General features: G+C 37.0%; 6 protein-coding genes across 10 annotated transcripts in view; 5 read left to right on the top strand and 1 right to left on the bottom strand.

Moving 5' to 3' along the window:
- The window catches only part of LOC131777384 (deubiquitinating protein VCPIP1), a 10,096-nt gene extending 1,657 nt beyond the window's left edge, over positions 1-8,439 (top strand). The window contains exons 2-9 of the mRNA XM_059093678.2: positions 427-605; positions 1,481-1,698; positions 2,102-2,367; positions 2,696-2,910; positions 3,411-3,628; positions 4,209-4,399; positions 5,445-5,735; positions 6,099-8,439. Of these exons, the coding sequence (XP_058949661.2) occupies positions 427-605; positions 1,481-1,698; positions 2,102-2,367; positions 2,696-2,910; positions 3,411-3,628; positions 4,209-4,399; positions 5,445-5,735; positions 6,099-7,142 (2,622 nt within the window). The 3' untranslated portion in view covers positions 7,143-8,439. The remainder of the gene's footprint in view (positions 1-426; positions 606-1,480; positions 1,699-2,101; positions 2,368-2,695; positions 2,911-3,410; positions 3,629-4,208; positions 4,400-5,444; positions 5,736-6,098) is intronic.
- Positions 8,440-14,721: 6,282 nt separating this feature from the next.
- LOC131777355 (RUN domain-containing protein 1) lies at positions 14,722-31,102 on the bottom strand. Of its 2 annotated transcripts, none has more exons than XM_059093640.2 (22): positions 30,812-31,102; positions 26,774-26,861; positions 26,485-26,535; positions 25,578-25,691; positions 24,575-24,682; positions 24,003-24,082; positions 22,671-22,712; positions 21,499-21,541; positions 21,335-21,358; positions 21,173-21,239; positions 20,361-20,461; positions 19,959-20,126; positions 19,677-19,747; positions 19,084-19,161; positions 18,515-18,695; positions 18,028-18,120; positions 17,249-17,371; positions 16,834-16,926; positions 16,446-16,514; positions 16,176-16,204; positions 15,393-15,487; positions 14,722-14,916 (listed from the first exon to the last, which is right to left on the bottom strand). In XM_059093640.2, exons 1-22 carry the CDS (start codon positions 30,940-30,942, stop codon positions 14,801-14,803), a joined length of 1,965 nt encoding a protein of 654 aa, XP_058949623.2. In that variant the 5' UTR covers positions 30,943-31,102; the 3' UTR covers positions 14,722-14,800. The 2 variants fall into 2 exon arrangements, with proteins under 2 accessions (XP_058949623.2, XP_058949624.2); XM_059093641.2 differs by having other exon boundaries at positions 19,677-19,744.
- A 964-nt stretch (positions 31,103-32,066) lies between these two features.
- LOC131777310 (heat shock factor protein 2-like) lies at positions 32,067-33,875 on the top strand. Of its 2 annotated transcripts, none has more exons than XM_059093582.2 (2): positions 32,067-32,093; positions 32,471-33,875. In XM_059093582.2, the coding sequence occupies exon 2, from the start codon at positions 32,509-32,511 to the stop codon at positions 33,340-33,342; it is 834 nt and encodes a 277-aa protein (XP_058949565.1). In that variant the 5' UTR covers positions 32,067-32,093; positions 32,471-32,508; the 3' UTR covers positions 33,343-33,875. The 2 variants fall into 2 exon arrangements, with proteins under 2 accessions (XP_058949565.1, XP_066020390.1); XM_066164293.1 differs by having other exon boundaries at positions 32,080-32,112.
- A 1,153-nt stretch (positions 33,876-35,028) lies between these two features.
- Positions 35,029-45,522, top strand: LOC131777358 (L-gulonolactone oxidase). Its single transcript, XM_059093644.2, has 13 exons — positions 35,029-35,278; positions 35,407-35,532; positions 37,100-37,194; positions 38,679-38,769; positions 39,381-39,566; positions 41,139-41,246; positions 42,022-42,098; positions 42,304-42,397; positions 42,770-42,825; positions 43,337-43,410; positions 43,957-44,044; positions 44,688-44,778; positions 45,299-45,522. Exons 1-13 carry the CDS (start codon positions 35,138-35,140, stop codon positions 45,473-45,475), a joined length of 1,404 nt encoding a protein of 467 aa, XP_058949627.2. The 5' UTR covers positions 35,029-35,137; the 3' UTR covers positions 45,476-45,522.
- Positions 45,523-47,906: 2,384 nt separating this feature from the next.
- On the top strand, positions 47,907-54,652 carry LOC131777393 (uncharacterized). Its single transcript, XM_059093686.2, has 6 exons — positions 47,907-48,021; positions 49,734-49,936; positions 50,445-50,481; positions 50,658-50,760; positions 51,550-51,699; positions 52,174-54,652. The coding sequence occupies exons 1-6, from the start codon at positions 48,003-48,005 to the stop codon at positions 52,481-52,483; spliced, it is 822 nt and encodes a 273-aa protein (XP_058949669.1). The 5' UTR covers positions 47,907-48,002; the 3' UTR covers positions 52,484-54,652.
- Positions 54,653-55,847: 1,195 nt separating this feature from the next.
- On the top strand, positions 55,848-69,453 carry LOC131777329 (calponin homology domain-containing protein DDB_G0272472-like). Of its 3 annotated transcripts, none has more exons than XM_059093601.2 (14): positions 55,848-55,978; positions 57,679-57,732; positions 58,882-59,030; positions 59,541-59,684; positions 60,203-60,353; positions 62,181-62,228; positions 62,804-64,654; positions 65,089-65,240; positions 65,594-65,759; positions 66,111-66,364; positions 66,558-66,594; positions 67,096-67,198; positions 67,331-67,468; positions 67,750-69,453. In XM_059093601.2, exons 2-14 carry the CDS (start codon positions 57,687-57,689, stop codon positions 68,015-68,017), a joined length of 3,507 nt encoding a protein of 1,168 aa, XP_058949584.2. In that variant the 5' UTR covers positions 55,848-55,978; positions 57,679-57,686; the 3' UTR covers positions 68,018-69,453. The 3 variants fall into 3 exon arrangements, with proteins under 3 accessions (XP_058949584.2, XP_066020378.1, XP_066020379.1); XM_066164281.1 differs by lacking the exon at positions 55,848-55,978 and adding an exon at positions 56,007-56,160; XM_066164282.1 differs by lacking the exon at positions 55,848-55,978 and adding an exon at positions 57,494-57,579.
- Positions 69,454-70,243: the final 790 nt, after the last annotated feature.

The following is a 70,243-nucleotide window of genomic DNA, read 5'->3' as shown; positions in this document are numbered from 1 at the left end:
GGCATGATACAGCCATTACTTCCTTGTTTTGTGTTGTGGAACACTCACTTGTTCTGATGTTGTATTGCATGATGTTAGAAAATTAGAGTATGTCTTTGTGATGGGGATAGATATGTTGAAACCCTAAAGAAAAAGAGTGAGAGGTATTCTGGGAGGGATGAGTGTGACCTTGCTTAAATGGTAGTCTCATGAGAAATAAACAGTGTGAAATAAAAATACAATTATTGTGATAAAATAGTGAAGCCATTGTGTGACAATGATGATGCACTATGATGTTACAATAACTAGCTTATTGTTCAAGGACATCTATTTATTTTGCTTGATAATTGAACATCAAAGATCAGCTACAAAGTTTATGGTAAGAAAGACAACTACAAAGATGTAGGTCAACAGAATTTATTAACTGATATAAGTCACTGTCTACAGAATTCAACTTTGCTTGAGTGCCATCTCTGCCATGGTGCCTTGCGCCGAGTCAAGTCGGATGGAACTGCAGTCTACGTTAATGGTGATCGCACAACAACACCGGTCGAAGGTAACAGTCGCTGTGGATGTGGATTCAAGCATTTCTGGAATGGAAGGGAATATGATAACAACCCTGAGAGGTGCAGCAAGTCCCAGTGTGCTATAAAGATGTAGAATTTGTGCACAAATCATGTATAGGTCATTTGTATCATAAAATGAAATAAGTATGAAATGGATGTTAATTGAATATGGCATATTTTGTTTGGACTATATTTTGATTAGCAATTGATATAATTATAATATATTTTTTTTTTCCTTAAATTTTTATTTGAATATACACATTATTACTTATAATACTTACATGATGATGTTGTAATGTACCATGGCTGGATTTAACCATGAATACTTTTTATTTGAAATTGTCAATGGTGATCTTTCATTTGGAGCATGATGTCACCTTTTTTCTGTCATTATACTTGAATTTTCCTGTAAAAGAAAGTGCTTTTATACTTTTTAATCCCTTTACTTTCATGAGTTACGGAGACAGAATTTCTCCATACAATAACAATACAAAATCAAACAGACAAGAGATGAGATTAAAATCCAAGTGAATTAAGACATTATTACCAATACCAATTTTTCCACACTAACATCACGACAGTTGTATGGTAGACAGCAAGGAGATTTATTGATGAGATCTGGGAGTTAATGGGTTACAAGGAAGTGTTTTTGTGAAAGGGAAGATGTCATTATGTAAATCTATATTCCATTACTAAAAATGCAGTGTTTTAGTTTTTAACAAAACTGTGGTGTTTTAGTAGCAGGCAAGTGGCATGTACATGTAATGATGGCAGCCAAAGCAAATTTTTGATTAACTGATCTTTCTACTGTTAGCCCTTTTTCAGAATGAAGGTCTAATGATTGAAATCTTTAAATGCAGCAGCCTTTTCAAAATGTCAAATCTCTCACCTTCTAACGGTGAGATATATTTTATTGTTTCTTTCTCTGCTATTAGTTTCCCAATAAGCTTGGAGTGGAATGGGACAACTGTGAAAGACACTGTGTTTTGGTTCCAATATGAACTGGACCCATCTCTCAATTCCAATGTGTATGATGTTGCATCAAAGCTGGTGCAGAAACACTTTCCTGGTGAATTTGGCAGTGAGAGACTTGTACAGAAAGTGGTAGACATAATTTTGCGACAAACAGCAAGAAAGGAAGGAGAAAACAAAGGTTTGCTGTGCTGATTTGAATATAGATTCACATTATTAAGGGTTGAAATCCACTTGTAGTAAACTGAGAACATCAATCTATTCAGCTTTAACCCTTTAACTCCCAGAAGTGATCAACATGAAACTTCTCCCTATAATATCCTTACATTATCCAGCAAATAAGTAATAAGAATATTCAAACTTATCAGCTAGTTGTTATCTTGATCTAACACCAAATTCTCATGACTACTGTACAAGGAAATGTGTAGCAGCTTGAGGGTTGAATTAATAATTTGATCTTGGGAGTTAAAGGATTAAAAGGCTAAAATCTGTATTGCCATTACATGGTTTACAAATATGATTTGTTTGTCCTGATGTTTTTTGATTTACAATTTTTCAACTTTTGTTTTTATTAACACCTAAAGGAGCACGGCCTTCCATTACTTCACAAAATGCCTCTGGCGCAAACAGTGATCAAGATGTCAGCAGTGTTAGCTCCTACTCACCAAGTAAGATTATTCTGACTGGAGAAAAGAAGAAGACTTTTCATAAAGAAGAACTAACCATGAGCGACACAGAGAGAGTGTTAAAGACACGTACAGAACACCATGCTTCTGTTATGCAGAAGAGAAGAAGTGGAGAAGGCACAAAGAAAACAGCAAACAAAGAAGCTAAAGTGCAAAAACAGCAGGTAAACAATGCTACATTTACCTCTCTGATTATGGAAAATACTTGTTTTCGCCCGTTATGCCAATCAGTATGCATATTCTCTATACTGGTGTCCATACATTTCCTAAGGCATTGACAAGGAGAATTGTTTTAACAATCAAGAGCATCTTTAGTTGATGATCATTTCCTTTATTCTCATGACCTTTATATGTGATTCAGGGCTGATACTGTAAGGAGAAATTAGATGCTAGGCTAACCCTTATCTTTTTACCAAAAGGCACTATAAAAAATGTTGTATACCTATTAATAGTAACATGACTGATGAATAGCTCACTCGTGCATGTATACAGACAAGTGTCAAACCTCAACAATCTGCCCAGCAAACAAGCCCTGCTAAAGGGAACGAGACCCAACCAGTTGTGAAACGAACAGAGAAGAAAGTGCGACTGTCCACATCAGATGGAAAACAGAGCATGTTGACACTTGCCATGGACACGACTTTCCAACAGCTTCTACTTTTGATTGAAAAAGAACTTGGTATTCCTCACACAGAGCTGCGAATCAGGTAAAAAATGTTGTTTGGGATTTAAGGTATTACTTGTAAAGCTATGTGCACAGATCCCTGGCTGACTTTTTCTCAAAGCTGCCAATCTCAAAACGGTGGCTTAAAATAAGTGGGTCTGAATTTGGAAAAAGGTTAATTTTTTATTTTGGTTGTGAAAGAAAAGTGTTTTCATTTTGCCATAAGCATAAGACAGAGAAAAGATTTTGACTCCTCCCAAAGGAATTGTACTCTATAGCTGTTCTGCCCCAATGCTTCACTATTGAGCTTCAGTGAATTTGCATGGTGAGCTTCATGGAGCCAGTACTTCACGAAGGTTTGTACATGACAAGTGTTTCTGATCTGTAGTCTCACGGATTCCTCGTAACATTTTAATATCCAGGTATGGATTTCTATCATATGAACTCCACTGTCCTAACATGTGCATGTGTAGTAGACATGTAACCGTTCCTGCTCTTTTTAGGCTGTTCTCTCAAATGTCTCTGTTTTATAATTTTTCTCAGGTATGGATTTCCACCCCGTGAACTGCACCCTCCTGATGAAGGTCATGTGGATGACCCTGTTCCCTTGCAGCATGGTGACCGTGTGATGGTGGAACACTTAAAGCCTGTTGTCCCTGAGGAGCACCCTCCTGATGTTGTTATGTCAGAAGTAAAAAACGAGGGGGGTGAGGGAGTTACACCTACAACAAGAGAGATTGGGGAAGAAGGACAGGCACAAGGTACATGTATAACACTATCTGACCCAAGATCTGATTGTTAACTCTCTTCTCCAGCTGCTACACATTTCCTTGCAAATAAGTATAGGTAACGACATGATTTTGCATGCAATGATGATGACCATGAGTAAATTTTACAAAGACATCAAAATTGCATGAGCCTGTAGGGCAATTTACAGTCTTTGAAAATTTTTACAAGTTCTTGTTCATAGGAAGGTGCATGAGAAATCATTTTGTTAATAATTTTCATGAGAAAAGCCTTACAGATTAAGTCAAGACAGATGTATCTTTGGCATGCACTATTTGTAGTTTGCACTCATGTTACAACTTTGCACTTGTGCACACTATATGCTCATAATTTTTACATGTATATTCATATTTTGTGTATATCATATTGATACTTGAATGTACTAGTATATTCACTTGCAATGCAAATGTACTGCACTGTAACTGTTAAACAATAGATTGTCAAACAGATGGAAATAAATATTGAATTTGGTCTTGTTGTAACACTAAATTTTAGGAGTGATAATTCGATAAAGTAATTGTGATTCATTTTTTGTTGTTGTTTTACTACTTTCAGCTGAAAACACAGCTGCCATGGCATCAGCCCTAGTGGCTCTTGGTACACTTGCTGGTGGTGATATGTGGGAAGCAGTACAGAACTGTTATGAAATGTTTGACAAAGGAGGGTATTTTTATAACAAGGTCATGAATGATCTGGGTCAGCTTAAGCCAAATCAACATTGTACTTTATCCTTCTTTCCAAACAAGGTCAGTGATTTTAAACTTTAGCTCCCAAGATCTGATTGTTAATTCCCCCTTTAAGCTACTACACATTTCCTTGTAAATTGGTCATGAGAATTTGGTACTCAATCAAGACAATAAGTTGTACCTGATGAGTTTGAGTATTCTCACTACCTGTTTGCCAGACAATGTATGGATACCTTAGGGAGAAGTTACATGTTCATCAATTCTGGGAGTTGGAGGGTTAAGTCAAATCTATAGTAAAAAATTTAAGATCAATGTCAGTATCTGAGCAACTGCATCCCTACCCCTCCCCTCCCCTCCCCTCCCCTAACCCAACATTGACCCTTACTTGTTATCTTTTGACTGTTATTGGGTTGGGGGGAGGGGTGTGTAGGTGCACAGTTGCTGAGACACTGACATTGATCCAAATTTTCTTCTCAAGTCCAAACTAATGCTGATATCAGTTTTGATGAATCAGTAAAGTTTCAGAACAATGTTATGTGTTTAAGAGAATGAGAGGAAGATGAATTCATGGAAAAAGTTGAAACATTCCACTCTAAATATCCTGAAAGAAAATTTCTGGGTCTTCTAAATGGGAGTTTAACTCATGATTTTTGAAATCTTGGTTGGGTGATGTCTAACTAGTGTCCTCAAGGGGACACACATCTTATTAAGACTTGTTCATGTTTTGACAATAGCCATGCAATTTGTAGTATCTAGGAATCACCAAAGTATATATCATGCATTTTGCTTCCTACTCACCGAATACATGTACTTTTATCTTATTAAAAACCAAGACAAAACAAAGCAAAGTAATCACTAGTAGTGAGCAAGTTATTCTTAATTGTTTTCGGCTCTTATTTTGTGCATTTAATGGGGTGCTGTTGCTACCTTTGTTACGGGGTTCCTTTACTTGCAGCTCGGTAGGTTACTACTGTTATGGGGAAGGTCTTTAGAGCAGTGCAAGGGAAAGTTTCCTTTTGATGACATATACATGCATGTCTGCGTCGCTGATTGAAAAGCATTATGTTTCACAGTTATTGTCTATTTTTTCTCATTACAAATGAAGGTGTTTGCTTACAATGCTGAAAAAGATCGATTGGACCTGTGTCTTGGTAAACGGCACATCCAAGTGCAACCACTGGACGACGAAACATTATTGCAGGCTCACTCTCGTTCAAGTCAAGCACCTGTAGAGGAAACGAGCAGCAGCAGTGGTACGGGTGGGAAGGGTCTGTTTAGCGAGGCAAGCTTCAGTGGCGCCATTGCACCAAGAGATACATCCCATGCTCGGATGGCATTTTCAGGCCAGGGACGGACTCTTGCTGGTGCGCAATCAGCTCAGAAACAAACTGCTGAGGTAATATCTTCTGTTGAGATTGATGAAAGGGCCCCCTCCCATCCTTGATACATCGGCCATCTTTCTCCTAGTGTATCATGCATTATGTCCCTATCTCTTAGATTGTTATATTCGCAGATTTAATTACATGGTAGTTAAGATGCATTTAATATTAAGGATTTTATACTGGCTAGAACTTTAATCAGTGAATGCCCTGCCCAAAAACATGTAGTTGGCTGTTTTTTTTTAGGGGGCGGGGTAATGGGGGCAGGGTAATAGAGGCGGGTGTCAACTGCGCGTCAAGGCAGCCAGCACTGAGATCAACTTAGTAAATCATAGGAATGTGGTTTTTTAAGTTTTGATGTTTATCATCTTTTTCCATAGACATCTCCATCAAGGATCCTACTGACCGATCCCCGATCTTCTCAGACAAACACCTCTAGCTCTACTACTGTGTTGGAACAACAGCAACCGCGACCCGGGCAAGGGGAGAATGTTAAAGATGTGGAAGAAGAAATAAATCTGCCTTCAGAGGCCATGGACACCCAGGGAGATGTGGAAAAGGAGGAAAATATGCAAGAAATGCTTGTGGAGAGTCCTGCTGCAGCACAGGATGCTATTGATGTGGATCAGCCACAAGTAGAACAAGAAAGCACTACACAGCTTAGGAGTGATGGAAGGGTCGAAACAGTAGAGGTGAGCATGGCTTTACCGAAAACAGATGAAGTGAGAGGAACGGTAGAGGAAGCGGAAATGACGCGCGTGACAGCTGATGAAACAGAGGTGGTGCGTGTTACAGACCAGGAAAACGAAAATATGGAAACAAATCAAGATGTAAGTCACATTGAAAGCAACCAAAGTAAGATTAAGAGTAATGTTGATGATGTCAATACTCTTACTAATGAATTAGCAAACATTTCGGGGCAAGGAGACGACTCTAAACGTACAGAACCTGTTTCTGAATCGATGGAAACTGATCAGCTTAACCCAGAAAAATATTGCATGACTAGCGAAGGCATGACAGCTACGTCAGATGAAGCGCAAGGCGAGGAGGAAATCAGAGGTTCAGAGCAAGATGACGTAACAGTTGATCCCATGAGTCCTGAGCCTAGTGACGTCACAATGGTGCGTGTATCTGTTGCCACAGAGATCGAGGCACCAACAGAAAATAGTGACACAAGGTTTGTATCAACACATGATGTGACGGAAGGTGATACACCTCCGGTTGCTCAGGAATCGGAAGTTTCGCCGTTTATTATTGCGTCAAATCAACAAGCAGATGTTATGCAAAGTGGAAAATCAGTCGTAATGAACAGTGAAACAGCTTCTGGAAAAGATGGTGTTAAAGCTTCAATACAAGAGGAAAAATCTTCCAATGATCAAGGAGTGGCTGCTGAACTTGCAGCAGATACTAATGTAGAAAAGTAACTTAGATTGTTGCTATGATAGTAAAATAGTGCCGCAGGAGTTCCCTTGGAAAGGATAAGCGTTCCGGCTTAGAAATAAAAGCTCTTGGCTGAAGGAATTAGAACTAGGTTTCTCATAGAGTAGGCGTATGAGGCAGCGTAGAAATCCCGAATAATTCGGATTCAGTAGTTTGAATTTACCGTGGCTCTCCATTTGTCTTTGCCACTTTGCAAGAGCTATTTCCGCTTATGTGCTCTAGGAGTGTGATTTTTTTTGGAAAGGTTTATCTCTACAATGCTTTGTGATCCACTTAAATGTATGCTGAACACTACTGAATCGTTACATAAATTTCGATAGTAGGAGTTTTGTTGAGGTGGAGATATTATCACCTAACATATAGATGTATCCAACAGGTCATTCAATGCCAGTTACATTCCTCAGTATTAACGAAGTAAAGAGGAATTACAAGCACAATTACAACACACGTATACAGCCATAGGTAGTAATCTTTGTGAACAAGCTTTGTTAAGTATTAGGGGCGCTTTCCATCCAACAAAGTCCCTTTCCCTGAGCTGAGGGAGATCTTGATGGCCAAAGAGAGCAGGTCCAAGAACTTTTAAATCATTCGTTTCAAGACAGTAGCCGAAAAAACTAGCACCAAGAAAAAATCCAATGGAAAAATATTTCCGAAAATTTTTTATTCCCGGAAACGAGCAATGCGCCATACGTTTTCCTGAATTTTCATAAAATTATGCCGAAATCTTTCTTGTTCCCTTGAATTTCGGGCCGGGCGCATCAAATTTTTGGCCGGATGGAAAGCGATCGAGCTCCTTAAACTTAGCCGCAGTGCTCCTTACGGGGGTGGTGAAGGTCCATTGAGACCCACACTTCATCCTCCCTCTCCACCCGCTTCTCATTATATGGAACTTAAGTCAACGTCAATTGTTTTGGAGACAAAAGCACTATATTTTTACATCTTTTAATCTTGAATGATGGGAATATCCAGTTGATACCAGTGGATTCACGTGATTATGTAGGTTTTTTCAGAAGATAGACCTGTCGTAAGTTATTGCTCTGAAAAATCTGTGGACTTAAACTGCAAGCTTAGTAACTTCCAGTCTCCTACTTTCGGTTACCAACTTACGACGTAGCTGGATAGAACTTTGAATTTACGATCATTTCAACGAGCAAATATATGGAAATAAGAAGTGGCTCGATGATAAAAACGATCAACTCTTTAAACAATTAAAGGTTATCTTAAGAGAAATTTTATAAGGGTCATTAAAAAAACAGCTTTAAGTTGTGATTGAGAAAGAGATCTGTTGTCAAATCGCTTTTTCTGAATTTTTGAGTGGTGGTTTGTAGAGTAGGGTAAACTTTTAGGTCGGTGCAGTCCTGTAGCCATGGCTCGGAACCCTTAAGCTCCCAGAAGTGATTAATATGTAATCTCTCCCTCTGATACGCATACATTATCCAGCCAACAGGTAATGAGAATACTCGAACCTATCAGGTAACAGTTGTTCTCTTGATCTAACACCAAATTTTCGTAACTAATTTACAAGAAAATGCATAACGGCTAGATAGGAGAATTAAATGATCACATCTTGGCAGTTAAAGGGTGAAAGAAAACTTACTGAGATTTCGAAGTGAGCAGAGGTCATCATTAGAGTCGGAGAGAATTGTGTCAGTCGACGTTCAAAGGTGAAACGACAAGACTGAAAATCGATTAGTTAGTTTGCTGTAATGCTATGTGACATAAGATTCAGGAAGGCGTTCGTCAGTTTTAATGTCATTTTCCGTCTGTTGGCAATGCCAGGCTGATCTCTTCATTTTGTTGGTTACGTGTACGTTGTGAATAATTCGTCTATAAGGCACCAGAGGTTATTTGAGAGGAATCTGATCTGAGTCAGTTAACCAGCTTTCAAAAAGAAAGGGTTCGTAGGTGCTGTGGGTAAATCATCCAAAAGAGTAACGATAAAATTATATTTTGAAAGTAAATGATGTTCAACAGCGTGACCAGTGCAATCAACATTTTTCGTCACTCTTCTGTTCTCAAGCAGTCACGTGCCGAGGCTCATGCCAGTATCTCCGTAGGGCTGGGTAGTCGGAGCACTTGATCTTTTAAACCGAACCTATCAATCAGTGGCCAGTGTTAGGGCTACGCAGATAATTTTTGAGGTAGCTCAGTACTTAACTAAGCTGAGCTGTCAATTCTGAGTCAGAATTCTGTCCTCTCTTGAACCCAGTTTCTTAAATTTTGGAGTCACTCTCTAGTGGAAGGATAGCGAGGGACTAAAATCGAGGCTATGAAATCACCCGTCCTGTAAAGTGACGTCATTTGTCAGTTTGCGTCAAAAGATCTGTTTGGTTCAAATCATTACTCAGAATTACTTAGATAACAAAATTCAATCGCAGTTGAAAGAATTGCAAAAAATGGGATCATTTAGCACCAAAATGCGATTGATTCGTGATGGTGGCAATTTTCGCAAAACGTCCCAAGAAGAAACGAGTCGAGGAATCGAGGACGAACATCACTCGATAACTAATAATGGTGAAACATGCGAGAACTCCCCAGCTTCAGGACAAACAGACGCCACGAATAGAGCCACGGAATCAAACACAACTGCCACAAACCATGAACAACAAGGGGCTCCGAAGGTGGGTCAATCATTTTCATGGCTAGCTTCGTCACCAGTTGTTTTGAACACCACAACAAAAGATCTGAAAGCAAAGGGCAAGCGGCAAAAAGAGACACGAAATACCAATTGCATTCGGAAATACAGTCATGCAAAATATCTGAATTCCTGGCAACAGCCTATTGAGTTACCATCAACCAGTATGAAACGAAAACAGCAAAACAACGCTTCTTGTTCAGCCATTGAAGCGAACAACAGTAATCTGACCAAACATCCCAAAACATGCGTCAATAGTTACGAGAAGACAGGGAATAGCAGCACAAAACAGGCAAATAACGGAGACGCTTCTTCATCCCGTGGTGGAAATCTACCAGTCGGGTTTGGTGTAATCGAGAAGCAAATTTCTCACCAAAATGATTCTTCTAGTCCATGGCAGACAGTTCGCACCACAAAGGAGAAAAATGAAGAGAGAAAGTGTATGTTTCCATAGAAAAGTGCGAACTTAACGCGCTAATGTATATGAAAGGGTTGAGTACGAGTGCTGAGGTCTAGATCCAATTTTAAAACTTCAAAGTAACACGGAGGAAGGCAAAAATATCGGTTCAATTTCTTTGAATAAATTGTTTGTATGTAATGTTTAAAAGGTACTTTTAAGTTCATTTAATTGTAAGTTGCACATGTGTTGTGAAGCAATTTTTTTTTAATCTGATGCATGAATGAACAGAAAAATAAACACGAACGGTATCTTGTTTATTTATATCAAACAAACAAAAATTCTGATGTTATCCTAACGAAAGTGACTTTCACTCTCAAGTATTTACTTTGATCGAAAATAACTAAATGAACTAGCTCAGCTCTAAAATAAAAAGATTTACGTTGTAAATGTGACGTCTTTCGCTTCATCATTTAATCGTTTATTTAAGTCAGTACTTTCCATCTCCAGTGATCAGAACTGGCATTCTGAAACAACCCTTGACAGTGACTCTTTGTTTTCCACCAATGATGCTCGTACCGCGAAATCTACAATTTTAATTTTAGAAAGTCCCAGATAGTGGTGGAATCTTGCCTGATTAATTGCAAATCGCCTGCACTCACCCTATGTTGGAGATTATGACCGAGTTAATGAACTGGGCAAGGTGCAAAGACCCCGCTGATAGAAATCTTGTGTCGTTCTCCCTGCTTACTATTTAGGCCATTTCCAAAGGCTGAAAGTTAACGTCTTTATGGCGAATCAGTATGGAAAATGGTACGAAACTGGGACAATCATGTGCAGCAAACTGTCAGGGAAGGGCACATCTGGTCTCACGAAATGACTCTCTCGTAATGGTTGAATTTATGCGCCTTACATTGCGTTTCATTTCCAGAATCTATCTCGTACCCTTTTTCGTATCGTGGACATGCATAGCACCAGTAGTACGATTTCTCATACGGCTCTTGCTGGTAACGCCAATTCAGTTGCATTAAACAGTTTTATTACCTAGTTCGTGGCAGGCTACACAAGTATTTGCTTATCTGAAACAGCTAAAGAACTGATCATGATTCTATCCCCAATAAAAGCATGTCGCGCAAAGTTGCGCAGCGCTGTCTACTTCTGAACTCGCCGACGCTAACACCCCTCTTACGCAGCAAATTGAACTACGTCATGAAGTAGAGCGGAGAGTTCTTTTCATGATCATTCCTTAAAAATTCCAATTTCTTGATATAATATCTTCTCCAGTTACATGAATCAGCAAATTTTCTCGATTATCATTGTTATTTCAAAAGTTGTTTTCTTTTTTCGTATTATTGCTTTGGTGGACATTACAAAACTTAGCCCAAGGTTGGAGGAAGTTGCTGTTGTTGTTTGGGGGGGATGTAATGATTTTTTTCTTCATGGTATCCGAAGGTCTGAAGGTCTATTCCTCATGAGTACTCAGAATTATTTTCTGTTCTACGCTCGTGACAAGACCGAAAAACATCTCTGTCTAGTTCATTATCGTGCACAAATTAAACTTAGTTACCGTTCTATTGAGCTTATGTTTACCGATGCAAAATAACAATTTGGAGCAGTTTGACGTCGGAAGAACCTTTTAATTTGCGCTCATCTCAAAAGCGTTTATGCAGTAATCAAACACGTGGACGGTATCTCAAAGGGATGATAATTACTCCACATACAGAGAATTACCAAGTGCCATAACACAAGTCCGCCCTGAGCTGTTAACAGTCCGATACAGAATGGGCTCGTTCAACTCGAAAGTAGCATCGATAAAGGACCAAACGGCAATCTATGCGTCAAAAACAAATGCTAAAAACGTAAGGGAGCGGAAAGAGCATGGCGGTTCAGTGGAAAATGAAGAAAAATGTCCAAGAAGCGACGAGGATAGCTGCGCTCCGAACCACAGTTCGAAAACTCCAGAGAAGTTGTCCTCGTCCGATAAATTTCAACATCAGTCTCGAAGCGTTTTGAAACGTTCATCCAACGTACCAGAGTACAGATGGCTTGTCTCATCACAGATATCTCAGGATGAAGAAACTATGAAGAGCGAGTCAACTGCATCATCAAACCCTAAACCTTCATGGAGAAATTCTCTTCGCAACGGCACCAAAGACGAAGGGAGCACTACTCTTTTAAAGCCATTGTTCACTGCATATCCTTTGATGCCAGGGATGAGGAAAAACACCACAGACAAAGATAGCACTGTTCCCCTTGGTTGCGTTTTGCATAGTGAAAAAAGAGTTCGACAGGAAGGCGTGCCAGCTGGAGCAAATACCTTGATGTGTTTTACGGCGGCCAGTAGGCCTGTTGGATTCGGCGTGGATAAGTCCTACTCCTACAACTTGTCCAAACATTCAACCAGTCAACGTAAGTAATCGAACTGAAGACATTTATCCTCGCTGTGGCCAGTCCGAGTTGAACTAGACAAACACGGTTTAACCAGAAAGTAAAATACCGAGTTTTTTAAATATTTTTCTGTGTAAATTATATCATGCAATTCGTTTTGTTACATTTATATTGACGTGAATTGGTAGTAATTGACTATAATTAAAAAGAGAAAATGTTCACTTATTGCGTAAGTTTTTGGTTTAAGTCATATGTTCTCTGCCAAACAAAGTTTATCTCGAATGACCCGAAACTTTTAACCAATAGATAAATAGAAAAAAACTAATTAAACATTCATCCCTGAAAGGGGTCTCATATTTCGTTCTGCCAGGATAAATTTGTTTCCTCTGTTAGCTAAAGTTTCCAAACAGAGTTTGGTGGAGATGTCTATATACGTCACCCCCCAAAATTGCATTTGCGACCCGCTGTCGTTATCTATAATAACCTTAAGCAACATGGATCATAGTCTTCGGCCATATTGGGTCTATTCACTTGGCGATATCGATGTTCTAGTTGACCTTATCGGTCTCACTTTATTCTTGATTGTAAAGGAACTTCTGTATTCATCGGCGGAGGGCAGGCCGGGAGGGAGGCCAGGAGGTCCAGAGGATTTTAGTCTTGTCACATTAAAATATCCCTGATCCTCTCTTTATTCCATCATAGTGACCCCACTCATTGGTAGTTGTAATTTTAATGATCTCCCACACAGGGTGGCTATGTGCAAATACCAATATCAAAATCAACGCCAGTGGTATACATTTTACAGCCTTCTGCTTAATGCCTCATGAAAAAGCCTTTTTTATGTACGTCAACAACTACCGTAAAATATCGTCATCTGCTAAGATATTAATTGTTCTTAATTCATTCAAAATCGTCTTCACTCTTGTCTTCCTCACTTGCTTCCGCGTTAGATTCGAGTTCTTCTCTAACAATTCGTTCACACCAAAAAGCCCTCAGGTTGTCAGCCTCCTTTCCGATGGCGGTCGAACCATGTTATTTGAGGCGCAAATCAAGCTCTAATACCGCCCAATCAAAGTTAAAGAAAGAAAAATTGAGTTGGACTAGACAGCGCGATTGGTTTGAAGAGGCCCGAGCTTAAGTAATCGATTTGTCATTAACCAAGGATACGATTTTGAGAAGCAACTGTAGGGTTTGATAAGATTGTCCACATGATGGCCAACTGTGTAGGTAAACGCGACCTTTTCTTGATATCATAATTCACGAGTTGAAAATTAAATCGTTGAAATCAACTTAGTTTCGCAAAAAAAAAAAAAATTCCAATTGCGAGCACAGTCTTACTTTAGATTTTTCATTGCCCTTAAAGAACAAAACTCTTATTTCGTTCGCGGGAATGTTAGCGGGATCTTCGCGGGAATTTTAGTGAACTTTCATAAATAGCCACAAAAACACAAACGCTGAGAGAGATTTTAGCAGCTTCTACGTTTACTGTACAAGAAGCAATATCATGAGTCCATATCTGTATTCCAACTGTATTTTCCTGGCATATTATTGCACTTTAGGATGTGAATTTCTCCTCTCAGGAAAGCGATTTGTCATTAATGTTACATCAATTATATTTACTACCAACAGTATTACTGTACATTCTATTGATATATATGAATTTATTTTAAAATACCCCGTTCTTCAGCAATCCATAATAATTTAAGAGGAAAGTTTTACGGTTGAGTCAATGATTTAAATAGTTTCTCTTTAAAGATATAAACATAAGCTTAATTATAGTTATTTATTTGTGCATCTTTCAATTTGCCAACAGCCTTCTTAGAAACAAAAGGGTAATTGTTCATGACGATAATTTTCTGTTGAATAAACGCACCATTTTTTGGTGAGCGAAAGTAAAGAAAAATAGTAGCATTGAATCAAAGACAATAATCGTGAACAAAACATACATAAAAAGGTAAAACGTACAAAAGCAGATTTCTATACTGCAAAATAAATATGTACATAGAGTTATTATCCCAAGAAAAACAATATTTTCAACCGGAGTTTCATAGCAGATTTGTTTGATAGCAAATGAAATAAACTGGATCTCAAAATAATACCATTACATAAGCTCATCAATTTTCTCAGTCAAACGTTACCAGAGTTCTTAAAGAAAATTGCCTTTTAATATTTTTTTCTATTCTCAGATCAAGTGAACTGATTCATGTACATTCAGTCGGTAGTCAAGTGTCTCCAAAGGCGTCATTTATCTTGGTTAGATGTCTTATGGCCAAATCTTCAGGGATATGGAAATTATACTCATTGAGACGATCCAAGTGTTCTAAAGCCTCATTCATTCCTGGAAAATAGTAAACAGTTGAGTCAGATGATGATCATAACAGAGAATCGAATAAAAAATATAGTATATTTCTCCCTCATATAACGAATCTGATTATACACTTACAACTAGTGAGATGAGTAGGTCAAACTCTCAGCATAGTTTTAAAGAGGCACTTTACTTTGCTTCGGGGTTTATTAGCTTTGCCTCGTTTTCAACCACTTGAAAAGGGCGAAGAAGGCTGTAGGAGACTTTATCTTGAAGTCGCAGTCTCTATGTAATCACTTTTCTTTTCCATAAATGTGAAGTTTTGTTAACAAACGCAGGGTTTATCAGGTCAGCTACCCCTAGGTTATGGACGTGGAAAAACTCGGTCGTTTGCCAAAACCTTTGTAGCTTATGGATGGAGAAATGTCCCCACAGCCAAAAATACCCATAAAAGAAAGCCTCGGCTTAAACGTTAGAACAAGTTTAACCTGTTATAAAACAAGTCTTACCCGTTTTTAAAACGTACGACCATGATTGGTAATGTTCTTCCAAGAGTGACGAACTCTTCACGATGAGACGACACCAGTGAGTCAGTCTTTTTTGACTGAAAAATATTTAAAGAAAGAAGTCAGACCCTCGAGAAATAAATAAAAGGTTGGGAGAGGAAATGGGGGGAACTTAGGTAACCCACACCCACACACACTCCGTTAATGGCGACAAAGCTCAGTGAAAGAAAGTGAACCTAAGAGCCTTACATTTCTATTGGCCGGTAGAGTATCGATACTTTAAGTGTAATGGCCCTATTATGGCAAGAAATCATGAACATATTTTTTTTTTTTCAAAAATTAACCCTTAAAGCCCCCCTGGTGACCTAGACAGAATTTCTCCGTACACTATCAGTATAATATCAAGCAGAGAAGTAATGAGAATAAAGAAAAATATCAATTAGGAGATTATTGGTTAATCCAATTGCAAATTCTCCAAACTAACATCAAATGAATTGTATGGCAGAGAGTAAGGAGAATTACTCATTAAATCTTGGGAGTTAAAGGGTTAAGAATATTATCGTAATATATCTAATAGAGTAAATTCTTCTTCTGTAATCAGTAAAAAAACCTTTGGGGTCAGTTCCCTCGTCAGGGAAAAACACCCACTTGCATTACTTTCCTATGATATACTCATAAACAACATCAGTGAAATGAATACTATCAACAGCCTTGAAGTTTTTAAAAACAGATTGGCTGTGATTAGAGAACTCTTATCACGCTATGAAACCGCTAGACGCAACTTACTTTATTCCGGCGCACACCAAAGATTTGAACTGGAAAAGAAATAAAAAACAAAACAAATAATTAGAAGAAGAGTCGTTACGCGAAAAGTGAAATGTAAAGAACACAAACAATTTCCACAAATTCAGACGACTGTAAAATGATACGAATAAAGAAGCATCAATGCTACAGAAGAGAGATTTTACCTCAAAATGTTTCATTGCAACTAGAGTCTTGCAGAGAAAGATATGTATCTATTTACAGAACTGCTGGGTGTTCCAGCTAACCGCTTACCATTGCATCCATGCTTCTCCTACAGGGTTCGTGTGTTGTTTTTATTCTATGCAGTGTTCTCAACAGGGTCTAAAAAGATAAATTGCAATATTAAAAAAAAAACCTTGAGTAAAGGTGTGTGTAAGTCTTTTTTGTAGGAGGCAACAAATACTGGCATATCAGACAGGCACCAGAATACCGAATTACGGGTGTGTCAACATCAGGAGGCTGAAAATACTTCCTGAGCTCACTTATTATTGGCCTAACGTGTGAATCAGTTTAATGGTCAATATTAATTTCCTAAGGGAAAGAGAATGGTAGGCTTAAAGAATTTGAGGGGTTCGTTGATGAAAGAAGAAAAAAAAGAAAAAAAAAAGACAGGATGAATATTTCGGAAACATACACTCACCTGTTTGGCTGTGACGATGTTTGTACCTTGAACTTCGATACCAAACGCCTCAGAGAGCCGTCTAGCAGGCGTAGAATTATATTCTCTACCATGCTAACAAATATTGATGAAAAAAACAGTGAGTTTCAACATTACTGACCATAGGGGGTAACATAACGAGCCAGAGATAACTACGGTACCTAACAAGAATGCCAATAGACCACAAATGAACAAAAAAAAACGAGCTAAGCCTGAAGAAGAACTGGCCGACGACACGTGGTCAGTCGTAACATGGCTCCAAGGCTTCAGAATGTGTTCTGTTGTAGTGTACATGTTCATGGATTCTGTATGAAGTACGTTGAAGAGCTCGTACAGTTTCGGCAGGGAAGGTCAACAAGTGGAACTAAATGGCTGTAACTAACATAGAGAAACCAACCTTCATTCCGTAATATTCATTGAAAAGTTCCCATATATGCATTCTCTTGGGAAAGGAAGACCTTGTTGTTGGTACAATACATGCCACGAGTGACTTGGAAGATATGAGACGATTGTCGACAGACTGAAAACATAAATGTAAACTTGAACAAACAAATCGTATCAATACTGTCCAATAGCTATGCTAGTTTGAAGGATAACTTTAGCAGAGCAGATTTTTGGGGCTTGGCAACTAAAATAATGAACGTATGACAATAGACTGAAGATCTGAACCTGGTTGAAATTTCGCGAATGTTCAGTCCCAATTCGCTTTGTTTTCGACTATCTATTTCGGCTAAAGGACTTTACAACTTAAATAAATAACTAAAAAATGAAAAAAAGGAAAAGAAGAAGATATAGAAATACAGAGAGGGTCTAAAGCTCAGTCAGTAGTGCCTCACCCTCACTAGTCCATGTTGAAACAAGGGAAAAGAAGAAGATATAGAAATACAGAGAGGGTCTAAAGCTCAGTCAGTAGTGCCTCACCCTCACTAGTCCATGTTGAAAAAAAGGAAAAGAAGAAGATATAGAAATACAGAGAGGGTCTAAAGCTCAGTCAGTAGTGCCTCACCCTCACTAGTCCATGTTGAAAAAAAGGAAAAGAAGAAGATATAGAAATACAGAGAGGGTCTAAAGCTCAGTCAGTAGTGCCTCACCCTCACTAGTCCATGTTGAAACAAAGGAAAAGAAGAAGATATAGAAATACAGAGAGGGTCTAAAGCTCAGTCAGTAGTGCCTCACCCTCACTAGTCCATGTTGAAACAAAGCCTTCAATGCCATGGCCAGATCTTTTCTCACGATATTCACCAGTTCAGCATCTCTGGCATAATCAAACTAAAAAATAAATGAACAAAATAAGAAGGAGATAAATAGAATAATTGCATCTGGTAATAACTAAAGATTGCCTTTGAGTTCAACGGGTTGGAATGAAATCAAAATAGCCGTCAGAGTTTCGAGAAATTCTCAACTGAGGATCGATTCAAGTAATTCGGGATATCAACAGTTTCATTTTAACTTTACTGAGTAATCGGCTTAAAAAAAAGCACGCTTCCTATTAGGCCAATCACATGCTAAGAAAAAACCAATCGTGACTTGGTCACTAACGTTTTCCCGCGTTTCAACCGGTGTACATATGCTAGGTTCAAGTTCTTATTATACTGTTGTGTTATCATCCTTTGTTCTGATGGCTCACTGTTATTACTTTAGTCTTATTTCCTTATTATCTTACCCTGTCACTGCTTTCTGTGGTATCAGAAGACATCGAACTGGTGCGAATTCGAGACCGTCTTTGCACGGCCATCGGAGACTGAGGAGAATTAGAGCCAGACTCTTCGCCATCACTGGGAGGCTCACGTGATTTGATGTCGATAATTTTCAGCACAGCTTGCTGGAGCTGTGCAAGATTTTCGCTGTAAACAAAAGATGGACTAGTTTTCACACCATGATTAAAGCTGATCAATTTCGACTATAATTAAGCTTCAACTTGCTTTTAAATATTTTTCAATCCATGACGCTGTAAACTCTGCTGATTCCAGGACTAAGCTGGACGCTGATCATATATGCAATAGCAATTGATCTAGCGCACCAACTGGTTCTCTGTAGATCAGTGGAAGAGTATCGTACCGAAAAAAAGGAAGGTCTGAGGTTCGAGTCTTCGCGCCCCGGGAACTCATAATTTTTTCTTCCTTGCATGATCGAGACTTATGTGTCATAGAAAATTCTCCTTCTTCCAACAACTTTTCTTCGACTTAAAGTATCTTAGCTCCTTTTTGGCTAACTCAGATCTGAATTACTCACAAGTATCCTGGTGCGGCTACTGAAGTAGCTTTTCTTATAATCTGGTCTTGAATCTGTTTCCCAGTACACCCAAACTGACTTTAAGACACAAGGAATAAAAGGAAATTAGCCACAGCAACATAACAAGTCATTACTTAAAGTCCTCAGTGATAACCAATGTTAACACATTGTTGGGTCCGGCCATCTAAGAGTCTTGTCGATCCTTTACAAGATCTTACCATGGCTGAGATTCTCTTGTTATCCTAAAACCTGAAGAGCGGCTGGAAAGACCCACGAGAGAATCTCACTTTCAAACGTCTCTTCGTTTTTTGGTACAATATAATTCTAACTGTAAATTGCACGACTTTCCGCTTTCAAGAGGTATTTCTTTTGACTCATAGTTCTCGAGTCTTATAGACAATAACCACGGTAAAATTGAACAATCACATTTTCACAAAACATAATATTTATTGCACTCGACAGAAAAACAACTCCTCCCTTACCACAACTTAAATCCAGGCTGCATAACGAGAAACGCGCTTCTAGCTTTTGAAAACCTCACTTCTTATTGCAGAAAGAATTAAAAGAGAGTCATTCATTAAAGTTTGCCTCACCTTATCGCAAACAACTGTAAAATTGCCAGTGCTCTTTTGATTATGGCCAGGCTTGCATCTCGGATTCTCTGCTTGAAAGAGAAAAAAAAGAAAAGTTTATTTGAGATATTGCTTATCAACTAATCAACGAATGAAAAATCAATACTCGCAAGCAACAAGTAACTAAACTTGAACTGACATTTAGCGGAGAAACACAAAGCTACATAGGAAGACTTACAATTTGAAGCTACAGTAGTATATAATACTACAGGGTGTACAAATACTATACGAGTCATATCTCACCTTACTATGGACCTGCTCTGGTGTTTCAGGGACGGGAGGCACGTGAAGACAGCACCCATTACCATCGTCACTGCCAGACATATCCTCTTGTAAGCTGTAGTCACACGGATAATCCAGCTTGTTTTCGCTCTCCGATGAATATTCCATTGATCTGTGCGCTCCTTTACCCTTTAATAAGTAAACAATCAAACGAACTAACAATTAAAACATCTTTTACAAATTGAGAAGTCTTTTAAAGGCTTCACTTTCATGCTAGTGTTGGCGAAGGAAAAATTTTAATCGGTTAATGTCTATTCATCGAATTCTTCCTCGTTCATAGACAACTTCTACATATTTTGATAAATTTTCAAATAGCAGAAAGATAATCCACCATGTTTACAATCAAAGAAATTTACAATTTACCCTCAGTCGATCTTTTTGCTTTCTTCCGCCTCTTTTGGCGTGTACAGGGCACGGACATTGTTTAGCTCGTTCAGTGCGCTCCTCTGCATTCTCAACTTCTCCTGTAAGACAATAAATGAATTATGAAGGAAGAGACGCGTGAAGCAACACAGTAGTCAAGTGGTTAACCCTTTAACTCCCATGAGTGACCAAGACAGAATTTCTCCTTACAATTTCAATACAATATCAACCAGATAAGCGATGAGAATAAAGAAAAATATCAATTTGGGGACAATTACTCGATCCAATACTAAATTCTCTGAACTAACATTATAAGAATCGTATGGTTGACAGTAAGGAGAATTACAAATTACAAAGGGTTAATAGACAAGACTCTGTATCCAAAGGCTCGTGTTTTTAAGCCATTTCAGGTCGCTATGATAGTTCAGAACACTTCGTTCTTACAATGTCTATCTGTACTACCAGGAAAAGAAACTGACGCTGGAACCCTCTCAGGAAAACGTCACGATAAGGACAAAGCCTGGGAACCACTCCCAGAGGCGATTCATATGTATCTTTTCCCTATAATATCCAAACATTACCCAGCTAACGGGTAATGAAAATACTCAAACTTATCAGGTAGAAGTTGTTACCTTGATTTAACAAATTCTTGTAACTTATTTACAAGGAAATGTGTAGCAGCTAGAGAGGAAAATTATCAACCAGATCTTGGGGGTTAAAGGATTACATGTAATTATAAGGGTTACCAAACCAGTGGCTAAAAGCTTAAAAAAAACATGTAATTAAACAAACATATATTTTCAAACACAAACCTTGTAAAAAGGTGACAAATCTTTCTAGATCAGCAATTTGAGTTGTGAGTTGTTTAACAAGTTCTTCCTAAATGAAAAGAGTAAACTATTGATTCACAAAAAAACAAAGAAGATACTAAAAGCAAATATAATTTTTTACAACAGTAGCTATAGTCTCCCCACCTTTGTCTTGACAGGATTCATCAGCTGGTCATGAAAACCAAAATGAAACATAATTAGTTCCAGTAATTAAACTTGTACAGTCAAGAATGCTTCACACATTTCCAAGTAAGACAATGATTTATATAAGGCTCCATCAGAACTGCATTTAATTTCAATTTTCTTACCTCTCCTATAGCACTGTCAACATTTTTTCGCACATCATCATTGCTGAAACACGGAGAGAAATAACAGAGAGGTTTTAATGCACATACTGTTGGGATAATTTGGCTTTAGTATAATTTCTCCAGTGATTAAAAAGATGTGCACACTCTGATTGGTTGAGGACTGCATCATATCTTCTTGTAATCACCTTGCACAAGGTCATTATAGCAGGGGTGCTAAATTTCACAATAGCTGCCTCCCATTTCCTCAAAGTTATAGAGGAAGTGATAAGCGCAGAACATTTCTGAATAGCACAAAAGATGCTTCTCAGTTTGGTGTGCCACTTTTCAAAAGAAAGATATGAAGTTTTAGCTGATTGAATTGAATAGGCCTGTCAAATTCTAATGGAATCTGGCTGCTCATCTCAATACCAGTAATCAAAAAAATTAAAAAAAAAAAACAAATTTACAACAGAATAAGAAAGCATCAGAGCAATTATACTAAAATAAATATTCACTTCAGACTCTAATTCCTCAAGATGAATAATATTGTTTGCCTTCAATTAGTAATTATTAAATACAACATACATTTGTTTGACTAAAATTTGTGACAGATTTAAAATGTGCTTAAATCTGAATAATAATGTATCAATAACATAGAAAAAAAAAACATGAAAGACACATTGTAATTATCAAATCAAGTTTGATGTCTAACTTAACACTTGAGGTATACACATTACATGAAGCTTTGTTTACATTTATCTAGGTCAAACTAAAATCAAATTTTGTTTGGTTCTGAAAAGTTCAGCATCTGAAAACCAGGCCTAAGTGAAAAATGGTGGAAAATGCTAAGTATGAAGCATAGAAGTCATTGGAAGTTGAAAATAACTAACATGATTCAACTACACATGGTAAGTGGTTGTTTATTTTTATGCAAGGTTGTGCTCTAGGAAAACATTGAAGGGAGCCCATCCTCTAAAATTGTCTGGCATATGCTTTCTACATAAAAAAACTAAGGCTCCCTAGTTGCCCAGGAGAAAAACTGCCCAACATATATGCTTTCTGCATAAGATTTTCCCAGGCTTCCAAGAGCTAAAGTAAGGATCCAGCACTGCTAGAGAACAGCTCTAGCATTCATTTAGTGATTTCCCTGTTTCTTTCGTCTTTCTTCAAAGATAAATGAAACTTGTTCTCACCTTAATTTTTCTATTCCATCTAAGTTGAGACCCATTTTTGTCCTTAAGAAAATAAACAATTTTTGCATTTAAAACATGATCATCAGTTAATTCAAATTCAAACAAAAATATTTGTTTCACCTTATAGAAGAAAACAATATCTGCTAAAAAAATTACAATTAGAGCCACTTGTTTAGACTGTTTTCATATAATGATAATTGAGGTGACAACTTAGATTGATCTCAGGTACAAAATTTAACATTATTTTACATATCAAATCTTTAGTCTCCTTTTACTCTTTCATTCTAACATTTTAGATATCTCATACATTTTTGTTTTCAATAGTTTAGAGGTTAGATCAAAGTTTTAAAGTTTTAAATTGAACATCCAACAATTTATTCATTGCTTTAAGTGTGATTGTTTAGATGAGAATGACCCCACACACTGTAGATTGGTTATGATGCCTGTTTTAGTTTAACAACTGCTTTCTTTCATGACACCTCTCTCTCTTCCATGCAATCACAATCAACAGTCTGGGGTCATTTATGAAGTTATTAAGTTTATCAGATTTGTTTAAAAGTTTACTGTCATTTATACCGTATATCTGCCGCAGCAAGTCTCATCCCCAATAACACCAGTTCACAGGCCACCGTCCTTTGAGCACTGCTTATTAAGAATTTAATAGTTATGTACTTGTCTCATTTTTTATTACATAAATAAAAAAAAGATTTATGAAGCCTATCGACTAAGCGTGACCATGTTAACATGCTTGTGCTAATTTTCACATCAAGTTGATTAAAAATTTACTGCATGCAGGTACTGACAGTGTAAATGTATATCATCTTACAACTGTCAGTTTTGAACAACTAGCATTTCTTTATTTTCAGCAATTTAAAAATTTAAACAAGAAACAGTTTAACTTAAAGATACACATTAAAAAGTTAAAAAAATATGTTATGTGCATTTCATATTTACTTCTGTCAACAGTATTATCAATATGCTCATGAAAATCTTTAAAACTTTAAATTCTGTCTCATGACTGAATAACAATCATGCATTGCATTTATAATCAAAACAATTAGCTAAATAATATAATTGCCTTCAATAGAAAAAAATATATAATTTCATCCTGAGTTTAAGTCATGCTACATGTAAATTATCCCTTAATTGCCGGTAACATTTATTTATTTTGTTGGCTTTTAAAATTGAATGAAAAAATTTCCCATAGATTATTAAACATGTTGTCTAGAATTTATCAAATAATGTACATATCACTGTGAAAAAAGATACATGTAAATTATCAACTGATGCTGTGTTAAAAACCCAAGGTTTACTTGACAAAGGTGGACTTACTTCAATTCCTCAATCACGATCCGTTGCTTCTCCACAAGCTTTTCAGGGCTAATTTCTTCATTCACATTTGCAGAAGCTCCCTAGTTAGGAAACACATTTTGACTATCAATAAATTGCTTTATTGCTATTAAACCTGTCCATTCCATGGATGACCAATGAGCAATTTCTCCTCACAATGTCAAAAGAATTTACATGCAGAAAGGTGATTAGGAGAAAGAGACATTTTAACCCTTTTCACCCTAACATCAGTATGCATAATCTCCTTACTGTTCTCTACATGATTCCTAGCTTTCTGACAAGGAGAACTAGTTGAACAATCAAGAGCTTTTTTAGTTGGTGATCATTTCCTTTATTCTCGTGACCTCAACATGAGACTCAGGGGTGATATTATAGGGAGAAATAAGATGTGAGTAGCTCTCTTAGCAGTTGAAGGATAAGAAAGTACAGTATTCTCACCCATCTACAACCTGACTATCCTGGATTCAAACCGATTTTTCAATTTGCTAATTTTTTAAATTTCTAATATTTCAATCTATAAGTACATGTAATATCACCACAAGTGTTAATCTTACCATAGCCACACATTTCTCCATTTCTTCTAACTGATCTTTTAGCTGTCCTATCAGGCTAGCTTGTTTCCTTTTCTCCACACTCAGCTTCAGTTCATATTCCTGTAAGTTCTAAATATTTGAGGAAAAAGATAAGTTATATAAAATGAATCATTTCAAGACGTCAATGTGGTAAAAAAATTGTGGACTGAAAATCTAGTGCCATCTATAAATTTGTAAAAAGATGATCCCAGATGTCATGGCTAGGGCTGTCATTACTTTTTGTTGAATTCTGGAGAGAGGACACTTTGGTGCCAGAAAAAAGTACATGTACACTGTACACTGTAATTGTGTTTGGGCATTTTATTATTGATAATGGTTACATTTGCATCGTTCTACAGGGGTTGTTTTTCTTGGCTTACATTTGTAGAAAAATTGCATTTTGTTCCATCAAACCCTCATGTTACTTATTATTGGATAAAAAAAATATTCACATGCAAACTGCAAGGTTAAGGTAAGAATTTGCTGGAAATGAACCAATTTTTAACTAATGACAACAGCTATTTGCAACTCTCTATAAGTTAATTTAAGAGCTTTTGGAGGCTGTTGTAGGCAATTGGAAGGAAAAAAAACCCTAAGTGAGCTTTGAAATGAAAGGGATTTTCAAAAATTAAATAACAATTATTATTATTATTATAGTAATGTTACAGTTGTAGTCTGTAAGCCTGATTTGCATAAACTTGTAGGTCAGTCTTGTAAATAACACTTGACTGATGGGCAACTTCTTACTAGCCTTGGATCAGACCACCTCCCCTCTGGTTGTCTACACATTAGTCCCTAATTCCCTCTCAGGACTACTCTTATTTGCACAATCAGACTACATAATTGCATAATCTTCACTTTGGCCTCATATCAATCTTTGAAAGTCTTGACGGGATCTTTAGAGGTTGAAAGTGAACATACTCGGCATTCCTAAACTAATGCAGCCCCATCAATCGACACTCCAAACAAATGTTTCCAAACTTACATTTTCTCCTGCACCATTATCATTCAATGCCTTCTTTGGACTTTCCTTTGCTTTTGGACCACGTACATCAGGGCATCCTTGGAAAGCAAACTCTTCCAATTCCATCAACAAACGCTAACAAAGAAACAAAACACAAATAATTTAGATATTATTGTATAATTTCTAGAGAGTATGCACAAATAGTGTACTGTATGTACTTACATGTACATGTATCACATGTGAATTGTTACGGTTTCCATAGTTTGTATTGCAGCTTCACAAGAATTTAGCTTTAGGTGAGATGATTTTCAACCAGTAAAATTTGAATTTTCTATGTTCAAGCTATACCATCATTATTCTTTAACAAATAAAAGCACATTCAACCTAGTTTGATATCAATTTAACCCACAACATACAGCTTAATATGGAATTAAAAATTAAAAGTAGACAAGAATGCATACATGTGTATTACTACCATGAAAAAGTGTTGCATTTATTTAACACATCACATGAAAGTTTTAGAAAAACTTTGCCTGGAGGCTTAAAGGAATAATTTGTACACAATGCTTTTTTTGTATATTTGAACATCATGCAGTTAGACTCCAGGCCCGAGTTGTTCAAAGCTGGGTTAAGATAATGCAGGGTTAGGGTGGAATTTCATATCAGGTCTTAAAGCTTTCAAAGAAAATTAACACAAAATCTTTTTGCGTGCAATTTCATCGTTGGATGTTCAAAAAAGAATAGGGAAATTTTTCCCTAAAAAGGCTTTGGATAAAAGAAATAAAAAAACCTAGATTAAAATTTAACCCTGGGTTGGCACTAATCGGCCTTCCAACAATTGGGCCCTGGTCTCCCCCTGCATTACAAGAAAAGATTGGTCTGAATATCTGATTAGACATGCACATCTTGTTCAGTGTGTTTAACAAACCTCTCTAGTCTCTGCGGGAGCAGCAACAACCTGCTTCAATCGAAACTGGACCTATTTGTACATGTGTAAAGAACACAACAAAGTGAGGTTCAGCAGCCATTAACAATCTTTGTTTTAAACTATTATCAATGATCCAGGGTTAGATTAAATGAGTCTTTCACCAAGAGTCTTAGCCCAGACATTATTTTTATAAATTTTGGAAGCTCCAAGCTTGCACACTCCATTTAAATACATTACACATCCTTCTCCAAAGAAAGAAGTAATAATAATAAAAAATACAGCCATGTACCTGGGCAAAATGGCTTGTGAGAGCAAGTAGAGAGCCATTCAACTCCTCTTGTTCATCCTCAAGGTCTCTGATCTTTTCAGGATCTGACCTAACCAACAACACAGAAAAATTACCTTTGTTGCTGTAAACTGCTACTCAAATTAAACTGGATCAACAAAATTGATACATGTATGTACAAAATGTATGAGAAAATATTAAAAGACAAAATAGCAAAGTATGGTCACCATTACAACTACAATTGAAAGTAAAATAGGAATAAAAATCACTCCTCAAGTGACATTAACAAAGGTGTAACAGTCCATCAATGTGGAACTCAACTGACAAACAAAGACCTCTACTTAAGTTAGTCTGCACATTGAACTTCTTGGATAAAATACAATACACTTTAGCTGTTTTATAGCATTACGTAACTTAACAGTACAGTTGTTACGAGGTCACTCTCACCCTTTTTTGACCATGTTTAACACTGCAGTCTAGTGTTGATGGTACCAAGCTTAAGTCTGTCATTCTAATTTTATTTTTGAGTGTTTCAACAGTGTATGGTTTTGTTAATGAACCTGCCTTGAAAAAGCCAGTTGCTACTGGCACTGGAAACTTCTAAGGTTGATTCATCCAAGTGATATCCTTGATAATTATATATTTTTCCCCCAACAAATTGCAAAGATGACACTCTTTATCCTACAGACATAATAATTATTAATACTATATGGATACACTATAGCTTCAGAGAGTGACAAAAGAGTACGAAAGACATGTTATACAGCTGTAGCACAAAAACTCAGCTTTCAGACAATGCTAAAAAACAAAAAAAACAAACATAAGACAACAAAACAAAACCTAGGTCAGCATCTACAATGAGCTTCTTTCCAGCAGTCATTAAATGGGAAAAATGGCTTGTTCTAAATACAAGACTACGAAGTATATTTTGGGTTAAAAATATCCTTTTTCAACAACCACCAGTAATGAAAAGGATTTTCATGAAGAAATTAGCCCTTACTTGTTTAATTTTGTCTATCATTTATCATCAAGCAGCTGCAAAGTATATTTTGGGTTAAAAATATTCTTTTTTTTAACAACTGCCAGTAATGAAAACAAAGGATTTTCATGAAGAAATTAGCCCTTACTTGTTTAATTTTGTCTACATTTATTGTCAAGCAGCTGCAAAGTATATTTTCAGTTCACTTGAAAAGAATTGCAGTAAGAATCTTTTTAACACTGCTTAGAGTTGCATTCAAATCTTGATAACTTCACACCACCAAGTGGTTAAAATTAAAACTTCATCATTTTGTAACTCATGAACAAAATACATTCAGAAATTAAATTATATTTCTGCATCTAATGACAAGTAAAATTATACAATTTTTTGCAACTTTCTGTATGATCTTTTAAAATTCACCAAAGGGAGGATTGTCAAAATTGGCTAAAAGCAAGAAGACCACCACTTATGTAAACTATATATTCTGTTGTTGGCTGGCAAATCTGTGGGAATATTTTTTTCTCTGGTGTTATCAGAGAAAGAAGTAGCTGCTTTCTTAAAAAATAAGTGCCTTTGATTCAAAATCTGTTGATTAACCTTGAGACCTACAAAAATGGTAAGTTAGAAATTATATCATAGTGTACCAATTTTAACTAATTTACCCTTACTTGTCCTGTATTTTACATTACATGTCACTCACCTCTGACCTGGTACTTCCCAAAGAGTATAAAATAAACCTTTTTCAAAAATCTCTTTAGTTGGTAGCTCCTAGGAGATCTTATCCCTACTGTTTTCAGTGCATGTTAATTTCTGTCACGGAGAATCTATTTTCACATTAGCTGTTTGTCTTGATCAATGGTCAGATTTACAAATTCTTTAAGGTAACTAACATCACCATGGGAATTGATAGTGACACTTCCCTGAATCAAATAATGAAGAAATAGTCTCTCACAGGGAGAGGGAAATCACAAACAACTGAAGAATCCAATACAGAGAGTAACCAAAATTACTGTTTAATAATCTGTCTATACTTTCAAACATTAAGTAACCTTCAGACTTATTATATAAATTGCTTTGTCATCTAAACAAACAAGCATTGCATTGAATCTCACACCTCTAGAATATCAACGTGAGAATCCCACATCTGTGGGTGGAAAAACACTTCTGGGAAACTTATGTGCCAAGAATTTAATATACATTGTATTTTTTCTCTCTCAGTTAAGGCTGGTTGAATAGGTATGAAACAGCTTTAGGTTATGAAAATCAAGGCCAGAAAAATCTCTTTGATTTCAAAGCACAAGAACAAGTAAGAAAATGCATTGTATGATATGAGCTGCATACATGTACATAGTGAGCCGTCTTCCAACTTAACCGTGGATGATTTTCAACTATACTGTTACTTTCAATTGGTAAATTGGTTATTTATTTCAATCTACATACAGAATGGACTTAAAATAAATAAGTAAAGATTATGCAAGCTTATAATATTATACATCTGGATATCAACAGGGTACCCAATTATCCATGCACTGAGGACTTCTTCATAAAAAAATAAGAAGGATAGTTATATACATGGCATGCAAAGCAAAAAACTTGGCCCAGCAAAGTGAGCTTAGATCATTTATTTCTCATGAATATTATGTTCCTCTTGACTAAGTGCTACAGCTAGACATGGAAATATTTGGGTCATGGTCAGGATGTGCTGTGCAATGCAGCAAAGTGAGTACAACCTGACTGAGAGCCAGACTTAAACTGTTTTGACCAAATCATACAGCCACTAAATGAAGGTGGTGAAAATTTTTCAAATTACATTAACCAGCTACAATAAAATATATCACCCAGGTGTACGCAAGCCAACTGCAAAAAAAGTGTACAATTGAAATATTTTCTGAATTCCTTTGTGATCAAAAAAGAAACTCTGCCTAACAAGGGGTAAATTTTTGTTACACTCTGTAGTTTTCAGTCTTGGATAAAAATTTTTAAAATAATCATACCATGTCAAGAGCCCTGTCTCTAAAGTTATTTTAGCATATATGGAGTTTATACGAAGAAAATTGACCCTGCATTATCCTCTCAAATAAAGTGAGTACAATACTGAAATTTTGTGCACTTTAACATTGTGGATCCAGTGAAGAAAGGCTTTGCATAGATAAGCAATATAATTTTCTTTGAAAAAAAAAAGCAAAATAAACTGCTTTTTATCACTACAAACATTTTTTTATGGCTAATAGGCCAAATTGAAAAAAAAATTTCTTCTTACAGACATTTTTCTTAAAACATAAGTGAATTAATCATGCTGTGAAAAAGACATTTTCATAAAATAGTCGGGTCTTTCCATAGGGAAATCCCGACAAACATGTACGTTTCCTGCATTATTGAAATCGGAGATTCTGAAAAATGTCGACACGTACAAACCACGAAAGAATCAGGAAGTAAAATAAACCATCATTACGCGAAGGATCCGAATGGTTCTTATTTATAGCATGAGTCAATTCAATTATGAAAGGCTGATTTTACTCTAATATTTTCATAAATTATTCAAAGAGAAAAAGACATTTTCATTGACAAAACTTTTCGACAAATCAATCTCCGTACCTTCATTCCTGTGATCAATAAATACAATCCAAAGACAAATTATCCTCCATAAAATTACACTAATTCATCAAAACAACATTCAAATTACAATAAGCATGGAAAAAAAGAATTTCGGTTAAAAACGAACTGTCCACGAAAATGATCATGAGGGGAACGAATACATGTTCGATATTGGATTTATCTAATAACACATTTCTTGGACTAATTTCAAACCAACAGTTACGAGTAAGATACAAAACTATTGTCGTTTCGCTTCGGCAGTATTATTATCAAAAATTATTGAGAAAATTGTCAGAAAAAGCGAGAAAGAACGAAAGATCACACGAAGAGATTGATGTGCAAAATGAACTAGCAACCGACCGCAAACAAATCTACCGTGCAAAACTTGTTTGCAAGTTGGAATCGCTCCAAACATGAACGATTGAACAAAATCACATTACGAACTATGGAGGAAAAAAATTACTTACTTTCTCGAAATTTCAGAATTCTTTCCACCGTTTTCGGCGGGATTGTCGATGGCTGCTCCCAAAGGCGGCCATCTTTCCTCCAAAGGACGAGAGCTGTAAAAGGTCGAATCGTCGTATTCAAAGTCTGCCATGTTATGTTTCAAACACTACCATACATTCTCATTGCAGACCCACGACTCTCTGGAACTAACTTTCGAATTTAAGTCCAAACTGAAGCAGACTAAACCGCATAAATCCGTGAGATCAACGGTAGATCAAACTACTGAGCGGTGACGAAAACAAGCAATCCAATATTATTGACGCGCACTTCTGGACGCGACGCGCAGTCGCTGCGTGGGCGAGCGTGCGTGGGTCTGACTGACAGGGGAGGGGGTGTGACTGAACCCAGTGGGGTGGGATGACAAAGGAAAGAAGAGGGTCGTTACTGACCGAACTTGTACCCTCTCCTCTAACACCGAATTTCGAATGCAGGCCTAGACACTGGTGCCTGAGAAATAATAGTGGCGAGTGTCAGAGCTATAAAAACAGTTTTTTTGGTTATTTTTCCTGATATTTCATGTCTGAACTTCAAAACTATTCGTAGATCTTTCTTGAATGTAAATATAACAAACAAAAACGTCTGGACGAAAAACCACTGTAAAAAAAAAACGGACTCCTCGAGGGTAGGGTGAGGGAGAATTAGGCTGGCCCGTTCAGTGGTGCTGTTCACTCAGAACAGATAAAATTCTTGTTTCTTCAGTTTTGGCTAAATGAAAAAACTAAAAGAGTTTGCAGCAACTCCACACGCAACAGGAAAGGAGCCAGCGGCCAATACCGGAATTCATTTAGTTAGAACAAAAATTGAACAATCGTCAGGAGTGAGAACAGGAACGAATGATTTTTTTGCGGCTATGTTATAGACCCGGATATTTTGCGACTGTAAAACATTTCTTTGTCGACTGAGACTCACTTAAATGCTACCAGATTTTTTTCATTTAACTTTCTAATTTCTAACGAAAAAACCATTTTTGCCTCAAAACAGAGAAGAACTTACGAAGTGAATCGTGAGGACAATCGTGAGCAGTGTCGTCAAGGGCTTTCGACACTGAGCTTTGTCGACATAAATTTGAAACATGCATGTCAAACTTCAACCAATTGGAAACCACGTCGAACGTCTGTTCTTTATTCTGATTGGTTGAAGGGCCTGTCACGGCGTCAGCACGAAAACCTTTCACTGAAGATTATTTTTGCTGGCCAAGTTGTTCTACGTCTTTTCTGGGCTTCTTCACCACAACTTGTGAAGGTTTGTGCGGGTTATCTTTGTAAGTTTTCTTTTTATTTCCTGAAATTTTCTTCGTTTCGTCTTAGGTTGGATAGGTTTTGAGTTTTGAGTCGTATGTCGAGCGGCGAATTTAATGTTTCTTGGTGAAAAGGCTTGTCTTTAATTTAGGAGGAATTCCTTCTTCTAGAATGAAATCTATGAAACGAAGAAAGAGCGGTAAAAATGTGGTTTCAAGCATAACGGAAGCAACGTTTGCTTTAATAGTTCTTTAGGGAATACCGTCGACTGAAATTGTTTGCTCTCTAAAAGAAAAGACGGCTGAACTACTTATTCTTTCACAACTTTTCGACTTGTTCTCTGCTCGTCAAATTTGTGAAATCGTTACTTTTGTTTTCCAGGTAGTGACGACAAACGTTTAGAACGACTCTGCTCAGAAATGGACATGGCCAACACCTTGTTCACTCCTGTTAAAGGAAAGCCTCTCAGTCCGTTTATTTCCAAGCTCAAGCTGCTTCTCAATGAAGAAAAATATCGTAAAGCCATCCGGTGGTCTGAAAATGGTGGGGCAATTCTCATTTCCGACGGTGAAGTATTCAAACGCCAGGTTCTAGACGAAAGCGCAGAAATGTTCAAAACCAGGAACTTTACCAGCTTTGTAAGGCAACTTAACCTGTACGGTTTCCGAAAAGTTCCCGTTAACGGAAAGGGTGATCCTTCAAAAAACATGGAGTTTGAACATGTCCATTTTAAACGAGATAAGCCGGAACTAATGCATTTGGTCAAGCGAACCTGCCCTTCAAGGAAAAAGAAGAGAGTTGCTCAAGGAACGTTGACTACCATCAAAAGAGAAAGTCCATCTTTTCGAGAACAGCGTCATGACAAATTCAAGTCACCTGGAGGAGAGGAAAGAGTCTCTGGAAAGTTAAGAAAAAACGAAAGCAGTTTCTACAGCGAAAGTCCGAGTTCTTCGCCGCGCAATGAAAGGGAAAGCGAAGAGGAATCGACTGAATTCAATCACTCGAGTCACTCTCCGTTTGAAGCAGCACAGAACAACGTTGGAAATTCCCTACAAGAATATTACTATCAAAGATTTCAAGAAGAACAGATCGCAGTTCAGCTTCTGTTGAATTTGCGTTACTCGTCGTCTTCGCCTCAAAGTTGTGAAAACTTTCAGCCACAGCCAACTGCTTACGATCCATCTTGCGCCGGATATTCCATGTACATGTACCCTTCGGTACCTTTTTATGGCCAGTACACTTCCATGTACTAATTCAAACATTGGCTAACTTTTAAATTTCTCATTTATTTTGGATTTTTATGATTTTCGATAGTTTATTTGAATCTTATCTATTGTTTAATCAGGTTTTGATGTTGTCTTCAGCACCCGCCCAAAATACGCCCTACTTGATGGGCCACATATAATTCGTACGCATGTATTTTTATGACTCAATTTATCGCGTAAGCTCTTTTTATTCTTACTTCGTCATTTTTATATTTGAGTTTTGAAAAATTAAGATTACCATTTAAAGATTATTGCAATGTATTACTGTTCAACGAATTGCTCAATTATTCTCACTGCAAGCATTGTAATTAATTTGTATTTTAGAATCTTAAAGCACGTTGTATCAAATACAGCGAAACTATAACATGTATTAGTATCTCCAATTTTTCATAAGTTATTATGAATTTTAATAATCAGTTCTGGAAAAAAAATCAGTGTCTTTTTGTAACTGATTACGATTTTGTGATGTAAGCGGTATTCAAAATGCTAAGGTTGTCAGAAACGGGATAAATGTAAGATTGCAATTTATAGAACCAATCATTGACGGATTTTTTGCATCAGAAGTGTATCTTAAGGAGCTGAATAGACAATGTTTTAAATAAACCATCACATCAGTCTGTGTTCTGATCATTTTCCAGATGAATCCCATCTTAGTTCCAAACAGAGTACGTGTAATATTCGTGCTAAGGATCACGTTGTGCTGTAGTAAGGCACCGATCAATTCATGGCCTGGGGGAGGGGAGGGGAATATCATGGTCGTGTCCCGATGAAATTTACCTGTTCCTCCTCTTACGCTCTGCAAACTCTTATGATCCCTCCCTCCCCCCCTCCCCCCCCACTCCCCCCTTTATCAGTAATTCTCATATTCCTCCCTTTATACTCTGTTGGCGACGACTGATCCCCCTTCCGTTTCCCTAAAAACCATGTGACCCCACAAAAATTCTCCACTCCTCCTCAGGCGATGAATAATACAATTGCCCACGCTTGGTTGGTTGGCAGTGAGCAGTCGCGACTTAATTAAGAATTAATTAGAATTCTAAATGAAATGACCGAGGTAATTACTTTGCCTTCAAGACTTTGAATTTTACGGCCTTGTGTCTCTTCATAAAGGGAGCGATGATTCAACCTTTTAGAGCTATTCCAAATTCCAATTGTCCAATGAAAACGGTTATAGTTTGCGCTGGAAAGGGAGTGGAAGATGAAAATCAGTTACGATTATTGATTCCATAAATTGTAGAATATATTTTTTCAGCGCTTATGATAAGAATTCTCAAAAATTTGATATTACAGTAACTGTAGAAATTCTTGCGCGTCCATTGGCCGAGAGCCATACTCGGTTGCACCGAGTGCCATTTTTTCATTTTTATCACATTTTGACGTCAAGTGGAATCTATTTCTGAACATCAGTGCAGTGACACACTTTTTTTGTTTAAAAGTGACAAAATTATGAAGTCAACTCCGTAATTGACCAAAGAATTTCTTTAGAAATGCAAAAAGGTTTTCTCTTTTCTTTAAACATTTTATCGTGCGTAACTCCTTTTAGACACTTGGAATACAGCAGATGTACAGCCCCAAGTCCTGATCGTATGGTCCATTCCTGCAATTCCAGCATTTCCCTGATTTCCCAGGCGACGAGCCCAGTTTGGCGCGCACTTTAACCGGCGGACGTTTCGTGACCCACGTACACGGAAAACATATAACCGCGACCATGAACTTGAATGGAATAATTGAGAAGTTTGTTCCTTTGGACTTTTCGCTATCTTCAAAACTTGCTTGAATCATCATGGAACAAGACGGCGAAACTGGAGTCGAAGAAATTCTATCGAATGGCCAGCGAGGCTACTTATTTACAAACTGGGCGAAAACGTTCTCGTGTACACCAGAGCTATTTTTCGTACCAGAATCTATTGAAGATATCAGACAAGTGAGTTGAAGAATAGTGTTAGCATTTAATCTATTTTTCGTTCTTATAACAATCGTTGGGGTCATCCTTAGTCTACAAAGACATATTTTGGTAAAATTTATGTAATTTTGTTTCTTTGTAAAACGTAGATCCTTCGTGTGGCCACTAAATTATGTAAGACTGTCCGTGTTGTGGGCGGAGGACATTCGCCATCCGATATTGCCTGTACTGATGGGTACATGATTAGTTTAAAAAATATGAAAGCGGTTTTGGAGGTAAGAGTCGATTGACGTGTCTTGCTTTTCTATTTGTTCATTCGGAGTCTTCAGTCTTATCTCGATGCACATGTGTATTATGTAACACAGGTATAACTTTCACGATCAGTTTAAAGTTTCAAGTATCTTTTACACCTGTGCGTTCGTGAAAGACAATTTTTCAATGCCCGTAGGCTTCCTGTCCACTTGTAAACGTCTTTAACTAAAACATGAAGAGACACGCTCGAGAACGCCAGCCAGATTGGGTAAAAGTGTCTAGCACATGCTAGCAGAAGATTTTCTACTGTAAGCCCGGTATGCACTGTATTAGTGAGTACTTTAGTAAAGTGCAGGCATCTCTTGCTCTGACAAAGCGTTTCTGTTGGGAAATCAAGCGGACATGCGTAGGGGTTTTGTCTACTATATTCGATATTTTGGCTAGTTATAGGAAATGAACGGATGCTCCTAGGGATTTATTTATCTTTTATTGCTTTGATTGGGATTGCATAAGTTTAAAGTACGTAGGTCACGAGATAGTATGTTTATAATCATATGCGTGCTCATGCACCAACTAACACAACTGCTTCGCATACAAGAGTTATGTTTTGGGGTGGGACAAGTTGAGTAACTGATGTTTTCTCTTCTTTACACGAGAAAGTTTAAGGATATTGACTTCAAAAACATTCCAACGGAAGAACTGCTTAACTTTACTTTAGCATTATCAACACACCTCTGATTGTTTTGAATTATTAATAATTTTTGGGTCTATTTTCTCTTTTCTTTTGAATAATTTCAAACAAAAATAGAGTGAATTGGTTCCACACTTACAGTCATTTCTCTGCCAGTGTCAAAATAAAAATTATTTTACAGTTACATTGTAACTGCCTGCTAAATATTATACAACATAATTTTACTTTGGATGCAAAACCAAAATATTTATCCCACTGAACCCAACCAAAGATCTTTTAGGACCTTTCTTCTCCAAACAAGTGAAAGTACATGTTATTATAAAGGTAAAGGATCACATTTGAAAGACTTTGATGTTGGCATGATAATGTGGTCTATCTGGACTTTAATGGAGATTGTGTGACAAAATACAGGTTGTTTACTTGGAATTGGTATGTGATTGGGTTAATTTGAAGGCAGCCGAGAGCAAATTAAGAAATTGTTAGAATTGCATGGAAACATGATTAGCAATAAAGCACTCAAGGCTATGTAAGCTTATTTTCAATCAAGTAGGATTGTGTCAGGGGTTGTTCATGGGAAAATGTTGTGTAATGGGGCAAAGCCTGATCAGAAGAGTCAAGTAAGAAGATGGCCATTTTGGGAAAATACTGTTTGAACATATTACAAGTTTTCATTGAAAACTACTTAAAGCAAAGAACCAGAGGTCTAAGCGTTGATTTCAAAACACAGAATTAAAACAAAGATAAACTTTTCTCTAATAATTTAATGACAATGGCACTAGGCTTCAGTATAGAATTTACTTTTCTTCCTTTTACCAATGAATGATGTAAAATTTAATGGAAATGTATTATTCTTAAAGATAGCCAGTAGATAACAATGCCAATAATAAGTGTTATTTTAGATAGACCATGACAAGAAACAAGTGACAGTTGAAGCTGGTTTGATGGTTAGTGAACTCAACGAGTTTTTGGCTGACAATGGCTTAGCATTACCCAGGTAGGTACATGTATTCACAGACAAAGTTAGCTAGTACAAGGCTTTCAGTTCTATTCTTTTCAAAGTTGTCATTTGGAAACCTTTAGTCATTTAAGTATTGCCAGAAAAGAAACCTGAATTACAAGCAATAAATTATATTCAGAGGCTCATACAATGTCTGAAACTATAACATAAATTAACCCTTTAATTAATTAACTCCCATGAGTGACCAAGACAGAATTTCTCTTTACAATGTTAATACAATATCAAGCAGACAAGTGATGAGAATAAAGAAAAATATCAATTTGGGAATAATTATATTATCCAATTTTAAATTCTCTGCACTGACATGATAAGAATTATATGGTTGACACTAAAGAGAATTAAAATTTGATCTGGGAGTTGAAGGGTTAATCCCTTGAGGAAACCACTTGAAGCAGCATTTAAGTACTCATGATTCAAAAGTGTTATCTTCAGTCACACTCACATTATGACAACTGACAGGCTATTATTTATCAGCTCAGTTAATATCAGCTAGTGGATGTTTTGTAGACATAAACCAAATTCTCCCAAGTCATTTGCAAGGAAATGTTTGACCATCAGAATAAACATTGTCTTGAATGCAGATGTTTATCTGATGTTATCTGTGGACCATGAACACTTATAACTAAAAGACACATCTCTGACAGTTTATTACATGACTGTAAACCATTAAGGTCACCAAATTGAAAACTTACGCTTTAAATTTAGATACCAAAATATTTTCAAAGGTGACCAAAACATTGTAGCACAAATAGCTCAGGTGTTCATGGTGAGTTGGCGTATTCTTAATCCCTTGACTCCCAAGATCTGATTTTAAATTCTCCCCTCTAGCTACTACACATTTCCTTGTAAACTAGTTAAAAGAAAATATATTAAAGTTCACACGGCAACCAGGTGGACAATCAGACATAGTTTGAAGCTACACTGGTTTGCAGATTTAATGAATGTAACCGAAGAAGTTACAATTCATAGACCCAACGTTTCGACACTCCTGTCTAGTGCCTTCATCAGGGGTGATCTAAACGCTGCAACAACTTCTTCGGTTACATTCATTAAATCTGCAAACCAGTGTAGCTTCAAACTATGTCTAGTTAAAAGAATTTGGTGTGACAACTGTTGATCAAGATAACAACTTTTGCCAACCAAACTTTTTATAAGTTTGGGTATTTTCATTACCTGTTTGATGGATTATGTGTAGATGTAATAAAGAAGAAGTTACATGTTAATCACTTCTGATAATTGAACAATTAATTAAAATTGAAAATTGTGAATCACTTCTGGGAATTGAAGGATTTGTCAATATCAATAACTGAGTGCCCTTTTATTGTAACATGATTTTAGCAACCAAGTTTCTACTTTTAGGTCACATACTTGTTAAAATGGGCACAGTGTTAATGCTTCTAACAGGAACTGTACCTGTAAAACTTACACTTTGTTTGTTTCTTTGTTTGTTTGGTATGTAGTCTTAGTTCAGTGTCAGAGATTTCATGTGCAGGTGCCATTGGTACATGTACACATGGTTCAGGAAAAAACTTTGGCATTTTGGCTATGTCAGTAAGTTTCTCACATACACAGCATTGATACAGTCCATTATGTATGCTTGCTCCTCTACTACATGAAATTTCATTATTGTGACATGATAATCAATTATATTTCAAGATGTGGTCAAATTTTTTTTATCCCTTTCTGAATTGCTAATTCCTTTGTGGAAAGAAGAACCTGCTTAATTAAGTTGCCCTGCTCCATAAAAGTGGCTTTGTGGCCCAGTTGGTGGAAGAAGTGCCCATGCAACTTGAATCTGGGTGGCACATTAGTCTGAATCCTGTTGAAGTCAAATTTTTCAGACTTCTTCTCTGCAATTGCTTTCATTGCAGGTTCCTCAGGAAGACTGTTTCCTTAGTTGTGTACTTTGCATATGATCAGTGGGTCAGAATATTATTATTTTATTTATTTTCATTCTCAACAGTTAACTAAATTGGTGTTTATTTTACATGGCATTGTACATCAGGGAATTATGTTCCTAAATTTTGATGCCTTTGGGCAATGTTTCATACAGAAAAGGAGAATATTCTGCTAAATTAGGTACTACTATTTACTAGACAAAGTACTCTTAACTATCCTTCAGTAAAGCCTGCCTAAAGCAAGGCAATTTTTTTTCTCTGCAGGTTGCATCCCTTGAACTGATGACAGCCAGTGGTAAGGTCCTCTACTGTAGTAGAGAGAAAAACAAGGAAATATTCCTAGCTGCACTTTGTGGTCTTGGTGCTGTTGGGATAATTCTCAGTTTGACTTGGCAGTGTGAAGAGGCTTTCAAATTACAGGAGACAAGCAAACCTTTAATGCTGGAGGAGGTATAATGCTGGTTGTGCAGTTATTTATTAATATGTAATTTTGATTCTTTGAAGGATAAACTTTACCCTATAATGACAAAATTGTTTGGATCAATATCAGTATCTGGGCAACTGCCCACCTACCCCTCCCCTAACTCAACAACAGTCAATTGATAACAAGTTAGGGTTAATGTTGGGTTAGGGGAGGGGTAGGTGGGCAGTTGCCCAGATACTGATATTGATCCAATTGTTTCAATTTATAAGGATGCACACAGAGAATGACTGGTGACTGAAATAATTGTTGAATTGGTAACCAGTCAACTCGCCGACAGACCAACTCGCCAACGCCAACTTGCCGACGTATAAAATCGAGTAGAGACGTCGGCGAGTTGGTCGTCAATCCAATACAACTTATTAGAAGTTAAACATACAGAAAAGTAAACGATATTTAGTAAAAAAACACTGGTGAACATTGGTGAACATCAAACAGAAGCTTAAACATCGGTGAACATTGGTGAACATGTTTTCTTAAAAAATCTGAGCAATTGACATGATGAGTCTTTACAGTGTTGTTGTCACACAATAACTTGTTCGCGTCTGAAGCTGTTAGAGTCATTGGCGATGTTTACTTTACTTTGTTCGCCTTGAGATCCTTATAAACTTTGTTTCAAATAAAAATAATTGCTTTTTACTAAAGATCTTGTCTAGAAAGCCAAGTTTTCATAAAAAAATCTGAGCGATTGACATGATGAGTCTTTATGGTGTTGTTGTCGCACAATAACTCGTTCGCGTCTTAAGCTGTTCTAGTCATTGGTGATGTTCACCAATGTTCACCAATGTTTAAGCTTCTGTATGATGTTCACCAATGTTCACCAGTGTTTTTTTTACTAAATATCGTTTAATTTTCTGTATGTTTAACTTCTAATAATTTGTGTTGGATTGACGACCAACTCGCCGACGTCTCTACTCGATTTTATACGTCGGCGAGTTGGCGTCGGTGAGTTGGTCCGTCGGCGAGTTGACCATAATTCATTGAATTAAACCTACCTCAGGCCTACAACAATCAGCCTCAAGAGGGAAAGCTGTGGAAATATATAGAGAATTAAAGTTTCTATAGATGACTTAGAATTAATATTAATTCCCCAACTACACCCTCTGACACAAATAAAACACAATTCGCTTTTTGGCGCAGAGAGAAGTTTATTAAGAATACGAACCAACAGTAAACAAAAGCTAATGATATGCTTAATAAACCTCTCTGCCACCCTATAATGACATCACACAAAATCATCCAGGGTAGGAGGGTGGGTGACACAATCTCTGGTGTGCGCTCGAAGTGAAAACTGATGTGAAATGAAACACGAAACTCCTCTTGCCTTGTACTAGAATGTGTATGTTGCACAGTCAATCCCTTTGAACACGTTCTTGTCCAAAGGGGGTAAATTTTTAGTCATAAATGACCTGATTTCAGCAATTTAGTGTATGTGTCACAGTGACTGTAAATGAATATGATTACTTCACTCAGCATGTTTATTTCTTCTTTTTTATCGTTATACATTGTAATTTTGATGTGACTGCTAATTATTTTCTCAGATGTTAGAAAATCTTGAAACAAGCATATCATCCAGTGATCATTTCAAGTTCCATTGGTATCCACACACAGGATATGTCAAATGCTATGAGGTCAACAGGACTGCCAAGGTGAACATTCTTCCATCTTAAATTTTTATAATCTAGACAAGCCTTGTGATGAAAATTTTTAAAATCAGTGAAATGAAAATGATTTGCTGTTGTTTCTGTTGAATAGATGGAAAATGAGAAATTAAAGAATAAAACAAATCAATCAAACTCCACAAGAAGCAATTTAATCCAAAATAAACACAAGCCATGATTATCATATACTGTATTTAAAGTACTTAAATCTTTCAATAGTCCACAATAGAGAGTAGATCATAAATGTCCTTTGAAAAGATGAAACTAAATATATTTTGATCTTAAGAAGGCTATACGCTTACAAATGGCTGGGTTTAATTTCTGCATTGTTCCTGGGTGTGGTCTTTTATCCTCCTGAGAAGTTCAATCCTTGTGGTTTTGGGGAAGGACCCCCTTGGCTTGTTTCCCAGACAGTGTCTCATAATTAAAGCCTACATGTTGCACATGGCCAAATAACTAGTATTTTGAAACTCCAACTTAATATTAACTGCTTATAAACCTTTAACTCCCAAGATCTCATTAGTAATTCCCTACCACTGTCTGCCAAATTATTCTCATTGTGTTTTTTAGGAGAATCTGGTATCAGATCAATTAGTAATTCCATAATTGTTATTTTCCTTTATTTTCATCACTTGTCTGCATGATATTGGATATATTTAGTAAGGAGAAACTTTTTCTTGGTCACTCACAGGAGTTAATGGGTTAACCTCCATTTGACACATCTGCTGCTCTAAAAGTGCCTATCTTGTTAATTATCTTTTAGCCCATAGATGACAATCCAAGTTGGTTTTGGGACTATGCTATGGGTTATTACTCCTATGAGCTTGTGCTTTGGTTAAGGTGACAGTGCTACACTTCACAGCATTTTTTTTTCTATTACTGTAGACTAAAAAAGGTCAAACCTTATTTCAGTTGTTAAAGTATATTTTGTATACTGAAATATGCTTTTCAAATTATTGTAATGTAACTTAACAAATTGACATACACTTTTTGATAATTTGAATTTGATTTAACAGCTTTTTGTTGTCTTTCATTAATTTTATAGCTCATTTGTGCCACCTTCCCTACGATATGTGAACTGGGGTCTTTTTAAACTCTTCCACTGCAAACCTCACAGCAGAGTGAATCAAAGCCACAAGGTAGGATGGAACTCACTCTCAGAATTTTTCCTCTCACTCTCAATTACAATATTCATTCAGGATTGTAGTAGCATGAAAGTAGTGTGAAGTAACAGTCAATAATAATAATTGACGATGTATGTACCAGGTAAAACACAATATAAAAACATTGAAAACATTTGTGAGTATAGATTTGGCAAGTAGCGGATACTTGCTGAAACAATGGTAAATTGTTTATCATTCTTATTACTGCTCTAAGTGAGTGTCATTTCTCTATAGAGATTAATATAATGACATTTTGGAGAGTATAGCACATAATTGTATGTTCTCACCTAAATTCAAAGTTGGAAACTCACACTATAACAATTAATTTAAAGTTATTGTGTTTGTCAGGTTTTTAACTTTAATTGCCTGTTCAAGCAGTATGTGACAGAGTGGGCCATTCCCCAGTAAGTTTTTTTTTTCTTTTTTTTGAAATACTGTGTGCCATAGTGGCATATGATTGGGAGGGATAAGAGTACCACGTAGGCATGTAGGGTGGAGGTAAATGTATAAAATTAAAAAGGTAGCCATGAAACAAAAAACTCAGAAAATAGGATTATGAAAATAGCCACTGAATGTGATTCACTGTAATCAATTGGTCATTGCATTAGCTAAAATCACTACTACCTCCTAACTGTTGTCTTGGCCACTTGAACAGTGAGTTGGAACAAAAAGCAATATAAGAATATTTAGCGATTTTGTATACTCCCGATGTGCTATCATTTTCTTGGGGAAAATTAAAGCACTCATTGCCTTACCTTTCAGGTTTTAATTGAGTTTTCATGCAGTTTGCCAACCTCCCACTTTGTTTACAGTATCACCTGGGACTGGTAAACACTGACATTGCAGTGAGGATGGAAGCTAAGCCTAAATATTTAGTATTGAGTTTTTACTAACATTTTTTTTCCTTTTCTTTAGGGATAAGACAGTGTATGTACTTAGAAAGCTTCAAAACTGGCTCAAGGAGTCTGGATTTCATGCACATGCACCTGGTAAAACCCCAACTTTCATTTTCCATAAAAGCCATCGAGTCATATGTTCAATCTCCTATTCCTATTAAGCTTTCTCTATACAGTAAATTCTTGCCCTGCGGACACCTCACTATTGCAGACAAGAGCCAGCCCCCTGCTGAAATGCATAAAGAAATGACTGTAATAAACTCCTGTTATTATGGACTCTTGCTACTATGGAAATGTGGATGCTTTCATGCCCCCCCCCCCCTCCCCCAGTGCAATGTTTCACTTGTTTTTTTCTCTCACTAGAGCAAACACTTAAGTACTTCTTCCAAAATATTGACTCAAATAATATTAAGCAACATTACAATAAAAGAAAATAAGGAAACCATTCTTCAATTGGGTGCAAAAAGAAGAATTTCCTGCTTGCAACTGGATCTTTTTCTGGTTCGTGAGGCCACTTAAGAAACTTTATGTCTGCATAGTTACATATTAATTATTATTTCATATGTTTAGAGACAAACCAATTTTATTTTCTCTGATAACCCTCCATTACTAAATCTTGCTATCATTTATTTCTTACAGTTGAAGTTAGGTTTGTAAAGAGAGATGACATCTACTTGAGTCCATGTTATGAACAAGACACCTGCTTTATCAATGTTATTTCTTATAGGTAAGTAACAGTCTGTTTTTTTTTTTTATTTGGGGGGAAGTGCTTGGAAAGCTTAGAAGCTCTGCAAAAATTAGTTTTAAACCCTATGCAGTAGTCTACAAAACTAATCATTCATTATATATTTAATGTTATGTTTTTCTCTGAGCTTGAATAAATGCAGGGATGTAGGAATCAACCTACATACATGTATAATTGCTTTCTAGTCAATAGTTTATTTCATTAAGTGGTGCACTTGAAAGGTATGGAATAACAGTAAAAATTGTACAACTGTATTTTCACACTTGAAAGGGTTATTTCTTTGAGAGCATATTTAGTTATATTACTGTTTTGTTGTTGTTGATTTTTCTATTTTTGTTTCTGTTTTTCTCTGCTCCTATGGAGAATTTTTTGCTCTCTTCTTACCTCCAACATATCTGGAAGGTAACTCTGAGGGTGTTGTTGTAGCGATAACTAAATTATGAGAAATATCAAAAAAAATCACAGCATGTGATTTGGAGATGGATGAAAGCTTTTTTCCAATATATTTCCATCTGCCAGTTCCTTGCACTGCAGCTGTTCCCCCTGGTACTTAATGCTGTAACTTACTTTCTTTTTCATCAACTTGTTCATTCACTATCTTTTGTTTGCAATCATGTTTTTCCAGGCCTTATGAAAAATCACTTCCACATGAAAATTATTGGGAATACTATGAAAACCTTATGCTGTCAGTTGGGGGCAAGCCGCACTGGGCAAAGGTAAGTTTTAATTTATTAGAATTCGCTGTAATTTGTTTTGATTAATGCAATATTTTCCAGTGATTTAAACCTGGTCATAAAGACTAGGTCCAAGCTTACATTGCACCCAGTAGCTTTCCCTCCTACTAAACTACAAACATAGAATGATGATGATAATAATAATAATAATAATAATAATGATGATGATGATGATGATGATGATGATGATAATAATGATAATAATAATAATAATGATGATGATGATGATGATAATGATAATAAAATAAGAAATATGGTGAGTCTTAAGCTCGGTAAAGAAATAGAGAAAGATTTGCTTTGCTCACCATAGAGTCTCTGTGGCTCATTGGTAGAGAATCGGAGATTTAAGGTTCAATTCATCAAAGGTACTCAGAATTTTTTCTCTGTCCCACACCTTGTCGTGACAAGACGAAAACATCTTTCTCTTCAATAATAATAATAATGATGATAATAATGATAATAATAATGATAATAATACAAAACTGTTTCTTCTTATTACAAGGCACACAAGTTGACATCATCAGATTTTGAAAAATTATACCCCAAGATACACAAGTTCCGAGAGGTCTGCCAGAAGTTAGACCCTCAAGGAATGTTTCGCAATGACTACTTGAAGAAGGCCATCTTTGGACCAGCACAGAAACCTGAAGTGGACAACAAAAAGACTAACGACAAGTAAAGTTGCCCTGGCGACCAACTAGCTTCTCTGGGTATGGGAGGGAAGTGGGGGGGGGGGGTGAAATTTGTTATCATGGGACTATAGTAAAGTTTATTATGGGGCAAAACCTCTGGTAACAGTTCCTTTCCCTGAACTCCCGAAAATCAGAGTAAGGAAGGATAAGAGAAGGTGAAAATTGGAGAAAATTGAGTTAAATAATAAACACACAGTAGTCTCTTTCCGGTCACCATGACAGTGGTGTCACTATTTCTAGTTTTGCTTGTGTAATAATATGATATACATTAGTAAATTTATTGATGCTATTAATTAACTGTGATATTGATAAATCTGAATGATCTGTTGACGAATTCAGGAAGCAGTACGTACGTCAAAGCCTTAAGTGTGGTCTTTAAAATTTTACGTTAAAGTTAATACCCCAGAAATATTAAAATTAAAATATTGAGACTAACAAAAAGTCACCAAGGTTTTCACGAACACAGGTTATTAAGATTCAGTAGTATAATATAAGGCATTCAGAAAGTGTTCACGTGAACACTGAATCTGTTAACTTATGTAGTGTGGTTTGCATATAGACCATACAATATTGCAATGTGTATAACACATTTCCTGGTTATTAACACATTTTTATCGTGACGGAAGCTTCTTATTATTTTATTTATTTATTTGTGATTTAAGAATATCTTAAGAGCGCACCCAAGAGAATACACTTTAGCAAGTTGTCAAATTTCTCCGCGTAATAGTTGTCTTATTGCTAACATTGTGTTCAGTGCTGAACGAGATTTACATTTTGCGTACGTGATGTATAGTTGTTAGATAGTGAGATATTGTTGAGTTGTTGGACAAGCTTAGTCCAATTTCACAAATACTAAGTAACGGGAAAGTACTCTACTTGCTGTTTTTTATTGTTAAAGATATATAGTCTTGAGTGGACCTGCCGTTATGGAATGGCAATCTTTGTTGAATTATTTTGTAGCGAACTCAGTTATGAAGCGTTGGTGATGCACACTTCTCACATTTCGGAATATTTTATAATGGTGGCATCGTGTCACATAGCAGTATTCGCTGTAACCGAGAACAATATGTTTACATCCAAAGAGAAAAATTAAACCTTTCCTACTGAATCCATGTTCTGTTTTTTGTTGTTCAAGTCATGATCGGTCACTCTGAAATCAGAACATTCACATCGTGGTATTTATTAAAGAACAATATATAGATTTAGCCAAGCCTAAAAGCGGAGCTCGCATTTTTTTCCCGCACGTCTCAAGGGCACAACGCCTTGCCCCGGCCAGGACTAGATCCCGGGACGTCCGACACGCAGCCCATTTCACTGACCACTGGACTTGTACGGTCGTAGGGTCGTACATCCAAATTTTTTCGGCTTGATGGATTACTACTATTTTGTATAATTATGGGGCTACGCTCTGCGAGCTCCGCTATAAATTTTAATTAACGATATAAATAATTGTGCACGCTCGGTAGCTTAATAAACTTGTTCACTTTTTAATGAATTTACCACTAACCGTGCAATATCAGTGAAAGATATCCTACGTCATGCGGCCCAACCTTCCGCGACCGTCTCCCAACCCAACAAATGTCTCTGGATTCCCGTAGCCTTACTTATCACATTTTTTTCTACTATCCTAATTTGGAAATAAAGAGTAACTTAAGTTTTGAAAGGAACTGTTTCGCTGCGAACCTAGGCAAGTGAAACATATAGTTTTTATAGGTTTATGAGCTAACGCAGTGAACGTGTAGAAGCTGACGTTTCGAGTGATAACTCGTGGCGGACTATAAGAAGACCGCCTAATCGTGGGTAACACGAGAGTGACCTTGTTTTGCGTATCCTACACGCATCTTGTGCCTCCTAAGGGCGTTTTATCTGGTTGGGCGCATTCCTCTCGAACCAAACAATGCCGTAAGCGTTCTGGAAGGTAGCGGGATAATTACAATATTTACCATATTTTTAAATTCTATTGAATACATACGCCTCAGGGAATCTGGATTATTTTTCTTGAAGGGAATAATCCTAAATGCCATTCCTTACTAGTTTACTATCAATATTTTAATGTTGGCCTCTAATCTGAAACACTTGTAATCAAGATGCCAGACAGGAATTTTTACAAGTACTTCAAGGATGTCCTTAAAATGACTTTCTTAAAATTGTTCCCATAATAGCCAGCAACTTGGCTCCTAATTAGGTGTGTCCTGAGCCAAAAGTTTTCGATAATTTTAACGCCGCGTTCTATCAGAAGAAGAACCCGTTTTATTCGAGAATAAATTTCCCAAACAGCATAAAATATCAGTTCACATCTGTACTATTTATAATTAGTTATGAAGTAGTGAACACGAGTTATGACTCAGAACGTATGAGCAGCGAAATAAATCCGATTACGTCAGATGTTTTCGACAACGACAGCCAATACTAAAATTTTTTTGACGTCACCAACGATTTACACATTTGCTCCGCGTGAAAGACGAGAATTGAGTTGCATTCGCGGAACAAGTCGTTGAATTTGTACTAGAGAGGATGGCGGAAAGCGATCTTGGTAAGATTTTAATTCTAGAACCAATTCTTTAAGATACTTAACTTCAAGAAATGGAAATGGATGGCTTTTGTTGGTATGAATATGCTCGCCTGTACCAAATCACTTAATGGCGGCCGTGAAATACTGTTCTGCTCAATTTCGCAATGATTTTGTCAATGAATTGAGCGGGTGAACAGATATTTGTGCGAATATAAGTTAACTTAAAGCTAGTATTGCGTTGAATTGTGAACATCTTGTTACACCGTCGGTACTAAAAGTAGTGTTTAATTGCACCTTACTGTTAGTTTCCTCGAGCGATTAACAGTGCAAACTCTATCAACGACTTGATAATGTGTTTGTACTGCAGAGTAAATGTAAGCGAAGAAAGGCACTCCTATCCTTAAAATGACCATTTAAGGCATTGTTCCTCGAATAAAAAAAAAACTCAGGGTTAGGAACGTAATACAAGTTTTTATGAACCTGATCAAACATAATTGGTTAATTTAGCAAGCTCGATCGTTCTCCAAGTTATTGTCAGTGATTGCTCCAATTTCTCTCTCACCTCTTCTTTTTTTAAGTTTTTTTGCGTTTAATATATCGTCATATAATCCTGCCAGAATCTGATGCGAGCTTTGACATGATTTGAATCGAGTAGAATAGTTATAATATTGAGATATTGTATGTTTAACATGTAAGGTTAGGTTATATGCGGTACTTCTGATGACAGGCAAGTGCGTGACGATCGAACGTTCGATCTCCTTCGTATGTAAGAGAAGATGGAGTAAATGGGGAAAATGACTAAGGGTGACGAAGGAAGTATAGATATGTTTACGTTGTAATTGCAAACGTCCAGCTTTTGACGATCTTGCTCGAATTTTCCGTTTTGTCTGGCATAGATCGTTATCAAATTAAAATTTAGTCCCTCGTAGGGGAAGGAAACAAAATGCAGATTAGTAATTCACAATATCCCTTGTATTTTTTTAGTTTTTTTCAAAGCTGGAAATATTATACACCTTTCATTCTTAGCTGTCGTGGCCTTCTTGATAAGAGAAAAATTTTGAATACTATGTTGTATTGATCTCAAACTAATTTATTGATTAAGTTATGTTGTGAATTCTATATTTAACATATAATATGTGACTCTTGATAAGATTTTCATTCCTCACCCTTTGTGTGCATAAGTACTCACTCTTACATCTTAAACCTGGCTCTGGTCCAGATTTTCAGGCAGAAGCTATACTTAACTTGTTGGAAATAGCAGCCTTAATGTGTTTTTGCTACATGTACAATTATGCAATCTGCCTGCTAATTCAGCATGCATAAGTACTCATTGTTTCGTGTTACATCTTGCACAGTTTCAGATTTTCACACTCAGACTATGCTATATTTGGTGAAAATAGCAGCTTTCAGATGTTTTTGCTTTATACAAACTATAGTTCAATATTTTAAGTCACGTTTTGTGCAATACAGACCGTCCTTTTGAAAGATGATCTCCAAAAAGGAATGAAAATAATTTGTTAATGTGGAAAACACCAAAGCAGTGATTGCACCTAAGAAGGAGAGAGCCAGAAAAGGAAAGATAAGATTAATGCTGGTTGAGAATAAAAAACTAGAAAAATTTAGGCAAAATTTTTCAAGATGCACTAGATAAGAGATCTCTTTTTTAGGACTTAGGGACATTGAACCTTTTCAGTGAGTAATAACTGACTTAAGCAAATTTCTCTCTTGACTAGATCTTTCAAAATCTTATGGTACTCTGCGTCATGAACCTCAGCCTTATGTGCCATCAAATCCAATCCACGAGAATGACATTGAAAGGTTACTGTCAGTGGAAAGTGAAGAAATGGAAGGCACATGGTCACGCGTGAAAAAAACTAAAGATGCAGAAGTCTGGAGAAGGGAAGCAAATGAAGAAGGTTTTCCCCCAATTACAAAGGTGCTGTTTAATATATATTACCAGTTCTTTACTTTACTCTCTCTATTGTTTCTCGCACTTGCAGTTGTCTGCTAGAACTACTTTTTAGCTTATGGTGGTTGGGGTTACTGTGGCTTAATGATATGCACTACTAGCTCGGAGGTAAAGAGGCTAGGGTTAACAGTAATGCCAAAATAATGTTGATTTGTTCTGCACTCTTGGACAAAAACATTACTCTCTCAGATTTATGGTGAATGGGTATTGAAATACTCAAAGAATGAATGAGATGAGACTAGCACATTTCTATCTAGCAAGATTACCAATAGGAAAATGATACTATAAAAAAAAAACCTCCTTTCTAGAGGCTTTAAAGACTAGTTCAGAAGGGTTTTTTAACTGGCTGAAGATCATGATTGTGCCTTTGGTTTTACGAGCAAGTGAAGTGTCCATTTGATGGAAATGTGAAACTATTAAAACCTGGTTGTTTTGTTGCTGAATGAAACTTTATTGTGATGCTTATTTTTCTTAGGCTGTGTTACGTCTAGAAGATGTTCCATTCAAGACAGGTCAGTTCACATAAAAGTTATTCAAGTTTTTTAAATTACTGGAGGATAAAATGCTGTTTGTATGCAATTGTTGAAAGATGTGCTTTCTGATATCTCAGCGGGCTCACTTTTTGCCATGATTTTTTTAATGTTATGCTTAATTTTATATCATATATATGCATAATTTTTCTTGACAGCTGTGAAATTGATGACAGATTGGAAATTGAGACAAGAATGGGACAAAACTGCATCAGTTGTGGATGTTTTGGACAGAATAGGAAACTTCAAAGTGGTTTACAAGTAAGAATATCAAGGCCAGTTATCAGATGTTAAAAAAAACCTAAGTTTTTGTTGACTTTTAGACCAAGGCATTACCAAATTTTAGAATAAAATTACAACAATGAAGCAACATTGTTGGGATGCCTTTTGCCTCAATACTTTCAAAGTATTATTCATATATATTCATGTACATACACGAACCCTTTCAGGCAGCTTCTATGTAGGCTGATAATGTCTGCAGCTGAAAGATTGTCCAAAAAACTGAATATTTTGCTGAGAAGCAAAGCTTTGAGGGCAATTGTGAAATTTTGAGAAGAAACTTTCAGCCAAGGATGTTACCTGCTGACATACCATGTAACAGGAAGGAGGTTCATTTATTTTCCAACCCTTCCATTAACTTTTATATTGGGTGTTCACAGTAAACTTTGTTGTCTCTTTTGTACTTTCTGGAGCATCATTTGAGATCAGCTTTCTTATATCACTTTCACTGAGCTCTTCAAAATGAGTTCATTTTTCTTCCATGTAAAGTAATAAAGATGAAAAAATGAAACTCTCAAGCAGGTTATTATCCTCTTCTTTGTTTTGTTTTGACAGAAATGATCAGAGAACAAATATCATGTAAATGGGGGTAATTGTGTGTTAACTGTTGGTTGATTTTGCACCACATGATGTAAAGTAGCAGACAGAATCACATGAAAATTTTAGGTGATATATCCCCCCCCCCCCCCAAAGCATAGTCAAATTAAACATCTTTCATGTAATTAAAAATCATTCTGTTTCCTGATCAATGTATTTTTTGTAACAATACAGCCGTCTGAAGATGCCTCTGTTTTGTACCAAGAGAGATGTTGTACTGGCATCACTGGAGCGTTATGATTCAGACCAACATTGCTATATTCTAGCATTGCGTAGCACAGAACACCCTCTCATGAAAGATTCAGTCAAGTCAAACTTTGTGAGGTAAAAAAAGTCCTGTTTTCCTATTTTGGTGATCATAAGGTGCTCATGCTAGATGCTTTTACCTTGTTGTGTTCAGGCAATTTTTGCCAAAGAAAAATTTGAATTGAACCAATCATAATTGTGCAAACTCTGGAACCTCCAACTTCATATGAGTCAGAGAACCATGTCATGTCAACACTCTTAAGAGACCTTCGTGATCCTGCAGATATGATTAGATCCTGACGCTCTTCAGATAATCAGTGTCTGCCTTTAGCTTAAAAGTAAGTGGTAGTCAGTGAAACCCACATTTCTTCCATTTGCTAACACTCAAAACATCAGCTTTGAAACTGTTAACAGTGGCCAATTTATGTTATAAACTCAGTTGATAATACCAAATTACCTTGTTACACTCTTGCACTAAAGCAGCACCACAGTTTCTTTTATAAACTTACTCCCTTAAAAATTAACTTTGAAGTATTTCTCTTCATTATTTAGGGCTGAGACCATCCTGTCAGGCACAATAATCCGTCCAGTGGATGATGGTTCAACATCTTCTACTGTCACTGTCATTACACAGATGAAACTCATGGGTTCAGCTCCTCAATTCATCAAGAACAGTTATTTGGCCTGTAGCCCTGTGAAACGAATGCAGCTGATGAGGAAGTTTTATCTGAAATGCCAAACTGATGCAGACTTGAATTTGAGTTTGAGTGGCAGTGAGAAAGACATCAAGATGAGTCCATTTATCAGCACTCGCAAGACCAAGTCATCCACGGGAAGTATTAATTTTGTCACAGACGACTAATTATACTTACTAGATTGAAATTAATGGCAAGCTAGGCCAGGTATTTGTAGTTATATTTATTTTCTTTGCAGTATATTTTAATGTTACTGTGGTATCTTACTGTGAGAACAACTAGTTTCAATTGGGATGTAAATGTATTGTTACGTTTTAAAGTAAAGTTAAAATTAAGTTAGTTATTAGGTTTAATTTTTAATTAATAACAGTCCAACTAATCAAGTGGATGATTGGTCAACTGTATCGTAGAAAGAAGGATAGAAGTCCCCAAACGTAGTTGTATAAATTATTCTCATTGATGATCAGGCTTCAGGAATATTTGAATACTTATTAAGTTATGAATATTTTGAGAGTATTTGACATGTACTCTGGGTTGGAGCTACAGTATAAGAAATGTTGATTAATGGATGAGTATGTGTTTTTTTTTCTTATGTGGACTTAGATCACATAGTATGTGAAATCTAGTAATTTTATTTGCTTGCTTTCCCTTTTTTTGGTACCTCATTACATAACTTGTTCAAAACATTTTTTGCAGTTATGTTGCAGTGTACTTTCTTGCTTTGTTGGGGTTTTTTTTCCTTCTTCAGAGTTCAGAAGTCAGTACTGATATTGAGGGTCAGAGTATCTGTGTCATCAATTCCTATTGACTAATCTCACCATGGCAGTAGTAAATAGTGTAGAATATTTTTAAGGGAACAAATCTTTTTAGGTCTTAGTTTTCGTGCGGTTAGGGGTCAAGCGATTTAATCGGAAATCCTCAATAAAGATTTTATTTGTAAGCTATTCCCTTTCGAGTCACTTTACATCTCTTCCGTTTTCGGAGATAACACGGGGAATCAAGAATTAACCGAACTCATGTCGCGAAATTTCGTCACGTGAACACCACGTGCAACCAAATACTTTGATCCAAAAATAATTGGTCATTCTGTCTCGTGGTCTCGATTACCAAATGCGGTTCGGGAAATGAGCTCATACTGTTCCTTCCTTTTAACGATCGAAGATCAGACTTGAGAAAAAAAAAGCAAATTTCGAGCTTAATAATGCCTTGGTTTTATTCTCACCTTGAATTTTTCACATATTCCAAAAGTTTCGGCATTACTGCCAAATCTGGTACTCCATAGAAATCTGGAGTGTCCATGATGAAAAGTAAACAAGTGTATATGACATGCACATATATATGGCGATATTTCCCAGCCAGAAGTCAAAGTTTAACTTTCCTTCGCGAGATGTTGTACATTTTACAGTTAACTAATTCTGAGAGTGTCAGATTGTAAACTTTAATTAAAAAAATCATCGAATGATCAATTCGTTTAACTTGGTTAAGATTAACCATTTACTTGTAATGGCGTTGGTTTGATGAAGAGCTATGAATCTCTAACTCCCAGAGGTAATTTGCATGTAACTTCTCATTTTGATATCCACACATTTGATATCAAACAGGTTTACGTTGTTAGCATCAACGTTGTTTTCTTGATCTAACACCAAATTCTCGTAACTAATACATGAGGAAATGTATGATAGCTAGAGGAGAGATGTAACAGTCAGGTGTTGGGAGTTGAAGGGTTAAATGTCTTTTGAATTGTTACTTGCGGTGGAACTTTGACCCTATGAAATCACTTGACACGTTTAGGCCAATCTCCACAAGTTTTTCTTTTAAACGAAGCAGGTGCGAAATCGAAATTGATCCCAACTTGCGATTTCCGTGTTGTGGTGCATTTTGTGATGAAAACTGTTTTATATCAGAAAGGCAGTCCGAAAGACACTTGGTCTCATCCTAAACTGTCCAAAGTGTTTTAAATCTTGTTGAATAGGAACCTGTTTTTTTACGCAGCATTTGCAGTCTTCCTTCCAAAGATCATTGTAATTGATATTCATCCTTGTAAGTAATCTCTGCGATGTGACGATTCCAGCAATTTATGGCCTTTTTAATATACTATTTAGTCTAATTAAAGTTTTCTTAAAGGTTACAGAGTTGACATTTTGCTCTTTTACTGACGATGTCTAGATTTGTTAAACTTAAAACTGTACATTAGATTTAGCTATCTGATTCACCTTCTATCTTGTTATACTTGACTTTTATTCGCTGTTATTATAAGCTCAACTGCTGGGATAAAATAAAACATTCTACTTTGAGGGTTGTTTATTAAAATATGAAAGGAGATTTTAAAAACCTTATATTTTTGTTTTTCGTCACGTGCGATGTGTAATGCGTGGCAGGTGTCAAGGTGTGATGTGAAGGTCGAAACTGTAATAAAGTTTCGAGACGTACACCGTTCCATTCTCAAAATTGATGAATGGATTTAAGTAGGAGCACAATGGAACAAGTTTGAATTAACCAATCAGTGGCATTTTGAAATAACTCAGCATGTTGCTTTTCATCCTACGACTTCCAAGACTGTACCACAAACTTGTTCTCGGCTCTATGTGATTATTGACCCGACCAACAAAAAGGCCAGCGCGTGGGAATCTTTGGAAGAATGTTTGTGACCCTCCATTTTCGTTTGTCCCTCTAGTCTTATTGCCTAGAACAGGCAATCACAAATCAGAACTTCATCTACTAAGCCTTGGCCTAGGAGCGCGTGACACAACTGTGGCCTCAGTCTTGTTTTGACTGCACCTGTATAAGCTGGAACAAGCAGAAATGAAAAGAAAGGTCAAATGCTCACGATTAAAACCCCAACGAAGATTTACTCGAAGTGACAAAAAGCCTACCTCCCATCTTTCTCCACGTCTTCCCCTTGTGTGAAGTTTCATCCGTAAAAAGCCAGAATTCGATGAGCAGAGGATTTTTTTCAAGGTCTTGCGTTGCTTTATTTCAAATGAACAACCGCAAGACTAACATAAACGGAGTGTCTTAGTTTATAAAAGAAGGCGCTATGGAAATATTTTAGCATCCATAAGATTGATGGCTCTCGGGGTTACTCTAATCGATCGGAAACCCGCCCAACGGATATGAGTCCGAAACATGTAAACAAAACATCAAGTCCACGAGAGCATTCAAGTTGAACAATTCAAATGGCTGTTCAAGGGTAACTTATGCAGAGGAGCAGCGTACACGTGGCTGTTGTAGACTTTTTTCACCAGTCATTAAAAACGAAGTTCTTTTGTCACGTGTGACTTGAACTTTTTCGGCATGTTGCTTTCGAATGCGCGCATGGGCTCATGATAACCACATCAAAGTGCCGTGATTATTTTTAATAATCATCGCGGCTTGTATGTGTTGCACTTTTCGTAAAGTTTCTCAAAAAGAATACGACAACTAGTCATCTGTCTATACAACGCACTATGATAAACATCTTAATCATGCCTAAGCCCCGACAGGTTCGAGCTTAATATCTCATAAACAATCTTAATCTGTGAGGCATATCATTTTTATCACAAAGAGAAACAAGCACATTCCATCCCAGAATTCCGAGGAGGACGCGCATCACGCAAAGAGGTATTGTCGCTGTCTTCTGCCTGGTGTTCGCGAAGGCATCACTTTCTTCGAGCCTGGGCAAGGTAGGATGATAAAATTCTCAATCTGAGGGATAAAATGCAAGCGATTTTGTATTTCAAGAGAGGTATTCAGTGAAAACCGAAATCAAAATCGTTTGTATTCGCGTGAGGGTGGTTCGTGTTTTAACTTCTACCTCGCGTGCGCGCGAAGTTGGTTTCCTGCAATGTACATTTTGGACAAAAAGGTAAATATAAAGAGGAGGTACATACTTCAGGCTGGTAAATATTTGAGCTGACTATAGGCTGCGTTTAGAAATCTCAGCAGGTAAAGAAGTGGAGTTTCCAAAACCACATAATGAATGAAGCGGAAAGAGTCCATAAACAACATATCAGGGAATTCTTGGTTCCAAAACATTAGTTATTGTTCGACGTGTGACATTTAAATTGGTGCTTAATTGTAACGTTATAACTTTGCGGAATGATTTGGGGAATTTAGTCGAAATTTAGCGTATAAATGCTGGAAAGTGTCGATAATGTGATGATATTTGAAAGATGATTTAAGGACATGAATTCAAAGTGCCTCGATCACGAACGTTCTTTGTAGTTGATCATTTGACCATGTCTGCTCTTATATGAGTGTAAACGCCCATGATTTAGAAAACACGCCAATTGAACAACTACAAAGTCCCATTTTCTTTTGAAAACTAATAATAGCGCTTTCTGAAGCAAACGAATTATCTTTACACGTTCGTCTCGCTTCTGAATTTCTGAGAGGTCAATGAGGTTAAACTGAATTTTTACTTGCATTCTGTTCGTAAATATCAATTTCGCTATTCAGTTAGAACTTGTATATTTGGGCTTTAATGAATTTCTAGTCTGAAATAAAAATGTTGATCTCCTGTGACATGAGAAGATTAAAGATTTTCAGCTTAGTAATCTAGCATATCAAAATGGTCTGACTGTAGGACTGTTCTGATTTCTAGCACTCTCTACATGCCTAGCGTCATATAATTCCGATAATATTCAGATATTTAACGCGCTTGATTGGAAACCATTATTGTTTTGTTTGAGAAACTTTTTACGGTCTTCAGAAAACGAAGAACAAAGAGATCTGATTAAAAATTAAAAGAACTGGTACTTATAAAATAAAGTTGTATTCTAAGGTGCACCTTCTGTAGCTTATTGGCCTCCGGGGAATAAACTGGACCCCGATTTTTAAAATTTCACGAGAAAGTTCCTGGGAGTTAATTATCACAGACATTAATGGAAATTTGGGTTCATTTTTTTTCCTGATAATTAGTTTTCAGAAATTGATTTTTTCCCATCACAAGATCTTGTTGTCAGCAAGGTCATACCGGCGTGTTTATGACTGTTTCGCATTTGTTATGACTTGTTTCCGGCGGAGGTTAAAGTCTGTGAGAATTTAATAAGGGGTAGGCTTGTTGTGTACAGTCCTAGAATAAATTGACTAAAAATGCACCATAACACAGGAAAACATGAGAAATTTGTGGTGCTCTAAAATAAATTAATGTTTTAAAAACAGTATTTCAAGTACGTCAGGTGACAGTGACGATCGAAAATCGGCGCCGAGCCAGAAAGTCAAATCGTTGTTAAAATTCAAATAATTACTGTTTGGGTCTGTGTTTATAGTGCATCGTTTTCAGGTTTGTTTCATTTTTGCTATAAATGTTCCACTGATAGTTGATTTGTTTTAAAGCTTTCTCTATTACTATTACTATTGTCAAACTTATATTTTCTGATAGAAAGAGCCATGGGCACAGTCGTAGAAACATCGTACACGGTGGAAACCATTCCAGGTGAGTTCTCTCCTCAACTGAATATTTTGCGGTCTGAGTAACTCTTTAATGAGCCAGATTCGTCGTTCATCGTAATCTTCAGCCGTTTTTGTGTTTTTAAAATTCCTTTTCAAATTTTTATGTTTTGTCAGTGTAATATTGTAGTATTAATCAAAATATATATTCCATCACTCTTTTACACTGAAAACCACCAGAGTACATTACCATGCTGAAGTTAGTGATTATGTTTTGCGATATCTCCTAAATCTATTATCGGCAAGTCGATTCAAACACGACAAACTTGTTCCTTCTTTGAAAATAACGCCTCATTGAAACGAAAGAACCAGGCATTTCGTGGAACAAACAGAGAAATCATTTACCGTGATACCGTTGAAAGAACAACAATTCCCCATTTCAACAGCATCATGCTGTTCATATTTTTTCAAGAGTTCATTTAATCCACTTAAAGAAGTTAGGAAGGTCTTAGTAACAAAATAAATGTTAAATTTAGAATTTTATTTAGAGGGATTAAAAATTGCATCGAGAGGTACGAGCTGTGGTAATTCGAATGGCAATGGTTTAAAACATGCAACTTTCGCTCCTTATTTAAAGTTTGTAACGTTGGAATTTTGCCACATTAAAATCTTAACATATATTTTCTTGGCAACAGAGCAAAAATTGAAACTCATATCATGATGACTCAAAATTGTCACGTATTTTTAACCCTTGTCTTTTAGGTTTGATTCGAGTTGCAAAATTGCAGCAAACAATTGGATTCTTCATATCTTGTCTTTCAAATGAAACCGACAGTTTCTGTTTGCCTTTGGAAAAAAAAAGGGGAAATATAATCTTGTAGAGTTTTTTGTAATTCAGATGCAAATTTTCTGCACCAGTGCGAGTATATTGGCATACAATGAAATCATTATACCAATTAGTAAACATGACTCGAGTTTATTTATTCAGAAATGAATACTTTTATTTTTTTTAACTATCTTTAAAGGATATGGGGCTCAGTTATTTGTAGGATCATCAAAAATAAACATTTTTGTGTCTTTGTGGCTATAACACCAGAACACCCTAATGGAGTATTTTAATTAATTTAACGACTCTTGTTCCGCTGTTTATTTTTCCCTCTCCTTCTTTCTTTAATTTCTTCCTCAATGTTTTCAGGAGGTGAGCCTCTTGGAGTGGAAAATGGAGCTATAGCGGATAACTGTCTCACTGCTTCCACATTCTCAGGCCACGCGCCTCCACATTTAGCCCGTTTAAACGGGCCTTCGGCCTGGTGCGCTGGAAAAGCAACCGACTGCTATTTGCAAGTAAGAATCTGTAAAAATATTGTTTTCAGTCTGCCACACATGAGTCTCTCAGAAAATTTGACCAATCTAGGGAAAATACTGGTGTTCTCTTGTGAGAGGTTTAAGAAAATTTTTAGACCTTACCGAGATTGAAACCTCTGACGTCAAAAGATGTATATGTTTCTTAGGGCGAAATATCACCGTTTTGTTATCTGTGTTAACCTTAACAAACTTGAGGAATTGTTGACAATTGAGTGGTTTTCAAGACGAAGAGCGCAATTTTTACTTCATCACCTAACTTCAAAGATTCAACTTATTATGGAACAAGAGAATGTAAAGTTTATTTGTAATTAAATTATTACCAAAATGATAACAATTAAATGTTCCTACATAGCTAACATCCTAGGGGAGGAGGTCTTTTCCACGAGCCTTCATTTCCTTGGGCTGTCTGTGTTTGTCTCGGTCTCTCAATATTTTAATTGTTTGAAACTCATCTGTTTATAAATTTATCTCTCTATTTCCTTGAATTAGGTTGACCTTGGAAGCCTTCATTTGCTTTGTGGTGTAGCAACACAGGGAAATCCAGGGGGAAACAGAGATTACGTCAAACGATATAAACTTCTCTCCTCCTCAGACGGCGAGAGCTGGGATACGTACGAGGAGAATGGAAACGATGTAAATTCTTTCTCTGTTTTCTTTCACTTTCTTTGTAAAAGTCAATCTTAAAGTTGAAGAGCGTTGGGTGACATTATAATGTACTACTGCGGTGGTCATTTTCTCGACACTGACAATAATTGACCGTGAACAGCGTTTGGAAAAAACCGTGACCTTTCGTTAATGATTTATTTTCAACCAGGTATTCTAAGTGACGGTTTGAAACCATTTCTTGGATCTTTCTTGCTATGACAAGAGATTTCCTTGAAGGTGAAAATTCAGTAAGAGGAAAAGTTTGTCTAAGAATAATAGACACAACTGATCCGCTTGATAATTCCGTGTTTGAAAGCCAACAGCAAGCGCATGGCTAATTTGCATACTGGGACTTTTCATCGCCCGAATTGTTGTCTGTGATTTAATCCTATTGTTCATTCACAGAATTGAATTGCATGAGAACAACCAAGCCACGCCGTCAGTTGAATTTATAATCAAAGCAGATCATTGATCAGGGTTTAACTTTGTGTTGTTCGTTTTTAAAGACCATCGACGGAAACTCCAATAACTGGGGCGTAAACAAGAAGGAATTGGACAAAGAGATCATCACTCGATACGTGAGGTTTTGCCCAGTCGACTGGTATTGCTGGCCATGCATGAGAGTCGAATTGTATGGAGCTGCACTCAACATAGGAGGTGAGATCTACATCGTGGTTCCCTCAGTTACTCATGATTGCACTCAGTAACTAAATTATTAGCAGTTTTATAGGGAGAAAGAACGGAAACATCGTAAAGAATTAATTATAATAAGCCTAACCCTGTAAAGTTCATACACAGCAAATCGGCGTGAAATGCGTTTCCTATCGGACGGATTAGGAGTATATAAGTTTCCCTTTGATGGTTCAACGACTTGACTTATTAGTGTCTAGTTCTGTTCGGACTCAAACGTTACAACAAACTACTTCTTGCCGGTGATTGCAGATCAGGGTGAATTGAGGGTGAATTTTAAAATCAGAGTTAGAAAATGCACTATATTCAAATAAACAGAATGTTGCAAATAGAGTACGATTTCAAACAATTTACAATTGGGCGGGTTAAAAGGAAGAAAATAGAAGCGGTTTCACGAAAACAAGTATTGTTATGGGTTAGATTCGGCAAGCTTGGTCTTTTATGATGGAATCATTTGTTTACATCAAATTTTTTTGTATTTTTAATCACCCGCTGTGATTGCTCGGTAAGTGTTCGGCTTGAAATGCTTAATAAAAGCTGGGATTTAAAGCTTAGCTCCATGTTTACATTTGGATACAGGTAGTTTTATCTGAGGAGATGAAAAATGATAGAGAAAATGTCCCTGTCGCGGTGATGATCTACAAAATAATTGAAAAGAAAAATACTCTCCAGAAACGTTTTATTGATAAATTTACATGTTCCTCTTTTCGATAAGCTTACAAAGAACATCACATTTGTAGATTGTAGTCCTTTCAACAAGCTCTTTCGCAAGCAAAAAACTTGGTCACAAACTGAATGATCTGTTTGATAAACTATTAGCACGTGCTTGTAATGTGATCCAGGTCAAAAAAGAAAGTAGCTGCACGTAGCACTGGAGGAAACAGAATATTCAACTGTTTCTCGGCGTCAAAACAAGTGATAATAAGAGACCATTGTTATATTATGTTCGACTGTGGGGTCTTTACTTATAATGTCCATATTGCTAGGCAGTTCTTAGAAAAAATGTAATATTTACGCTCCGAACGGCTAGCAATGAAAATATTAACTATGCACCTTTGCGGAATCGAAGAAAAGTAACTCCCACACTTGTATTGTGAGTCCTGTATAATTAGTATTTTATAGGATCGGTCACAATATTTCCTTCTACGGCCATCTCACTGCCACCTGTTTTGACAATAACAAGGCGCGGTTACTTAGCAGATAATTTTTCTATTCACAAAGTTCGACTTTCTTGATCATTCTGGGGAAAATTTCTAGATAGAAATATTCATATTCTTAGCATTTGAACATTTAGTTCAATTTGGGTGAGTACATCTTTTAGGCGGAGAGTTTTTCCTTGTCTTTTATATGATCAGATTTTGAAAACGGTTCGAGTCTTTTGAAAATTGCTTTTCAAAAAATTCACTTTCGAAAAGCATAAACGAGGTATACAAAGCTTCTGTTCTTGATTTTGAGTGGTGAGTCACATCATTTGTAAGAGCTACTACAGTTTAAATATTTTCGGTATAACTTGACTTCATTGTAATTGTAACCAAGAGACTTGAAGAGTGTATGACTGAATTGACAGATTCATATCGAATTTACCCATTCTGAGGCAACATTTTCATGTTAAACGAGTGATATATCGCTAAATTTTGAAGGTGCCGATTTTGTTTCGTTTTTTTTTTTCAGCAAATTTTCAGTTTATTCGTGTGAGATTTTTTATTTTTCTTGTAGTAATCTCACTCATTCCCGATGTTTTGTATTTATATAGTTGAGAACACATTTCTATTAATTTCTTTCTTTCTTTCCCAGACGGATTTCAAACAACTCAGTCCGATGATGATGGAAGTTATGTTGTAGGTAAGCGAGGGATTTTTACTGAATGATTTGCAAGGAAATAAGATTGTAATCCCATTCGATTTGAATATTATTGTTTTGACTACTCAGATCAATAAAAAATTTCGCTCAGTTACTGTGTATCGTAGTTCGAATGGCTTTAAGCGACAAATATGTCTAAAATTTGCATTTCGATATGATTATTATCGGAACAAAGATCACAATATTTCGTTGCTATGGATGTTATATTTGTTCGTCTTAGACATGAAACGCCCCTTGATGAATCTCAATTCATTCAGGCTCCAATACTTTCTTTTGGGTACCCGACGCCAGTCTTCAAACTGTGAGGGGGTCACAGAGGAGGTCTTTCGACTTAAACTTCCCGACCAGACAAAATTAAAACTTTAGCGAAACGTAGCTCTAATCTATAGCACCTTTATGTACAAAAGAATATATCTTTTTATATGATTCGGAGCCTTGCGAGCGTTCCAGATAACCTTTCAACGTTTAGTTTCCCGCCATTTGGTGGCGACAGGTGATTTGTTTCGCGCGTCTTGTGCTCATTGGTTATCACTCATGCAAATCACTTTATTTCACAGAGAAAGTTTTGTATACAACTGTTGAGACACGTGTTGAGGAGAATGGCGAGCCAGACGACGACTCGCTGAAGGAACAAGAGAAACAGATAATCCGAGAGGCAAAGGAAAGGCAGCGAATTGAAGAAGATCAACAGAACAGATTGGAAGAAATTCAACTGATTATTGAGCAAGAAGAAGTTAAGAGAAAGCCATCCAGCGGAGATATGGATGAGAAAGAACGAAGGGAAGCTGAGGCGCGAATCCAGTTGGTTCTCAATGAAGAAAGAGCATTAGAGCGGCGAGAAAAACCTGATGGACAAGATGTACCACCACAAATGAATAACATTGAGGAGGACAGAAACGAACGGGTAACAAAAGAATACAGCAGAATCGATGAAGAGCATCGAAAACGAATGGAAGCGCTTAGTGCGATACTGAATGAAGACGAAGAACGGAGGAAGAGAGAGAGAGAGGAAAGACGGTTAGCTGAAGAGGAGGCGAGGAAAAAGAGAGACGAAGAGAGACGAAAACAGGAAGAAGAAATCAGGCGAAAGCGTGAAGAAGAAAGAGTTAAATGGGAAGAGGAACATCGAAAATGGGAAGAGGAGAGGAAAAAACGAGATAAAGAATTGGAAGCTGTGTTAGAGGAAGGAAGGAGAAGACGAGCTGAAGAGAAGCGGAAACGAGAAGAGGAATTGAAAAAAGCGAGAGAAGAGGAGAGAAAGAAACGGGAGGAAGAAAGGAAAAAACGTATGGATGATGAGATGAAGAAGCTGGAAGAACAAAGAAAAGAAAGGCAAGCAAAATGGAATAGCGGGACTGAAGTTTTCATTCCTGAAAAGAAGGACGCCGTAGACAATAAAAATCGACAAGATGAGAAAAAAAAGATAGAGGAAGGATGGATCAAAAGGGTTGAAACCCCACGCAAAGTTGAGGAAGAAATGAAACGATTCAGAGACGAAGAACGAAAACGCCTTGAAGAGGAAAGAAAAAAGTTGTTGGAGAAGGAAATTGAAGAGGTAGAAGCAGAAAAAGAATTTAAATCGGAGATTAGAGTTTTAAGGCAAGAGAGACCAGAAACCGTAACCAAAGTGTCTGTGGCAACCATTCAATTAGTCCCTGGAGGGGACCCCGAGGAGGAAAAGCGAAGGATTGAGTGGAGAATGCAGAAAATTGAACAGGATCGCTTGCTCAGAGAGGAAGAAGCTAAGAAAAGACAAGAAGAAGCTGAAAGGAAGAGGAAAGAAGACGAAGAACGGGCAAGGCAAGAGGAAGAAAGCAGACAGAGACAACAGGAAGAAGAGAAAGAGAGGCGTCGGGAGGAATCAAGGTTACAGAAAGAGGCCGAAGAGAAACAGAAGAGAGAAGAAGCGGAACATAAGCATCGAGAAGAAGAAGAACGTCGACTCAAAGCGCTCGATGAAAGAAGGAAACGATTAGAAGAGGAAAGGAAGAAACGAGAGGAGGAAGAACGAATCTGGAAACGCGAACTGGAAGAAAGAAAGCAACGTGAAGATGAAGAAAGGCGTAAACAGTTGGAGAGCAAGAAGCTTAAGCGCCGTAGTATTGAGCGAAAGAAATTTGAAGAGGAAGAAAAGAAGAAGCTCGATGACATTGAACGGAAGCGGATTGAGGAAGAAGAAAGAGAGCGAGCAGAAGAGGAACGAAGGCGACGTGAAGAGAGAGAAAGGTGGAAACTGAAGCAAATGGAACGAAGAAGGAGTGGAGAGATGTACCGACAAAAAAGTGAAGAAGACATACGAAGAAGAGAAGAGAGGTCTTCAATTAAAGACAGGGAAAGGAAAAAGAGAGACAGCAGAAGTTTTGAAACCAAATGGATGTTTATAAATGGCGAGAGAACAGAAGTACCAGGTAAACCTATTGTTACCATTGTCAAGGACCCATAACAATCTCGGGACAGTGGTACTTTAGCTAACAATACTCCTTCCTTTTTGGTACTCCTCTATCTAAGCTTAGTGATATCTGTCTTACATGGGAGCGATATTCAAACTTGTCGTTGGAGGGTTTAAGGTTGGAGGGGTGTGGAGAAAAGAAGCGATTGGTCAGCTCTCCTTATTCCTAAGTATGACCAATCTCTAAAGAGCGAACACTAAAATATTCACAAATTTTTTGAAAAAATCAACACTAAATTCTTTACTGAAGACTTGAAAAACGGGAATCGATGGTCGAGAAGCCAACTCACAGCCAAAGCGATTTCTTATTATGAGCCTAGTTGACGATAGGGAATCTAGTTTCACGTACTTGCGCCAGTTGACGATAACAGAACAATCCTTTGTTTTCAACAGTGAATGAATCATTCGTATCGACAACAAGTCTTCCAATTCAGAGCGAGCCTCCTGATGTTTTCGAAGATGAGTCGCCCAGCAGCAGATACAGTGTAACGGTCAACACCGTGTCTACGAAAACTATACAGAGGAGCCGCAGTTTTGATTACAAGGTAAATGGTAAATCTTCCCCCCCCCCCCCCCACTCCTCCCAGACATGCGATCTTTCGTCGTGGCCGTCAGATCATTTCTCTCACGGAAACAAGCGAACCAGCAAAGCAATTTGGTGGGAATGGAACGGAAATTATAGTACAGTAGTTTATTAACTACATGAGTTTTGATCGGGAGGTGTTTTAGGGGAAGAGGGAGCAGTATGCAGGGAGGGTTGGTGGGGATGCGCGTTTCATTATCTTCTTGACGTTTTCATAAACTAAGAATCTTAAAGTGGGTGATATGTTGGTGTGAATAAGGGACACTCTAACAGCACACTCGTTTCTGATTTGTTCTTCATTCTGTTTTGTTGAAGGATTCAAGACAAGTCCCCATCATCCGCAGCAGCAACATGTACGCATCTGAGAGACATATAAGAACTGTTTCTCAGTTGTCTTTAAAAGAAGAGGTAGTGCCATACAGATCTCAGCCTCACTGCGATCACCTTCTGCCCACAGATCCTTCCGTTCAGGAGGCAGCAGGTACGCTATAAACTTATTTCATCGTCGTCCAAGGGGCGTCAATAATCCTAACCCTTCTTTCGTCGTAATGGTATTGTACAACTAATTTTATTGGTTAGTGTTGCAAGACTTTTGATATTTGGAAATCTTGTACCACATTTAAGGGCGTTTTGAGAATTCTTGTAGCCAGCTGGAAATCACTTATTTAGCCGTTCCATCCCATTATTGTATTATATTAGTATTCAAGAAAGTATTTCATCAGATTTCTTACTGACTCACCCATGGTAAGCATGAATCATTGTCTCTTTGGTGAAGTCTGAATACCAAATAAATATGTAAAAATTCTGACTCATGTCGTGTTATTACTTTCAGAGATGAGCTTTTTCGACAAATATGAAGAAAATGACGGTACGTTGAGACCATTTCCCAGCTGGTACGGAGGGCTGGACATGGGAAGTTTGCCTCATCTTTATTCACCCACAAATCCCATCGAAGACTCTGACATAGATCGACTGCTGAGCATAGAGAACGAGGGCTTGAAATCTTGGAAACGTGTGAAAAAATCTGGAGAGTTGGAGGTCTATTCACGCAAAGGGCTGGAGCGAGGCAGTCCGCCTGTTACCAAGGTAACCGTCATAATTGTAACTTTTTGAGTATCGCTAGATGTTAATCCTGGGTTCATAAAACTTCACTAAGTTTTAGAGTTTGGTTCTGTTACAGTAATTAATGGATAAATAGAGGCTGATAAAAATCATTCAGGTTTGAGCTTTTTTTAATGAGAATGAACGTCATAATGATTTATTTCTTTTAATTTTACAGGCAGTGATGGTCTTAAAGGATATTCCGTACAGAGACGGTGTGTAACGTGTTACAAACACTTTTATTATATAAGTTGTTGTGTTCGACAAGGATTGCTAGTCCTGAGAAAGGTCGAAACTGCACACGTGAAAAATTACGTTAAATTTTTTGTGTTTGATATCGCCAATCAGCTGCTGACACGTCACTCGCCTTTCACCCACTCTGTCGGGTTGATGAATGAATGGAAAAATTTTCACTATTCTCGATTCAAGGTCGTTTGTCGAGTTTTCTTGTCAGTAAGGGCCTGTGGTTTCTTGTAGATATAGAATTTCTCCTCTCGTGTTCAACTCGAAGAGAAATTCAATATTTGCGCACGCCCATGTGATTTTCGCTTTGTGTTCACTTTTCTCGAACAGAGGACTTGGGAATCCTCTGAAGTTGGACGCATTTATTGATTATACTAGCGAGAACAATCCTGTTGAAAATACTATCAATTTTTTTTCTGGAGTTTAGAGTTTGAGCATCCATTGCTAACTGTTACTCAAACATTTCCTTTTAGCTATTGACTTAGTCTCTGACTGGGATGAACGGACTAAGTGGGACAAAACATTTGACGGTGTCTCATTTCTGGATCAGATGGCGGACTTTAAGGTCTTGAAATGGTGAGTCTAAGAGCCTAATGGGAGGTAAATTCAATCTGCTGAACTAAAAAAAAATGGAAAGGGGGTATTAATATTCAGATAATGTCTTTTTTTTTACTTTGTTATGTTCTCACCACACTTGTTTATTCATAGCTATCAGAAGAAGAAACATCGATGTGTAGTGTTGGCCACCTTAGATCGAGAAGATGAAGAACCGTACCACGCATGCGCTTGGAAAGGGGGCACCCATCCGAGTGTTCCTGGGGAGGATAACAAGCTCAATGTAATGAGGTAATGGTACTGGTAATTTGTTGATTTGCTCAAGAATTCCGTTCTTATATTTAGAAGATGAATAATTCGTTGATTGGTTGAAGTTTTTTAATAAGAAGCACTTGTCATTTTGTTTCCATCGCGAATAACAAGTTTCCCCGCCTTGAATTTACAGGAGCTTATATTGATAATACTTGCAGATTCTGTTTTCCATTGCAAAGAATAGTTAGGTATGGGCTAGTAAGTTACGTTCCCAAACCACCTGTTTTTGACACATCTATTCGACTGTGTTCCCTCTTTAGACTGGAGACAGGTATCTGTGGGGCCATTATCCGCCCTTATCACGATGCTACCAGATCCTCGAAAATCACAATAATCACACAGGTACGAGGCTCTATTCCCAGTCCTCTGAAGAGCACGTTCTTGACGGGTAACCCAAGCAAGTGGCTGATTTGGCTCAAAAAACATCACGACACACGAGCTAAGGACATCGTGGAGAAAGAGAACGAAGATGATTCCAACAAAGACGAAGCCTCTTCTGTTTCATCCAGGTCGGAAAAACAGGATTAACGAGTATTGGGGAAGTTTCTTAAAATCTTGCTCCTTTAATGATATTCTCTATCAATTACTTATTAAGAGGAAATTTTTTAGAACATTGTAATCTAGCTGTTTATTTTTTACAATTTTAAGGTAATGCTTGGCAAAATTAAAAAAAAAAAAAAAAAAACAGTCTTGGCTCGCAGCAGTTGAAAACTCGTGTGTAATCAAAACCGCATTGTTATAGAGGTAGTTTTTAAACATTTCCATATCTATTGTAATAGAAATCATTGTCTTTTCTTATTGTTTTTTTTCTGAAATTTTCTCTAAAAATTGACAGAAGTGATAGTACTATAAGCAGCGGTCAGCGGTAAGGTCAAATTAGGTGTACTTACGCAAGGTTCAATTACGTATTAAGGAATGATCACGTGCGTTCCACGACCCCAAGCTTCCGTCCCTTTCAGTTTTGGAACACACTAAATGCGAATAGCAGAGATGCCAATTTTAAAACGAGTGAATTAAAAAAGGTTAGCTTGGCTGATAAAGGAAAAAAGAAAAGATAGTATTTTAAAAGGTTATTACAATCTGAATGAATCTCTAAGGATCTACTTCAACTGTCACAAACTCAGCCTTAGTATCAAAATGTAACTTTTGCACACATCAGATTAGCTCTTGGCTTTGATAACTTGAATCCTTTCTGACGCTGTGGCTCTTCATAGGACACCAGAAATACGTTACATAAATTAACACCTGCACCTCGCATCATATTTGTATCTTAGATTAGTGACAAGTATCTAAATTCTCCTTACAGAATCACCTCTCAATCACACACTAAGGTCATGAGAATAATGGAAATGATCAACAACAGCAGAAGTTCTGAATCGTTAAGCTAATTCTCCTCGTCAGCACCTTAGGAAATGTATAGAGAACAGTATGGAGAATATGCATACTGATGTTAGGGTGTAAAGGGTTACGAGCAGCTGTAGTTATTTAAAGTCGCCTAGTTTATCATGTTGTGGTAAATAAGAGTGTTGTGGAATCTTACATTGGTAGAGAATAATTGTCATTAAGATTATTGGATCGATATCGGTGTCTGAACAACTGCACACCTACCCTCCCCTAACGAAACGTTAACTCCAACTTGATGTCAGCTGCAGTTGACTGTTGTTGGGTGTAGGGAGGGGTAAGTACGCAGTTGCTCAGATATTGACATTGATCCAGATTATTCACAGGTAATTGATTAAGGTATAATGTGTATTCGATTAGTAGTATTTTTTACATGAGAAATGAAAATATCTGAGCTGTTAATCACAAGATGTGTGTACTTAACACCTTGGGCTAAACTTTCATCGAAGAGTACGAAATCAAAGCTTAAATCTCGCAATCTTTTTCGTAACATTGCTACAATTAATTAATTATGCATTTTGCAGTTCTTGTGGAAGATGATTATTAAAGTGCCAGTCCACGCATTTTTGTTTAGTTCATATTCAAGGTTCCCCTCGCACAGTCAAATGCTTTACAATTTGACTTTATATGAGATGTGGAGAAATAGTTGATGAGCCATAATGAGTAGCAAAAGTCTTGGTACGCTCAGCTCAAATAGATGAACTTCATGAATTTTAAAGTTTTTTAAGTTTAAAGTATCTCCCCCGTATCAACGTTGCCGGGTGTTACGAAATGGTCAGATATTTCAAGCAACATTGTTTGGGGGGAGGGGGGGATTATTAGGGATTAATTACAAGATTTCTGTCAAGTATGTCGAGTGAAGGGTTGTCGACCGCCCAGTGAGGGGAAGGTGTGTCAACTACTTTTGTCACTGTAGGCCATGAAGGTCTTTTTCTTCAATTGCGACAAAAGATGACTTGGTTCAGGCTCGGTCGTCACGGTCACATACACAGTGAAAGAGGTACAAAAGATATACTGAAAATGCAAATAATTTTTGGTGATAGGAATTTGATAAGAGGAAAAAACAATCTCATTTCAAGTTCGTGGAAAGCCCATCACTGACGTCGACTGATCCGATACCAAGGTAGGTGGGATAAGTCTGCGCTCGAGCCAACTGACCCATCTAGCCGAATCTTTTCCTGGTTTGATTAACAAGAAGCAACTAGGAGTAATACTACTCCTCCCTGGATGGGATGTTAGTCCATTCAGCTTACCCCTAGGTATTTCATTAGCTTTCCTTGACGGTTAGCCGTATCCATTCATACTCCTGGGTGAAGGGACGCACCGCAAGAGTGAATTGTTTTACCCAAAAAC

The sequence above is a fragment of the Pocillopora verrucosa genome, chromosome 3 (assembly GCF_036669915.1).
Source record: "Pocillopora verrucosa isolate sample1 chromosome 3, ASM3666991v2, whole genome shotgun sequence".
NCBI lineage: Eukaryota > Metazoa > Cnidaria > Anthozoa > Scleractinia > Pocilloporidae > Pocillopora > Pocillopora verrucosa.
This window is presented reverse-complemented; position numbering and strand designations above follow the sequence as displayed.

What these genes read in the sequence shown, in the direction of transcription:
- LOC131777358 (XM_059093644.2), top strand. Translation starts at nt 35,138, where the DNA reads ATGGAACAAGACGGCGAAACTGGAGTCGAAGAAATTCTATCGAATGGC. An exon ending in GAGCTTGTGCTTTGGTTAAG is followed by an intron (nt 42,099 to 42,303) that starts GTGACAGTGCTA and finishes TTAATTTTATAG; the next exon opens with CTCATTTGTGCCACCTTCCC. An exon ending in GAGTGAATCAAAGCCACAAG is followed by an intron (nt 42,398 to 42,769) that starts GTAGGATGGAAC and finishes TGTGTTTGTCAG; the next exon opens with GTTTTTAACTTTAATTGCCT.
- LOC131777329 (XM_059093601.2), top strand. Translation starts at nt 57,687, where the DNA reads ATGGGCACAGTCGTAGAAACATCGTACACGGTGGAAACCATTCCAG. An exon ending in TTCCGTTCAGGAGGCAGCAG is followed by an intron (nt 65,760 to 66,110) that starts GTACGCTATAAA and finishes TATTACTTTCAG; the next exon opens with AGATGAGCTTTTTCGACAAA. An exon ending in GGATATTCCGTACAGAGACG is followed by an intron (nt 66,595 to 67,095) that starts GTGTGTAACGTG and finishes ATTTCCTTTTAG; the next exon opens with CTATTGACTTAGTCTCTGAC.
- LOC131777355 (XM_059093640.2), bottom strand. Translation starts at nt 30,942, where the DNA reads ATGGCAGACTTTGAATACGACGATTCGACCTTTTACAGCTCTCGTCCT. An exon ending in TGAATCCTGTCAAGACAAAG is followed by an intron (nt 21,240 to 21,334) that starts GTGGGGAGACTA and finishes CTTTTCATTTAG; the next exon opens with GAAGAACTTGTTAAACAACT. An exon ending in GTAGCCGCACCAGGATACTT is followed by an intron (nt 18,696 to 19,083) that starts GTGAGTAATTCA and finishes TTTTGTTTACAG; the next exon opens with CGAAAATCTTGCACAGCTCC.
- LOC131777393 (XM_059093686.2), top strand. An exon ending in GTTTTCCCCCAATTACAAAG is followed by an intron (nt 49,937 to 50,444) that starts GTGCTGTTTAAT and finishes TATTTTTCTTAG; the next exon opens with GCTGTGTTACGTCTAGAAGA. An exon ending in GTCAAGTCAAACTTTGTGAG is followed by an intron (nt 51,700 to 52,173) that starts GTAAAAAAAGTC and finishes TTCATTATTTAG; the next exon opens with GGCTGAGACCATCCTGTCAG.
- LOC131777310 (XM_059093582.2), top strand. Translation starts at nt 32,509, where the DNA reads ATGGACATGGCCAACACCTTGTTCACTCCTGTTAAAGGAAAGCCTCTC.